General features: G+C 43.0%; 1 protein-coding gene across 1 annotated transcript; it reads left to right on the top strand.

Moving 5' to 3' along the window:
* The first annotated feature begins 16,879 nt into the window (after window positions 1-16,879).
* Window positions 16,880-46,816, top strand: EGLN3 (egl-9 family hypoxia inducible factor 3). Its single transcript, XM_065838822.2, has 5 exons — window positions 16,880-17,587; window positions 38,700-38,819; window positions 40,744-40,880; window positions 41,578-41,651; window positions 42,985-46,816. Exons 1-5 carry the CDS (start codon window positions 17,231-17,233, stop codon window positions 43,020-43,022), a joined length of 726 nt encoding a protein of 241 aa, XP_065694894.1. The 5' UTR covers window positions 16,880-17,230; the 3' UTR covers window positions 43,023-46,816.
* The last annotated feature ends 25,273 nt before the right edge of the window (window positions 46,817-72,089 follow it).

Genomic DNA, 72,089 nt, shown 5'->3' with positions numbered 1-72,089 from the left:
AGCAGCCCCAGTTCCCTCAGATGCTCCTTATCAGACTTGTGCTCCAGATCCTTTACCAGCTTTGTTGCCCTTCTTTGAAAATATAAGGCATCATGAGGCCTTGCAATAGAGATCAGAAAATAATATTATATGCTATAGATTTAGCAAACCTTTTCAGTTTACCCAAAGCAAGGCATCTAAAGTATCAGCTGGGCTGGCAAAGGTGTGGAGTAATTGGTGCTACTGTATTATGGGAACTACTTTCTATAACTCCCAGATTATCTTTACATCACCATATTTGACTATCCTGGTGACTTTACCAAGCTTGGGTAAAACAAAGAAACACGGGCTTATATCTTTTGCTGATTTTACAATATTGATGAACTGTTTTCATTATTGGAACCTGGCACAGGTCATAGAAGGCAGTATTTAAGTAATCTTTTTTCTTTAGTATTGATTTAGCTGGTTTTGCCCTAGTTACATAAATTCACCTAAAAATAATTACTTTTATCTTCTGTTTCCCAGTAGTGGCCAGCTATTTCCAGTGACAGTATTTTTTTTTTTAAGTCTAGCAGATTGCACAACTTTGGTTTTACTTCACAGTCTTTCTAGGCATAGCTGTAGCCACTAACAGCAGATTTCAGCTCTTGTATTGTAAGGGCAGAGAATTCTGGCCAAACTCATCAGTCACTTGAGTGATGTGGAAATATGACCAAAAGGCAATTTCTTATCCATTGGAAATAGATCAGAAGATTAAAAGGGATGGAACAAAGGCAGAGAGCCATTAACGTGGGTTGGAAAGTAAATTCTAGATATAACAATTTATAAAACTAAATCAAAGTGGGACATATTTGATTTTAGGCAACTACAGTGATCTAGATCCTTTGCACCTTTTGATTTACATAAGCCATTTTACATAAGCTGACTCCTTTGAAAATGTGAGAGTTAAATATACACGTAAGCTCTGTTTTTCTGAAGAACTCAGTGAATGTACTTTTCCTTAAATCCAGTGATCTTTTTTTAACACTGATCCTTCTTCTTGTGACAGATAATATTTTAGTGACTGGAGAATTAGAAAAGAAAAACTGAGTTAATGCCTTTTTCTTTCATACCCAAGCTACTGCTCTGCTAAACAAATTGTTATGCAGTTTTCAGGGTCCAGCCGCCAGGGTACATTGCAGGGCAGAGTCAAAAATGGAACTTGCACACCCTAACTGTATTTAAACTATTTTTCCAGAAAAGAAACCAAGCCTGATTTCTGAATTTAACCTCACATCTAAACAATACAGCATACTGAAGCCATTAGCTCTTTAGCACTAAACTTAGCGATGTGGAATTCCCTCGGTGATTTTTGCATTCCAGGGCTGCTACTGCACAAGACTCATTGGGAAATGAGGAAGAATCAAGATGCTTAACAAACATACATGTGTGTATATATATATATATATAAATTACATTATTCCTCAAACTGCCTCGTGAACTGGCATTCTCTTCTGACATCACTAATTAGGTCTTGAAAAATTCTGTGCTGTCACAGATGTTACTGCAGAGGAAACCACACTGGCAAGCAAGGAGGAAATAGTAACAGAACTTTTGCTAATTGAACAGAACATAAGGCCTTTTGGTGTTAGGACAGGGTCTGATGTTTTATGTTATACGTTTCCATCCATTTCAGGGTGTCAGTTCTTTTGCCCTGGAAAGAGGTTTGGCAGAGACTGGGCATTTCACATAGGCTCCATTTCGTTCTGTCCCCAGGGCCAAATGCCACCATATCAAAAGGTGGATCTCTGACTAGCAGAAGAACACCAGATCAGAGGTTCTTTGTAGTGATATGGCTTCAGACTCCTCTGATAAAACTCAGAGCAAAGTCTAGCTCCATAGACCAGAGGGCAAAAAAATCCATAATACAAGTAAAAAATAGTCATGCAATATAATTTTCAAAAATAAATGCAATCAAAGCTGGTGGCTACCACAAGTTTGTTTTACTGTTTCATGACCCACTCAGTCTTGTCTATTCACAGGATCACAGAATCACAGAATGGTTGAAGTTAGAAGGGACTGCTGGAGATCATGTAGTCCAAACCCCTACTCAAGCAGGTGCACCTGGAGCTGGTTGCCCAGGACCACGTCCAGACAGGACGCCACAACCTCTCTGGGCAACCTCTGCCAGTGCTTGGTCACAATCACAGCAAAAAAGTGTTTTCTGCTGTTCAGATGGAACTTCCTGTGTTTCAATTTGTGCCCATTGCCTCTGGTGCTGTCACTGGGCACCACTGGAAAGAGTCTGCCTCTGTCCTCTTCGCAGCCTCCCTTCAGCTACTTGAATGCACTGTCAAGATCCTGCTGAGCCTTATCTTCTTCGGGCTAAACAGCTCCAGCTCTCTCAGCCTTTCCTCATAGGAAAGATTCTCCAGTCTCTTAATCATCTTTGTGGCCCTTTGTTGACCTGTCTCCAAGATGTCCATGTCTCTCTTGTACTGGGGAGCCCAAAACTGGATGCAGTACTCCAGATGTGGCCTCATCAGTGCTGAGTAAAGGGGAAGGATCACTTCCCACTGCCTTTCTTTTCTGTTTTATTCTTTGAACTAGGAACAAGGACATTGTGCTTTCCAATATCTTTACCCTGGTTTGGTGAAAGATATTTACTCTTATTAAAAAACAAAACAACGTTTTCTTGTCAAATTCCTGGGGGGAAAAAAATTGCTTTATAGCTGTAGATTGAATCTGGAGCAGCCCATTGGAATTATTTCTCTGCTCACAGGTGTAGCAGAAAAAACTGAACTTTCACAATGGCACTTTGTAGTTTAGTCCCTAGCTTGGGTCAAGACAGAGGACATTGGAAAGTTCTAACACTCATTTATGTACTTCAAATGGTGGAAAATTAGTTTTCGCATTTGGTAAATTATTTCCCTTATTGGCAATCTGAAATTGAAGCTTTGGCTTCTAGACATTAGATTGTTTTGTATGTTTCTATACCAAATTAAAGACTTTTCTCCCTGTGAAGTAATGCAGTCCCCTCAGACTCCCTGTAAAGGAGGTTTTCTGCCATTCCCATCATTCTCTTTAGGAATATTTCAATTTTTTTTTTTTTTTTAATTTTCTTTCGAAATATCGACACTGGACTGTACTATTTGAGCCATGGTTTGTCTGCTGTTCTATGTGGTGGCATCAGATACACCTGTATTAGCACAAGCCTCATACTAATGCTTCCATCTTTCTGAATCTACATAGAAGTTAGGCAAAAAAGCAAACTGCTGGGGCACAAGGTGGTTGATTTTGCTAAAGTGTTATTGGTGAGGTGGCTGACTCTGAGCACCCCTGTTGTGTCCCAGCTCTTCTCTCTGCATGGCAGTGTGGAAGAGCACCACACATGGATAATCAACCTCCTCCATCTTCCTTGCTGCAGCTGTGCCTCATTAGTACCTTCAGCGCTGTGACAGTGCTGTGACCACGCTGTACGCTGGGCAAGCAGGGGCTTCCCTGGAGCAGACAGGGCAGGGCCTCCCAGACAGGTCCCAGCCAGGGTCCAGAGCAGTCTGGGGAGCACTGGGGACAGAGATATGGCCAGACTGAGATGTCAGCCTGTGGATGGGGGCCAGGATCAGGCCCAGTGAGGGGAGCCAGGGTCAAACAGCCCTGAGATGGTCAAGCTCAGGTGAGAGGCAAAGGGTAAAGGCTTGGCTCAAAGCAGTTCCCAGGGGAAGTGGGGTCAGCCCTTGTTGAGGCTCCCAGCAGTGCAGCCTGGCAGCCTCTTCCCACAGCCACCAAAGAGACCCTGAACCCTACAGCCTGACTGGGAGCAGAGATGCTCTTGGGGCCCTGACAGAATACCAACTCTTATCATAATAATAGGAGCTGAGGTTCAAATACTGACTTTTGCTTTGTTTAATCTATTAATTTCTTTGGCTGTCTCATTCCTGAGCCTATCATTGCCTGTATGGATGAGGACTGAGTAATTAAGCCCTTTCCCCTTGTTAGGTCAGGATTTACCCTGCTGCAATGAGAAGGATGCTGGAAGTGCCTATGGCCAATGGTAGAGAACATGGGTGAGAGGAAGAAAGTGTAACTGCTTGTGAGTGCTGTGTTTGCAGGGCTGATGTACAGTTTTGTGAATCTGGTTGCTATATTGGCCAGCAATGAAACTAAAACCTCAGGGTGTGTCATGTCCTTGGAGCTGTAAATTTTCAGTGAGAAAACGCACAGGGAGACTATAGTCCCCATATGTGCTCATTCCAAGTTCCTAAGTGATCCTGGGTGTTATTTTTTGTTATCCTTACCCACCTGCCAGGGATATAACTGGGAGCTAATAGCTCTCCTGTTGTAGCAGGTCACTGGGAAAGCCTCAGTGTCATCAGCCTGGGCTGGAGAAGAGCAAGCAATTCGGGAAACAATTGACAAAGCTGTTAGTAAGGACATGTCCCTTTCCCAATCACCTAGTTGATATTCATGATGCAATCAAGCTGTCCCTGCCTGTCTTTTCCAGGCTGACGAAATGCAGTGCTCTCTTCTTGCTAAGGAAGGCAACAAGTGACAGGTAGTCACAGAGGGTGTGCAGTAAGTCTTCAGAAACCCGACGGGCAAGTGTAAGTGTCTCATAATATAGCTTAAGCTCAACCAGAAAACTACACTAGGCTACATCTCCTACTTAGTTTTTGGTACATGAAATCTGTGAAGTTCACTTTTAGCATGTGGGTGCACCACCATTTCGGTGGGGATGGGGAATGCAGTCCTAACTTATTTGAGAGCAGATGATAGTGATGTAGTATTTCCTTGAGTGATTGTAAGGGTGCACCCTGCTGCTTATCTCTACTACCTCTATTGTTCATCTCCTGTCTATTGTTATGGTTATCACTTACAATAAAAGGACATTGATTTACAAAACACTTGAACTTTATTAACAAGGTATTGTTGTGAGATGATGAAGTCAATTGAGAGTTCCATAGGAGGAAGAGGTGACTTGATGGAGTGTGATATACGTATGGGCCCGTGGTGATGGTTTGCATGCCTTCAGCTCCATCGGTCTGGGGCTGTATTTCCTGTGATTGCCAGTGGACTCCCTACTATTGTTTCCAGTAGTTCTGTCTGGTGTTTCATTGTCTGGATTGCATCCAGCTGCATGTCTTTCAGTACTTCTTTGCCATTCCCACAAGGATGGCCATACTAGAGTGGAGCAAAAGTCCAGTTACTTACCAGCCTCCTTGTGGCAGCAGTAGATGTTTCAGGAAAGTGCATAATGAAAAGACACTTCTGGACAGATGCTTTCCCAGGTTATGCCACCCTAACTTGCCGCAGTCGACCCTGTAAGATTTCCTGCCTCTGGTGGTGTTTTGTTGGCTTCTGGACATAAGCTTGCAAAATACACACTCACCACTCTTCTTTTTCCCTGTGGTTCAAACATTTACCAGAAAATTTGCAAAGGTGTAGAAAGATATTGCAGAATTTTGGTCCTTGAAGTCATAGGTGAACTAAGAAAACAAATAACAGATAATTGTTCCTAGTCCTTTTATTTCCCCACTTAAAACCACATATTTAAACCTTAATTAAAGTCTTGAAACAAACAGTCCATTTAAGGCCTTGGGTGCTGAGTATTTTTTCCCTACTGTGCAAGATCAGCATCTTATAAAATTTCTCCTGGGAATACTAAAGTAAAGGGATAGGGAATGGTAAGCAGATGAAGTATTTAATGAAGGATGTTAAATTATTCCTGACAGATTCCTTCAGGGAATATCTTTCAAGAGGAATCCCTAGATGGCAGGAGACAAGCTGGGAAAATATGCAACCAATATATTTTACAGCCTTCTGAGAAGTGCTAGTGGAATTATGTGAGGAGTGTTTTCCTTTCTTGCCACATTCGGTTTCTTCCTCTGTGCTGTGCTGGCAAAGTGTTAAGCATCCTGTCAAATACTGCATTTAAATACATGAATGCTAGGAGTTTGCTATGGCTATAGACTATGGGATGGAGTGTAGCTACCTCCAGCAAGTTTTTACAGGCCTCTGCCAAGCTCTGGCTCCCTCTCCTCCTCTGCCTCTCCAGTGCAGGCCCATCACCACCTCTCTGCGCTGGGAGGTCAGAGGGGACCCTCAGTGGCCCTGGCAAACTCCCTACAGCACCCTCACAGTGCAGTGTACCTGTTGCCACTGCTTCTCACCCCCTAAACAAATCCTGCCATTATACATCCTTCTATCACACGGCAAGATAGGCAGAGCATAACCTGAAATCTGCATGGCAAAATCCCCTACTCAAGCCCGTGTCTAATCAAAAAAGCTGGGCTTCTGATACACACATAAGGCAAGTTTAAATAACTGACTGAGTTTGCAGTAGAAAAACAAAACAAACCAACCCCCTGTTGTAGTTCAAACACACATACATTAGCCTGGGAAATGTAATTTCACTTCTGTAAGCTATCTAGATGTCTTTTCCCTTCGTTGCTTATATGTGTGTATCACATTTCATACCACACTTTCATTCATGTAACATAATCAATGAGTGTGTTTCGTGGGCACCTATCATATAATTTCCTCCTCTAATTTTCTATATGATGGTATTACAGTAAATTAGTTTTGTCATACAAATACTGCATAATATACTTAATATGATTTAAATATGTTTCATTAACGGATTCAATCATGTACTTTAAAAAGATCACTGAAGTGAAAATGCTGCCACCCCCAAGCACTGTCTTTTGATCTTGCATTCAGCCTAAGCTTTTGGTAATAATACAGGTGCCTTTTGGGGTTATGTGAGGATAGAGGTGGCCACTCACTGGAAATTACTGAACTGTTTTAAAAGAGAATTTTAATGAGTTTCATTTTTTTTTGAGAAACTGTTTTGGTGGCTTCCTTTCGTTTGGAGCAATAAAAGTTTGGGCATCTGAGTGGGATTTTGGACTCTGTGTTAGGGTTGGACCCAGACCAATGCTGGGGTTTCAGACTATTCATTGTATTTGTTCTTTGCGTCTCCATCCAAGACCATCTATAGTTTCCTTTCTGCACTTTACTGTGCACACAGTTCATATTTATTGACAGAGAGTAGAAGTGGGAGTGTAGCAGCTTGTAATACAAAAAAACCCCCAAAAAAACTGTTAATGTCATTTGGACTTTGAATTATGGGCAGCAGCATTCAAAAAGTTTACCAGACACTTGAATGTGAGAAGACCTGCATTCAGCTGGCTGTAACAGTGCAAGTCATCATTTCCACTGCTTTGATGCAGCCACCGGGAAGGATTTGCCATATTAGAAAGGAGAATGACAAATTATCAGCAGAATGTGTCAGTGCCAGGTAGATATGGGCATGATGCACGCATGTCTCTACTAGAGCAAAATTCTCACAGTGTAATTCCTGCACTGAGACCAATGCTTCTGTCATAATTGCATCGCTTTCTCAGCCACGATCCTGCAAAGCAAACTTATTTTCCCTGCCCTTTAAGGTCTTCCAAAAATCATTGTGGTACATGGATCCTAAAGCACAGAATAATACACAGTTTATTTATTACACACCTAAATATACCTGGATACAGGGACCACGATTTTATCTATGGTCTTTGCTTCTTAGTGCATGAGTTTACTTTCATCTGCACTAAAATGTGTGTTGTTGATATGAAACAGGTTAATGGGATGATACACTTTTCTATGTAAAATCAGCCTGTGCTTATCATTAATGCTGTAACTGTTCCTGGGCACATATTTAATAATACAAAGACATTCAGACAGCTTGTTACTGAAAAAGCAGCTTACTTATAACATGATCTTTAAAATGTCGATTTATCTTTTCTGTCTTTCACGGAAAAGGCGCAGGAGTTTTTAACAGAAAAGTAAAGAAAAAATCAACATGAATCAAACTACTCTGTGATCAATATATTGCAATCTGTTAAGATTCTGGCCTCTAGGAAAGAAAAAATTCTGCCAGAAGAAATAGGCGTGTTCTTAATTGTTGAGACTTTACTGAGGTCACATGGAAAACTTCAATGGATGTTTCATCAGGCAGTTTGTTCTAACATTTAAAAAACAGAGTAGTTCCTAGGATATTTACATGGCCTCCTGGGCCCCAAGAATAGACTCATACATAAAGCAGGCAAGCAAAAAAAAATCAGTGTAATCAACCTCTCAAATTACAATGCAATGTGGCACAGATCTCTTTGGGTGATTCTTCACCCCAAACCAGAAGGTATAATCACGTAATAATTCCTAGTTAGGTGAGGGTGCAGTCGTTTGATAAAATCTTTGTTTGCAAAACACTGACACGTTTTTCTTTCTTAGGAAAGAGAGAAAAGGAACAATTTTAAGGCTGTTTTTGGTGTGTGGTGTGTTTGTTTGTTTGTTTGTTTCCTTATTCAGGTAATAACGTCAGACCATTCAGAGCACAGCAGTACAGATAAGCACCCAGATGAAGTTTCCATTCACCACCACACAACGGACAGACAAGCTCAGTCATGGGTGTTCTCGGGAGTGTTTTTCTCTTCCTTCTACATGCCCAGAAAACCAAAACAGAACAGATACTTTTCTCTGGAAATAACTAAAGAATGAATCATGTAGAGGTTCACTTACCATAGTCATAAAGCGTTGAACATGTGCCTAGGTGTTCCATTCTCTGGACATGGCAATTAGCTGGTATCTGCTCAAATTATCTTGACTTGAAATAAGTCTTTTCTGAAGATATTAGCTGCTCCCATCTGGTTTGGACAGCCACATTCCAGGGAGTGGCGTTGCTCTGTGATCTCCAGGCTTGACTCCCCTTGAGATTGCTCGAACCTCCACTGGGTTTTTGGCAGCAAATAGCTACTTAGTCTCTGAACTGTAGATCCCCAGAAAGGCAATGATGGAATTGCAAAGTGGGATTGATATGTTTATTAAGTAAGAATTATATTTTGAACTGAGCCTAATTACTGGAATTCCTGTGCAGGAGAGGCAGCTCAAAAGATCCCTAATGTAAAAAAGTTTATGTTGTGGGACAAAAATGTCCCTCTTCAAAAGTATGTTATGGTCACCATGTCTAGGGTTTTTATTTGGACATATCAGCATCCTGACATTTTTATAGTCAGACAGTGAAAGGCAGAATATAAATCCTCTATGGACACATGATGGGACATATGAATGAAAGTAAATTAATTGGAACCTTGCTTTGACCACAAGATGAGTTGTAGGAGCAAATCACAGAATCATAGAATCGTGAATGCCTTAAAAGAATATGAATGAAATAATAAATAAAATCAGCATTTTGATAAATTGTGACCTCCTTTGGTTATAATGTTTTGCATTATTCTTGCTTTTATAACAAATTAGGAAAGACAGTCATTCCACAAGTTCTTTCTCCATTAAAAAACCCTTATCAAGCAGTTAAATCACCATATTGTGCCTGCAACACACAGATTCCTTCTCAGTTTTCCCATAGGACACAGTAAACCACAATGAAAAAAAACAATTTCAGCACTTATGAGAAAAGATACTAACAGTATATTTGTTTCCACAATGCTCCAAAATCCACTTAAGTGTCTGCTTTTTCTACACAGTACACAAAGTGTTGGACTTTCTTTTCTGCACTACCTGCTGAAAGGTTTGTCAAGGAAAGATACTACAGGCTGGTTGGGAATAGCAAAGTATGTTTGAAAAAGCAGATTTTAATTACAAGTGGTGTTTTTTTGCTGAGGAGCGTGTGGCCTCTGAAAGGTGACACTGTTTGGTCAGCAAAGAGAATGAGAACCCAATGTAAGAGATGGTAAAGCCACGTCTTCCCTATTCAAACACCAGAACAAGGACTTCGAGGTTTAAAAGGAATTGTGTAGCATTTGCACAACATGAGCTGAGAAATGTGCAAGTGTGATTGATAGCTGCTGTGGATTCTGATGTTAACTTTTGATAAGCACCTAATAACATTGATTTTTGTTGCTGCTGTGTGGCCAGACAGCTTCCTATCAGCTCTTCAGGTAGAAAAATATTAAGAGAAGGGAAAAGTTGCTTATCAGAGAATCAAATGTGCGAACAAGAGCTAGCCACCAGCAAGACTGTCAGGATCTTAATCAAACTTTATTTACCAAAAAAAGCAAGTCGTATTTTTAATTGAGCAAAGCATATGTCCTGCCATGAGGGTGTTAGGAACTGTGTCCAGGACGAACTGACTGCAGTTTTGTTTTAAGCCTGGCACTGCAGCTACTTATATGTGTAAATCATTAATTTTTTAAGTTGATACGAATATATATTTTACATTTTGTGCAGACTAAGTAACATTCAGGCAGTACTCACAACAACATCCGGCAGACATCTTACTAAATAAATGAACTTTATTAGAAACTTTAAATATAATGAGGAAAGAGAGGAAAACAAATCTTTGAATATAAGTTTTATTAGCAAGCCATTCAGAAGATAATTTAGGGAACAGTACTTTCATGGTTCTGCATTAGGAGGAGAAATTGTTTTAATTAGATGTGGTAAGGGATCAATTCTGCATACGATGATTAAGAGGACAGCTCTAGCAGTTATATATACAGTAAGATGTCCAAGTTCATGAACATCTGTTCGTCATCATCAAACTCAAAGTATAGAAAAAACTTACATTTCTACCCATTTTGTATCACAGAAACCCTAATCCAAAATGTTTTATTGTGATCTTTATGCAAAAACGTCAACTCTATTTTTAATAAAATAATAAAAAATAGAAAAGCATATACCATATTTTCATCAACATAACAAAAGTATTTAGCATAAAGATAAACATTTATATAGGCAGAGGTACCACATTATTTATGGCCTGGCTATACACAACATATATAATCAGTACTTGTTAGACAATTTTTGACAAAATAATTATATTGGTGCAACTACTGGTGTGGATATAGTTACAACAATATGAACGAGCCTTACAATTTATAGGATTTATTCTCTGATGAAAAAAAAGTCTATATACTAGTATGAAGCACCTTTGTAGGTATACAAATGCACCAATACTTGTAGGATAGAAAAGAAAGGGTAGAAATGCACTGCTTTAATTATCTTAAGTAATCTAGAGGAAGACATTTTGACTTCTCACTCAGGCAGTTTAACAAATCCTGTTTTCTGTTTGTTTAACTTGGATCACACTGTAATCTAAAGACAAAGTGGAGGACCATAATTCTCGAGGGATAAGGCATGTGAGTTACAATGTGTACTCACTGAGCGCCTCAAAAATTTTCCAGTAGTAGGCAGGGACTTCCAAAGTAAAAAGGCAAGGAGATGAAACAAGATTAAGCAATGTCTCCACTCACTCACATTGAAGACAATGTTTTTGCAGCCATATTGATCAGAAACATAGAAGATGAACCAGAATTAAAATTTTCTTCCCTTGTAAAGTCTTTCACTGTTCTCTGTTCCAGCAGCTTAAACAAACAAAACCAAAACCACCAAAAAAACCTAGAAAAAACACCCTTCAACAACAAAGCAACCCAAACAACTCTAATCTTATTGGCATTTCAGCAAGACAGTAACTGCTCAAAGCCAAGTGTAATTTTCACTTTCACTGCCAGGTAGAGATTTCCCAGAAACGAAATTTGCCTGTGTTGACAATTGCACAGTAGAGGCTTTGATTATAAATTCCAGATAATAAGTTATTGCTCATACATTGACTAATACACTGGAAAAGTGCAAAATCTGATCGCTGAAATTGTCCAACCCCAAAGATCCTTTTTATTTATTTTTTTTTTTTTTGAGAAAGGGGATTTTTGTTTACATCGTATTCCTATTTATTGTTTTTCTTGGAAGCTGTGGGAGAGCTAGAAGTGTGAAAACTCAACAACTGGAAACCAGCAGGGAAGGTATTTTCAGCATGCTGTTTCTGTGTTTCTTCTTCTTCATCCATATTGACGTTAAATGATCACTTAATGTCTTTGAGAAACAAAAGGCATAGGAAAGATTTCAAAGCCTGGTCTTTTCAGTAAAAATCTCTTTAATGATGAAAACGTTAATTTCCGATCTGTCAAAACTTATGTTTCTGAGGGCTCTCTGACTTGAAAACCTTGGCAATGTAGCTAACTCAGCTACAGCTCCAGTCCTCTGATTGGTGGATTGTCACTTTCCTGGGCAGATTCTCTATTTTGTTACAATGCACCATTTTGGGCAGACTTAATTCTCTGTGGTTGGGATTGATTGTTGAATCCCAGAAACAGAGATACATTTGGTAGCAAAGGATATGGTTTTGGGGGCCGGCGGAAGTATCTGTTTTAAAAGGCAATCAGTTTTAAGGTAATCAGAATGTTATTTATGGTAATTTTCTGTTTCCTTTCAAATATAAATACTTGCCCTAGATGTAGTTCTTAAATTATCACTTAAAATAAAAAACGTAAGACAAGCCTCTCTGAAACGTGGAAATATATGTATATGGTAGTCTGTACAGACTCCTAAAACTGTGTTAGCAGTTTAAAAACCACTGAAGTTTTGTTTTACAACAATATATACTATTAAAGTTTACTACTTAGATACGATTTTCCTTGTTTGTGCTATTCGCTTACCACACTGAACTTCTCTGTTTACATAGCAAAAGTCTCAATAGTTGCCTTTTTATCTTCATAGGCATACTGACTTCCAAGTTCTCGACAGTTGATATCCATAAAATTAACGACCAAGTGCTACATTGTCAGACCCTGTGTTAATTGCATTTACTGTGCAGCTTTGACAGCTCCACTTGCAGTCTGCTCTCTTGCTGACTCCCTGCAGGACGGTTTTGAACACCCCACGGCTCCTCAAACATCTGAGAGCACACCACAAACATCCATTCCTCCAACAGAGATGCATGACAGCCAGTAAAAGCTGCAAGCTTAAGATTTGGCATACTTCACGGACTGCTGGAACGAGATAGGGGCACTTAATCCCACTGGGAAGCTTGGAATCTCATTTGCCAAAGGACCATTTTTACACCTAGAAAGCTTTAGGAAAACTTTGAGAAAACACTCACTTGTTGCTGATGCTAGCTGAGCTCCTTTAGCATTAACAACATTTATAGCATTGCTTTTTCCCAAGATAGGCTTTGGAAGATATTTACTGGTGCATCAGTTAGCTTGTGGTGTTCACAGCCTACTACAAACAAAGCAATCTTCAGCAGGTGTTAAGCTGAGGCAAAGCCTACCCTGAAGTTTTATCACATGTTAACTGACTCTGAACCCTGGTGCAGGCCAGATGACTGTCACAGTGGAGGAAAGACACCAGCGAAAGCTGAGCTGTCAAATCCTTCACTCCTGCCCAAAGAGGTCAGGCCCAATGGTTCTTGTCCTTCTGGTGGATCTCATGGGACCTGACCTGAGACATTTCCGCTCCCCGACCTGGCAGATGATAGCTCTTTCTCTATTGTTTTGCTCAGCATTGCTCTTCTGTCACCTTTGCAAATGGGATTGGCCGTGGAGGAGTCCAAAGTGTGACAAAGTAAGTGCAAAAGGGAGTGTGGGGGAGAAGGCACTGAATGAGCTGCTAGATCAGCTCAAGCTGTGACATGTACCTTTGCCCTCGTGCCTGCTTTCAGTAAGACTTAATATTAAGGGTGCTGACAAAGGAGCTACAGCAAGTCTTGCTGTTGTAGGTGGAGGAGACACTACACCAAAACGTGGTGGCTGGCCTTGCTGCCGGTACAGCAGGCAGAGGAATGGCACTGGTGTCGATGCTGCAGCTGTAAAAATAAGGCCCCACTGAAGGTGTGTTTATGGCTCTGGGCATTGTACTGTGGAAGCGGCTGAGGCAAAAACACGTTCCCTTCTGTCAGCCCTGGGGAGGGGAGGTTGAAACCTCCAGCAAAGGGGTGGGAAGGGCAGGTTGGGTTAGTGACCTCCTAAGCAGTCATGGCAAGATTTGCTAGTACTGGTGTGTCACCCCTACAAACACTGCCTGCCCCTTGGTGAGAGGGGTTGGTGTAACCGTACCAACATCAGCAGAAAAAATACATCCTTCTGTAGGCAGGGCTTCAGTTAGTGGCTAACCAGAACGAGAGATATCAGCTCTACAAATCACATTGTGAGGTATTAAAACCACTACTGTTCACTGAAATAAAGAATACACTTCCCCTCTTCCCTTTCTCTCTCTGGGGCCTTTTTAATTCAGCTCTGGCCACTGAAGTGGTCTGGCTTTCTGAAAGGAAGAATGTGAAAACGAGACTCAAAACATTTAAAACTCTCTGCCATAAAAAAGCATGAAGCAGTTCAACTGTAAACTCTTCTATCAAGAAAAAAAATGTATTAGTGTGTAACAAGGTATCCAGGGTTTACTGACACAGATTATTCTAATTCTCTAAAACAAATCTCCTTAAAATCATTCTACCAGCATGATAAAGTCCTGGTTTAGTCTGCTGAATACTACTAATATGTACCATGGAGGTGGATGTAGGCAACAGATACACAGGACTGAAAACTTTTAAAAATGAGATTCTAGAATGGAAAATAAGAAAATACAGACTTAATTTTAGAAGGAAAAATAAGTTTCTACAGCATAAAGATAAACAGAGCTTTACATGGCAGAGGGATAGCTCATATATAATTGAATGATGTAGGATTTTTAATTAACATGTGGCGATGCCTTTCATACCTGTGCTACACAGTACTGTAAACAACCTTTGTGCATGTCCAAAGGTGCAGGTGATAATATGAGCTGCCTTATTTCACACTTTCATGCCTTTATTTGTGACCTGTGGAACACTGTGAGATTGTATAAACTACCATAGCTTTGTCTGGGGAGTTGTGGTCACAAGAAGTGCTTGGAAAAGTTCAATGTCTTGTCCTGCTCTGGCTCCGCAACTCCTCTGAGTGGTTCTTGTGCACAAGGACTGTGGAGGACTGCTTTGTCTCTTGTGTTGGCAAGTTCATGGCTCAGCTTGGGAGCTACTGCAGTCACAGCCCAGCATCTCTCCACTCAGCTTTGGTACCCCTAAGGGGAATGGGAGAGCTCTTGCAGAGTGCTTGTGGGCAACTTGTCAAAGTGACAGTATTATATTTGGTAAAGAGGCCAGATGTTCCATCTACAAATACTTGATTCTGGCACTGGACTGTGCACACACAAGAATATCCCAAGAAAAGCAAATCAATTGGGCACATCATGGCTTTTACATGACAGAAGTGTGTGAACAGTACAACAATGCAGCGATGATGTTTCCCAATGTATCCAAATTTCATAACATTGACATTTTGCTCTTGAATTAATCTCACATCCCTTGCTGATTATTGTAGCTGCTCTTAGTTTATCATGCTTGACTGATTTTTCAGTTAAGCACTAAGGGATTAATAAGACTCAGAGTTGTATCATTAATTGTAACCTCACTTTAATGTGAAGTGCGTACCTAAATCAAATAAAGTCCTTTGACAATCCATATCTCAGTGCGTATGAATTTATCTGATATCAAAGTACCACTTGGCTCTCGACAGAGCTGTCAGGGAGGAGACCCGTGCTTAGTGTCATGCACTGGGGGTAGATACTGCTGCATTCAAGGAGAACAAACGTGGGATATGTGACCCACTACTGCATGTGTCAGGGCCTGGAGTCTGCAGCTCAAGCAGCATCAGCAGCACGGACGGCTTGTAAAACTGGCAGGATTCGCGATTTGAAGGTAAAGAAAATAACTAGCGCGGATTTTGTCTTATTTGGGGGTAAAATGTACCGGGTTCCAGCTGAAACGTATGTAACCCCCGTGCCATGACCTGCCGCAGCGCGGGACCCACCGCACGGCCGGGCCGGGCTCCGCGGCTGCTGGAGTGGGGCTCCGCCGGTGCGGGAGGGCGTCCCGTGGGGCCCGTTCCCCGCAGACAGGGAGACCCAGGCATCCGCCTCCTGAGGGGATCCCGGGCGGCGGTGAGGGAGGTGACACGTACTGCAGGGCTGCGCGGGACGCGGAGCCACGGGGCGCGTGGGACGGGACAGGTGGTCGCCGTGCGGGAGGGACGCCCTTGTCAATACAGGCGTCTGGGGGGCGGCAAAATTAGATGGGAAGGTGATGTCGGTAACTTCAGTGACACCAGGTTAGGCACGGCCGCCTTGTCCCGCAAGGTTTCCAGCCCTGCGCGTCTCCGTGACGTGTCTTTGCTTTAGTCTTGGTTTCTGTGCAGACTTCGTTAGTTTGTCTGTCTGTTTAGCAAATCCTGGGCATGTTGCGTGTTGCGCGTGGAGCGAAGTAGTTATTTACTTTTTGCTTTTCATGAGGCATTGAATGCAGACTGTTCAGTCGGGGACCGACTGAAGAGCGACAGCAGGATAGTGTTTCGTGGCCGGCCGGTGCAGGGTCAGCGTTACGGAAAAATGGTGACACCGGGGAAAGGCGCGTTTTCGTTTGGAAGAGAGGAACAAAGTTTGTCACGGTTTGACTCGAGCTGTCTCGGTGTGACACGAAACCGCCGACAGCCCGCGAGGTGACTCCTGTCAGCAGAGCCAAGCAACGTGGCGGGCCCTTTGGGGTAAATAATTCAGGGAAATATTATTTTATTACATAAACGTTTTCTAAAAAGTGCATTCCTCGCCCTGAAAAGCTGTACCTGCCGCCCAATGAAATACCGTCGCCTGGTGCTGAAACTGCCACAGCGGGAGGCGAATATAAGAAGCGGCAGGAGAACTCTGGGGAGGCATTTGCAAACCTCACTTGGGCCAGCCCAAGAGCCCCGGGTCGGCGGGGCAGGGCGAGGCGGGGTGCCGGTACCCCCGGGCCGGCGGGGCAGAGGAGCCGCGCCGCCGACATGCGAGGGGAGAATTCCTCAATGGCGCTGGCCACGCCCACTCCCCGGAGGGGTGGGACAAGCGGGCGCGCAGACCACACCCCCTGCGCGCACGTGTAGAAGCCCCGGCCGCTGGTTCCCCGAGGGCTGGCCACGGCTTGCTGCAGCGGATTGGCCACTTGTGCTGTCGTGGGCGGGGACTGGGCGGGGCGATCAGCGCCGCGCCGTGCCGGGCGGGCTCCACCCACGTGCGGCGGCGCCGCGCGAGCGGGCGGCGGGGCGAGCACACATCCCGCACGTAGCCGGCGTATTAATCAGCGCGGGGCCATCTGCTGCCGCGGCCACAGGGCGGGCGGGGGCTGTCGGGCGCGGTTCGCTCACTGCTCGGGGGGTCCCGCACGCTGCTTGGGCGGCGGCAGCAGCAGCGCGGGGCTCCGGCAGCACCGCCGCCCTGGGCCGCGCAGCGCAGCCCGCCGCGGCGAAAGTTTTGCTTCGCCTCGCCTGGCCCCGCGCCGCGGCGGAGCCCCTGCCCGACTCGGCCTGGAGCCGGCGGGCATCTCGTCCCGACGCGGGCGCCGGCAGGACAGCGCAGCGCCCGTCGCCACTGCACCATGCCGCTGGGGCACATCATGAGGCTCGACCTGGAGAGGATTGCCCTGGAGTACGTCGTGCCCTGCTTGCACGACATCGGCTTCTGCTACCTGGACAACTTCCTGGGGGAGGTGGTTGGGGACTGCGTGCTGGAGCGAGTGAAGCGGATGCACCACGACGGGGAGCTGACCGACGGGCAGCTGGCGGGACCCAGCCGCGGCGTCGCCAAGCGGCACCTCCGCGGCGACCAGATCAAGTGGATCGGGGGCACGGAGGAGGGCTGCGAGGCCATCAACTTCCTCCTCACGCTCATAGACCGGCTGGTGATGTACTGCGGGAGCCGACTCGGCAAGTACTACGTGAAGGAGCGATCCAAGGTAAGGGGCACCGGCTCCCGGCCGGACTGACCCGCCTCGCAGCTGCCGGTGGCACCTGGCGAAAAGTTTCCACTGGCGCCTGCCCGTGTCGCGTCTTCGCAGCCCGCCGGGCTGTGGCCGCATCACCGCTCCGCTGTGCGCTGTCCGGGGGCCAGCCCTTGCCGGCTCCGAGTGCAGAAGTCTTGCAAAACACGCGGCCGCGGCAGCGGGGCTGCCCGCTGTTCTCTCGCCCAGCCGGTGCCGACAGCGCTCCGGGGCGCTGTGCCCCGGGCTGGGTCTTCGCCGGGCTCCTCGGTCGCCGAGCCCCGGTCAGGCCCTTGCCTGTGTCCCACCGGGGATCACTTCGCAGCGGCCCCGGGGGCTGCAGGCGGTGCCTCACTTCCAGGCGGCGGGTCCGGAGCCCGGCTGCACCCTGCGGCTGGCTGCTACTGCCCCAGCTGCGGGGAGCGGGGCCTGCCGACGCCGGGCGTACCCCGCCAAAAAAGTTTAACCTTGGCCGTTACTTTCCTTTGGGGGATGGTTTCAGGTGGAGGGAAAAGCCCTCTACCCCTTACTGCGCGCATACTCGGCTCGGATCCGATTATTTGATCGTTTGCGACTTTGTGATAGCGTTATTCGAAGTGGTTTGGATGGGCCAACTCATGTCAGCGTCTCACAGTGGAAGAGGTTATGGTTACTGCATTGGATATGTGGCACAAAATAAGGGATGCTCAGTTTGAGCACTGCGAACTTTGATTTTTTTTTTTTTAACAGAAGAGTTGGTTTTTTTTCTAGACACTTTTGCTCAGAAATGGAGAAGTTGTTCGTGTTGTAGGACACGTGTAGGTTTCTTTCCCAATAAAGTTTATTTGCACTTGAGATGTCATTACTTCAGTTTGAGATAACTTGGCTTTTCTTTCCTTGTCTGTTTTGCTTGGAACTAGTTTGCTTCGTTGTCCCAAATGCTGAACAAGTCAAAACAACCAGATAACATTTCTCTATTTCTGACTTGAATTCTGTAATATATAGCACATTTTCAAAACATCTACTTTTTTTAGAGATACGGCAGAAACAGAAACGATGAAACTTTAAAAAAATTTTAAAAAGTGAGAAGTTAGGCATTTCTTTTGGTCCTAACTTGCACTTAACTAAGGGGATGTGAGTGGTACTGAGATTTTTTTCTCCACAGAACATGAAGAAAACACTATGGTGATGTGTGCCAGTTCGTTGGAAACACTTTTAAACCTGTGCATGCACCCCCCTGCACACTTCAACACAGTGCTGGAAATAATAAAAGGTTGGAACACTGCTTCTGTGCTTAGCTCCACTGAGCTACTGATCCTCAGTTCAGTTAAAGATTGGGTAGATCTGGTTTAAAATGTGAGTAGACTGGATTTCACTTATTCTTGGTGGGAGCCTGGTGTTAGGAGGTGTATATATAAATAACCGTTCTGCTTTGGTATGCCTTTGAGGTCATCCTAGTTCTTTCTCTGGGTGACTTCTGATTACTACTGAAAGTGTATTGCTGGCCACCTGGAGGGAAAAAAAACCAAACAAACAGGGTCTTACATTAAAGTTGGACTGCAGTGAGGTTGTTCAGCATTTTTGTAAGGTGTTTGTAGAAAGAATCAACTGGATGTCTGAAGGCTGTTGGCATTGGTTGGGGAGAAGAGTCTTTTGGGGAGTGACCTTGGGTTTTAGAGATGATTTTAAAGTGGAGTTGTGGTGTTCTTGCAGCCATTGTTGTACAAATAGTAGTAACAGACAGGATAGAACTTGTTTTATAACTAGATACCAATCTGCTTGCTATAAAGAGAGACTTTTGTCCCTTGTGCTTTTGTGTGGAAGGTGTCAGACTCCAAACAATGCAAGAGTCCAGGACTGAAAGGGACTCAACATTGTTTGTAAAACTAAATGTGGAGCAATTTCCATCAGAAATTAATAGTAGCCAATCCCCTTATTATAATAATAAGTACCATGGATATATGAGGCCCTGGAATAGCAGCTGCCATCTGTAACTGAGATGTGGAATGCCTTCAGCAGGAAGATTATTTCTGTGACTAACCAACTGACTGCTACAGTGCGTGCAGGTTCCCACGTCTCCTATAGATGTTTCCCTTCTGCTATTAAACCTACCTATTTTGCTTGTCTTCTGAAGTCTTATGAATGCATACACAATCCCCGATTTAAATTCAGTGTATTTTTATTTATCTGCTAGATTACACACATAAATGGATGTCCAGAAAACTTCCATGGCTTAGCATATGGAGCAATGTGGGGTGTTTCTGAGCAACTGGATTAGAAATTCTTAGCTGGACATGTATTGTTATAATTTATTGTTTTGGGATATAGGTATTATATGGGGCTAAGAGTCCAGAACAATTTGTTTAAAGTGTAAGCCTTTGGCTACATGGTAACTCCACTTGTCATGGAAATGAATTGTATATAATATCAGCCTCATAATTCTCTAGACGTTTATGCTTTTAAAACAATAGGGTGATTTTAATCTTCAGCCCAAGTGTTGGAAGAGGAAGAGAGGTTTGCTTAGTAAATGAACTTCTGTTAGCTTACTGTCTGCGTAGTGTGATGTACTTCATGGTTGTTTTTGTAGCTACACAAACATAACAAAAGAATGACTTTTGTCCAATAAAGGAAGCTTTCCTTATAGCTACATGAGAGAATGAGTCAAATTAGGATTTTGTCATTTCCAAATTAATTTCAACAGCAGTATAAGAAACTTAAGTTTGCATCAAAGGAAATGGACAGAAGTAAAATTTTTGCAAGGGTATGGGATACTTTTAAAAGCTATTGGTTGACATTTGAGGGCTTATAATGAAATATAACCTTTCATCTTTGCAGACCAGTGATCCAAATCTATCTTTGGAATAACTAATATTTAAAAATAATAGCTGACATGGTTAAATTATCAAAATAACCAGATAACATTCTTTTAAAGGACTCTTCTGTTGACAGACCCAATGCACTACCTGTTGGCTTCTGCATTCTCCTCAACTAGAGTTTCCATTTTCTAGTAAAATAATAAGGTGATTCCCCTTTTGTAGTAGGTAAATGGCTAAGGATCTCACCAATGCATCATTGACCCAGGTTGAGTCCTCTCCTTGGTGTGAGAAGATTTCTGTTCCTGTGCAGAGGGCACTCTGGCCTGAGGATGGAGGTCTGTCTGTTTTTGAGAACGTGTCTTCGCTCTTCTGGAGCTCTGATGCTTGGTGGAGAAAAGCTGGAGGGTGGTTTGTGCTGGGAGGAGAGGCCACAGCTTGGTCTCCACAGTCAGTCTGATCTGGTGGCGCTCTGTGAGCTGGGGGTGAAAGGGTGATGTGCTGCAGCTTCCGACTCCTCCAGTCCCAAAGTCCCTTCCTCAGGTTAACTGGGGTTTGTGGGCACTCGAGGGGATGTGAAGATGATGCTGTCTGTAAAAGGCTTGGACCCACTTGCAAATAAATATTGCTTAGGTGCAGATGTGGCACAGGGACCTGACATGTATTATAAAATTTTCCAGGGGCACAATTATTATACAAAGTTTTGTAGGCAGTTAAATGTCGGTCCTGTAGAAGAATAATACCTGTATTATGAATTAATAAAACAACAACATTAAAAAAACCTCCCTAAAACAAAGGCAGAAAAATACTTAAGAAGTCATTTGAGAAATTTCTTTGTCAAGACATAAACGATTTTTTTTTTTTTTTTTCTTCAAAGGTAGAAGCTGCAGACGTGCCAGATGCAGTGCGGTTTGGGATATCCATGCCTTTGGCAGCCTCAAATGCTGCAGAGCCTGGGGGACCCATGGGCTCTGGAAGCCTCTCCTGTGGGGAGGCAGTGGCTGGAGTCTGGCAAGAGTGAGGTTGTTTGGCTGGCGTGCAGAGATGTGAAACCTGTGGTCATGCTGGGATGCCTGGGTAGCTCATCTGCTGCCGAGGCGCTGTGGCTATTCCCCCTTTCCTGTTTTGCCTTCTCTGGAGAAGGGCAGCTCTCCCTGTGGTCTGGCAGGGTCCCAGAGTGATGCCGTCACCACCTGCTGCTCTGGGCCACCTCAGCTGTGTCAGCATGTGACGTGCTGCCAGCAGCTGTGTTGGTCCTCACGAGCGAGGGGTGGAAGGTACATTCAACAGGCGTGGGTGCGCTCTACGTGGCCTCTGCACCCTGGTCCTGACAGCAGCATGTCCTGCTGTGAGTCACTGGTACCTTAGAGTTTGTCTTGAGCTTGCTGAGTTTGAGCCCTGCTGGTTAGAAAATAAGAAGTCATAATCCTAAGAGCTGACCTGTGTTTTTAGCTCAGAACACAACTGCTTGCATTTAGTGTCAAGTATTTGGCCTTAAGCTAAAAAAAGTGTTTTCAATATGAGATTAATTTATAAATCCTTGTGGAATGTGAACTCTTAAGAACTTGCTTCAAAATCTCTGTTGACCTTCCATGCCTCTCTGACTGTTGCACCAGAAGGAGGTTTTTTGTGGTGGCACTTCATGGCGGGTGTTTGCTGAAAACCAGAGCAGGTCATTCTGCCTACCACATGATGGGGCATTCTTTTGTAGGTTTTGAAACATGGTCTGTCTAGCAGGTTGTTACCAAGATTTCTGTTCCTGAAGATTGAAGAAATGCATGAAATTTCACAAGCTTGGCTTGAGTGGTTTTACCAAGTCCATCCTAGATCAGATAAGGAGGTGAGATATTTTTGCATTTGTGTATAGAGAAAAGTTCTGTCCTACAGAACTGACTTTGTTCGTTTGTTTGCAATTAAAACACAATGGAATGCCACATTTAAGTAGCAGGATAACAGAAAACTGGCTATAGAGCTGAAGAGCAATACTGCCTATAGAAATATACTAGTTTATTATACATTACCAAGGATTTTTGATACTTATGTAGCAGCATGGCTTGCAATTAGTTTACAATGGGAGGTCTGATGAATATCACCATCCAGAAGAAATATGCAAAATGTCTCGTTCTTCTAATCAAATGCACATGTTCTGGCATAATGGGTAAGTTCAAATCTGTTGTTCTGGCTGCCTGCCGGCAGAGTCCAGAGCCACTGGAACTGTAAATACAACAGACAAGTCGTTTTATGATATCAGACTGAGGAATTCAGCATTGGCACAGATCCTAGAGTGGTTGCTTTGGCTCATTGTCAGAGATGATCTTTATATCAGTGTTTGTCAAGCAAGATTAGTTAGCCTGGTTAATTATACACAGGAATATATAATTTTTACTTGACAATCAGAGCATTAAATGAGTATAAACCTTGGCATATTAGCTCTTGTTTTAGTTCTCCATCAAATTATTCTCAATTACTTTTTGAAACTTTCAAAAGATACTTATTCTCTGAAAGAGGCACTCAGAAATCTTTCAGATTGCTTCTTCACTCAGCAGGGACATGGTATTGGAGAAACGGGGTCAATATTTTACAGACAGCGATGTACACATCTGTTAGCTCAGAAGTGTGGGTAGCCTCTATGGAATGGTGTTTGAGCTCATACTTGGGTGTTAAAGTTACAAGCAGCTTCCGTTCAGTAGCTGCTATGTATCATCACCCTTAAGAACTTGACTGTAGTACATGGGTAGACTTTTTCCTTGGTAGGCAGTGGGAAAAACGTGCTATATTCAATGTGTGTTACACCAGAGCCTTTGGCAGCCAGGTGGCTGCTGTTGGTCCTCCTTTCCCTCTCTTCTGGGAGAAGTCTGCAACAAGCCAGTGATCTTTCTTATGCTGTGTTAGGAGCCTCTCCATGTGCTTCACAGTTGTAGTCGCAGAGGAGGGTAGCAGGTGGCTCATCCTGTAAGAGAAAGGGAGTAAGTCTGAGTTCTTGGGCAATATAAAGAGCAGAGTGGTTTGTTTATCCTGAGTTTGTGCATGTGTTCGTGGCATTAGGGCAGGTTACATGAATTTTTTTTTATACTGTCTATAGTCTTGTAGCTAGGTAGAGCTTAATGACTCTTATTGGACTCTGGAGTTACAAGATGATGGCAAAACATTGATGTTTCCCGCAATCTGTCTCATACTGATAGTGAATTTTCCTCAGTACCTGCTTATCCACTGCCATGACTGCATTGGTACCAGTGCGTGCCAGCACCACTATGTCAGCTCTGAAAGCCAGAGACATGCAGTGGTAGCCCAGCTGGTGTGCCTGCCTATCTCCCTGTTACCTGCAAGCCCATAGCAAATATATGCCTCTCAGTTTGTTTTTGTATGAGGGCTCATTAAATGTTAGTGTAAACCTTCCCCAGCTGTGTGGGGAGGGACACTGTAATACAGGTGGTATTTATACCTCTGGTGACGGGCGGTGTTTGTCCTTTGGACTGGTAGGGGTGCGTACAGCATCACGTGGCACAATATCCTTGGGAGAGCCAGTGGGGAAATGGCAAGATTCAGAGTTCAGTGCTTCCTCCCGCTGAGCTTGCATTTTGGGAGGGAGGGGAGCTAGTCCTTGCTATTAATATTTGTTACACGGCCTTTTCCCAAGGTAATTATTAATTACAGCTCACTGCTAATAACAGTATATGTTTAAATGGAGATGCACTGATGCTCATAACACTGATGCAGGACAGCATCTACACAGTAAAAGTGAACTTCTTTCTTTGCATTAAGGATTCTGGCTGTCTGTGTTAATCCTAGTGTCTTTATTTGATTTCAGAGTAAACTCTTCTTTCTTTGACTTCCAAACTTATCTGGATGGTGGCTCAATGTAATACAACCTTACCCTGTATGTTGCCTCCTGAGCAATTTGCTTGATTTAGTACTTGGAAGCTGCTTCTCCCTCCTCTTTCTCCTGTGCTGCACAGATTTCCTCCCCCCACTCTATACTTCCCCCCACTGCTGGGGCTGGTTGGGATATTCAACAGTATCTGTACTCCCTCAGCAATTCTTTTCCATATGTGGAGCGGGTAGGATAGAAGGAGAAGATCAGTGACCCAAACATGAATACATTTTAAATCAGAGGAAATCTTCATGTTTGCTGAACAGACTTGACACACTTGTAAGAGATGAATATTTTTATCAAATGTTTCAAGATTACTCTTAGAAAGTCAAAATACTGCTTTTTTGTTTGTTTGGTGTGTGTGTAGGTATTAACTTTTTAAAGAGTTTTCCCTTGCTTCTGTTTCAAGTGTGTTGCCTTCTCCTGTTGTATAATAGGTCAGGGGCAAGTGGTCCTTTGGCACCAGCAGGCCACATAGTGCTCATCCATCTTTCAGTGGATGGCTTGTGAGAATGAGAAGGTCAGGAAGGGAAGCCTGTGAGTAAGTGTTGCTGGTTTTAGATTTATGGTGAAGGCGGATGTGTGCATACCAACTCAAGGGAATTTGAAGCTTTGGGTTGGATTTATCATGACTGTAATCCTTCTGTCACAAAGCTGAAGACTGAAACAATGTTGTTAGAAAGCCGTCAGCAACACAGGATTCCCTAAGCTTCTGTGGAAAGGTTTTATTGGATTAGTAGAGGAGCTCTCAGGTAGAGGTATTTTGGGAACTGCTTCTGGTACCTGTGCCTTGGGCAGCTGCTGGCCCAAGTTGGGCTCCTGGTTGAGTAACTGATGCATTGGCACAGAATGTGGCTTGACAAAACATTTTGGTTGATGCATAACATTACATAACAATTTGTTTTAGACCTTTTATTGCTTCGAAAAAAAAAATGTCAGGGAGTTGGTTAGAAAAGCAGGAAGGTCCCTCTAGCTGTTTAGGCAGTGAGGTGGAGGAACAAAACAGATGAAGGGGGCTCATGCCAAGTAGACTATCTCCTACTGTGTAAACTATTCACAGGCATGTCATCCCATCAGCACATCACTCCTGACCATTCCTGTGAGTGATTTGGAGAGAGCTGTAAGCCCCATTTCCTCTCCATCACTCACTCAACATATGCATCTACTATCTCTCAGTGACAGAAAGGAGCTTTTCCCTATGGTCATTTTTCTCGTCATTGTGTTTTGATAAGATTAGCAGACAAAGAAACTTAGTGCCCCCATGCAAAGCACTTCATAGAAAGCCGTTGATTAAGCAAGCTATTTGTTGCTCTGATTTTTCACAAGTAAAGTAATGCAAGACATTTTGCTGACCATAAAGGTTCTATGGAGGCTTACTAAATGTTCATGCTACCAGCCACCCAGTTTAAAATGAATGGTATAAATGGCAGGAGTAGAGCATAGCACTGATTGGTAATGGTGTGTTCAAAGCTTTGTCGGCTGGAAATGGCAGAGTAGCCATGGCTTTTGCCAGACACCAGATAATTGCATCCTACTTTGTAGCAAAAAAGGTTAACCAACTGTTTTGAGTGTGGTATGGAACTAGTTCATATTAATCCTTTGGTTATAACAGACTCTTTTTTGTGCTTTCTTTTTGGATCTGAAAATACAAACAAGAAATACATTTGCATTTTTCTTGTAAGTCATAATAATTAATCACTGGTTAAGTTTTCTTGCACTGTGGTATGGTTTGTCTTTTTTTTTTTTTAAATAGAAATTGATAAGGCAAATGTTTTTAAAGTTTTGGACCCAGTTCAGCAGTTTACTTAAGTACTTTGGCTCTTTCAAATCAATGGTACTGAAGCACATCCTTTCTTGCTTGGCTTAGACTATGCTAAATATGCAACTTTTCCTGAGGTTTTCTAAACAGTGTTTTCTTGTGCTGTCCCCAGTCTTTGTCTACATTTTGTTGTAGATTTGAAATATGGGCCATCTTTTGTGTGGTGTCTTGGGAGGGAGCAAGGAGCCTTACTTGATAGAAGCTATAGATAGCGATTATGATTTTTATCTGACCTTTGCGATTGACTGCCTTGCAGCAAACCTGTCTTATACCATTAACAGCAGTTGTTCCAGTAATGCATGGAGAGAGGTAGGTGCTGGTCAGTGCAGGCTGAGGAACACTACCCTGAAGAGGAACAGCCTGGGGTGCCAGGCACTGTTGGACAGCAGGCTCCAAGGTGGTGGGTGCCAGAATGGAGCCTCCTGACTGCCTTGAGGCTCCAGGGATTGATAAGTGTCTTGCACGCAGCTCCTTGCTGGACCATGTGGGCAGTAAAAAAAAAAAAAAAAAAAAAGGCAGACTCAGGGAAATTTAGGAGAGGAGATATTTAAAAAAAAAGAGGGGGTAGGGGGAGATGTCAATTAGTCCTCAGCTTGCCTGTTCCTAGGTTGTTAATCATCCTTGAGTGTTGTACTTGCTGCTGAAGACTGTATGTATAACTGCACTCTCCCTTTCTGATTTCACGTAGGGAATCTGGTAGAAGTGGTTTGAGAAGCGGAAAAAGAAGCTTCACTGTAAATGCTGTAACATGTCCTGCTGTTAAGGCATATAAACCATGGTGTATAACTAGATGTGCACAAACAGAGCAGGGTCCCCCAGGATGTATTGATAACTCTGTTCCTTACAGTGTTCACCAAAGTTTCTGCTTCCCTAAATGAACTTGTCCTCTGTCTTCCGATGTCTGTGGAGCCTGTGCCTGGTGTCTCTGAAGCAAGCCAACAGGAAGGGTCACTGCCTGGTTAACAGTTTTACAGACTTCCTCTTCACGGAGGAGCAATAAGAGGATTCGCAAATGACAGTCCTCCTTGCCAAATTTACTATAATTCAACATCTGATGGTGGTCAAAGGCTGAAGTGTCAAGGTTGTGCATTTTACCATTATATTTCTCCGTGCATAACTTGACATCTGACTGGTGACCTTAGGGCTCAGTGCCAGTATGACACTCAAAGTGAAAATTTCTTGGCAAGGATGAAGACGTAGTTGACTTGCTCTTTGTTTCTTTATACTTACCTAAGATGTCTGCAACTGAAACAAATACTTTTTTTTTTTCTTGGTTTACTTTTGTCTTTTGCTGGCACTTGATTAAAAGCCTTTTTCACTGCTTACCATCCATAGAAGCTATTGCTGCTAATTACAAGCTGCATTAGTACCATATGTTGGCTACCATTAAGAAAAGCACCAGTTGTCCCAGTGGTGACCATAGCTATGGGCAGACATAGTACTTGCTTCCCCACATCTAAATATGCATATATATATCCCTGTAGCTCTGACTTGCCACCATGTATCTGTACTGCCTTCTCCCACTGCAGAGGAGCACTTGGACTCTACACCTCAGGCAAAGGCACCTGCTGCCCCTCACCAAGGGGTTTCTTACCCCCACCCATAACCTGTCATGGCTGGGCAGCCACCATCTGTCATGTCCACCCCAGGGAACAGGAGAGACAAGGACAAGGGCTGCTTCCTCTGCTTGTCCAACCATCCATCAACCTGGGAGAGCAGCCCCCCTCCAACCTCCAGCTTGGTTCACCTCTGGCCACCCTGGCAGTGGCTCTGAGTACATGCTACTCTCGTCAGACTGGCTGCCAGAAGGGAAAGGTTTTTGGAGAGGAAGAGGAAAAAGGAGGGAACAGAACCAGAAAGACCACTCCAGGTTTTCAGCATCCTCAGGAAACATCCTGATGAACCCACACTAGAGAGACCACCTCCCTGCTCAATTTTTGCTGTGCTTCCTGCAGAAACTACCTTAAATGCTGAAGAACATTTTAAGACCCAGTCCTGAACTGGGTCTTGAGGAACCTGCAGCCCTTGGGGGCTGCAGTTTCAGTGAGGTGCAGTGGGAATGTCTGGGTAAGGCTCCAGAGGAGACTGCAGTGACACAGAGCAGCAGATGCAAATGGGGCTGGAGGGGCATTTGGGGTCGAGGACATCCTTTGGGAATGGTGGTGTCCCTGTGCATGGCCACTGCCATGGCTCATAGGTTGAAGCTGGTGGCAGCGGCTGAGATGCAGCCAGGCTGTAGGGTTGGTCTCTTCTGTCAGGTGGTGGCAGCATGAATCCGTGGGAGAGTCTTGACCAGTGGGAAAAAAAAGGAAGTGGGAATTGAGCAGCCAGTGTTCAAATCCAGCATCTGATATTTCCTCACAGCTGGGTTTAGGACCAGGCTTCCTTGTCTATGAGCTGAGAGCTTTTGTGAATAGCTTTAAGATGTGCAAATGTAAGGCTGGAGTTCAGTTCATTGTGTGCATGCATGTCTGTGTTTATGCATGCTTTCTTTGTTCAGAGTTGCCTAGTTTCTGTCTACACACATCTTACTGGTGCAAGTACCAACTGTGTTGATGATGGGGAGGGCAGGCACTTACAACACTTAGAAGGATTTTTTTTTTTGTTTTTTTTTGCTATTATTCTATTGCCTGACCTTAGAACAGGTATATAGTTATACTGTTACAAAATTGCCTTAAATCTGAGTAGCTTGCTTCCCCTCCTGCATGGAAGAATGCTGTGTCACTGTAAGCGCATTTGTCTGCTTTAATTGCACCATGCTAGAGAGATCCTACACGTGTAGTCAGAGCAGCACAACTTCATGTGCATGCAAGGCCTTAGAGGTAAAGACTACATATGCTGTTTAAGCATAGCAGAATTTATTTCCTATGGGAATTTATTATAGGTAATTTTAATGAGTTTTACCCATAAACATTAATTTACACAAAATCCTATGTGAGCATGAATGTGCTGTTTGCTAGGCAAGGTCCTCTGAAAAGGTGATGGGTGAGTAAAAAGACGGGTGGGGGGAAAGTGAGATGGCTTTCTTCCAAAGTTAACATAGGAGATAACTGATCTCATCAATTAGCCTTAATTTGGTGCTACTGCTGTGATAACTAACACTTGAGAACCCTCTCTCTGTTTATATAGTGCAGTAATGCGCTATATAATACACAACCTTAGAAGCCCAGACAGCTCAGACAGTTTTGGGAGGACCCTGGAGGCGTATTTGGGGTACCTGCCAAGTGTGACAGTGGTAGTGAAAACCCTGCTTTCCTCTCTGGCAGCGGAGAGAGACTTACACTGAGCCAAAGGGGACAATGAAAAACATCTCCCCAGTGTGGTGCTGCCTCCGCTGTGGTGGGAGCATGTGAGGACATGAGACGTGTCCTGTGCGGTGATGGTGACCCCAAGGAGGGACCTTGCTGAACAGCTGGGGCCTCCCCATCCCTGTGGTGCAACTGCTCGAGGTGGTGGCTTGGCATCTCCTGCCTGCAGGCACCCAGGGTGCCCCCTGCCAGCGTCCAAAGTGAAACACTGATGTGTATCATGAGGGGTGCTGTGGACCATGTGCGAGCTGATGAAAGTCTTGTGGGCAGCGCTGCTCAGTTGCCTTGGGCCCACAGGCTAAAAATAAGAGTAACAGTAAAAAAAAGATGTTGGCCAGCTTGGGCAACTCAGACACCAGCAAAACAGTTTGTCTGTGTTGAGGTCATCTTTCCTGACCTTTAACAACACACCCATAAGACCACCAAAATACATAGTTCTTTAAATGTTGTGTAATCCTCTGGATGATTAGTAGCAGAATTGAAAAGGTCTTAAGTACTGACAAAGAATGAAAGGCTGGAATATTTAAGGAACTATGAAGTTACCCTCATCTGTGTAGCAGAAAGGTATTCCGCAGAGGATGTCTGTGCTGGTTACCATGCTTTTATTTCCTGCTGAGAACCTGAACATACAGGGATGGTCCTTACAGATTTTCTTAATGAGCCTGCACTTCCTTACAAATTTGCTTTTCTGTGGGGGTGGCACTTGTCACTGTGTCCCCTGGGACTCATTACAGCGAATGCTTTCTCTATTTGCATCAATTGCTTGCAATGCTTTCTTGTTAGTGCTGCTCCTCCAGGCTGGGTCCTTGGGGCAGAGGAGGGGACCGAAAGAGTTTTCTGGGTGATCAAAGATGGCTTCAAGAACAGGCAAAAATAATCCTAAAATGGAATTAAATGGAGTATTTTTTTTTTTTAAGTGTGGCAAATAAGCATGTGTGCAGCAGGAGGGGGAGAGAGACCAGTAAGAACCAGAACAGAGAAGTGCCTTGAGCATGTGTGTGCTGCAAGCGTGGGTTTCCCCCTCTTTCCTCCACAGTCTCTCAGTGAAGTGTACTCTGGAGTAAAGTTTGCGTTTGATCGCAGATCGCCTCACGCTCCGCACGTAGCACTGTCGTTAAGCCATCATCTCGCTGGCCGGGAGCCAGGGCTCCGCGGCGCAGGGGCGGGCGGTCTTTCTAAACTGACACAGCCTTTATTGATATATTGATGCACTGTGCATGTTTACAGCTGCTAATTGGAGACTTAATCTGAATATCCTTGACTGAACTAATTCACTGGCAAAAGCCTTTTAAATTTCAGGTCCTGCCGTGATGGCATGCCTGTTCTTCACAGCACGCTAATCTCATCTGAAACTGTGTTGTCTCTGTGTGCGTGCAAGGCACAACAACTGAGTAACGTTGCAACCTAAAATGTAGTTTTGGGTCAGAGGAGGATGTAAAATAAAACTCTTACCTGATTTTACTGTTGTAGAAGACGAGAGAAGCACCAGGGAACTGGAGAAAAGCATTAATTGACATACATGCAGAAATACGTAGATTAATTAAGTGTACGAGGAAGGGGATTAATTAGGCATACAAGGAAGGGGATTAATTCTTCTTATTATTAGAAGAGCTAAAAACGCTCACTGCAAGGACAGTTGTGATCCTATGGCAATTTTAGATTTGGTTCCTTCAATTTCAGTATTCTGTTTTATCCTGGCCATGCCCAGAGGCTGAACACAGAATTTGGGTGGTGGTTTGAAAGCAACAGCTGTTATTTTACTTGGCTCTAAAAAAAAAAAAAAGACAGTATACGGAGGAAAATGAATGCCTGGGACTCTTTCCCACTAGTTGGGTCTCTCTCTTGAGAAGCCTGAAGAATTTCTCCCTTGGTCAGGTGCTTTTGAAGTTTCCTGAAGTGCCCCTTCACTCTGGGATCCCAGGGAGAGTCCAGCAACAGCTCAAAAAACTTGTCACTGCCTCCAAAGCCTGGTTCGCAAATGCTCTCCCTATTCTCTTGGCAGTTGCGGACGGCTAAGGCTGATGCGAGGCATGGCTGTTCCATGCCGTCCCACTTCACAGCAGTGCTGCCCTGGCAGCCAGCTTGAACTTGAAGGGCATCCAGGTTTTTCTCTAAGTGGGTGTTCTGCTGAGAAAAGAAATATGAAATAGTCTTGAGCTGAAGCTGTCCTTCATATTGATAGGACCCTTCAGGCCATGAAGAACTAAATTTTATTGCCAATCACTAGAAAAGTTTCCTAAGCTCCATCACAGATTCATTTAATAGGGAGCTCATTTTTAAAGCAGCATCAGTCTGTGATCTAGCTTCCTTCCAGACAGATTCCATAAGATTTTTCAAATCTTATTAGGGGCTCCTCAGGCTACCACTAGATAACATGCCAGTCATCAACAGCTATGTGGCATGGAGATAATCCATGAACAGAGCTTTCATGGGTAGTTACTTGCTTCTACCCTTAGTTCTGGGAGAAATAAGCAGGAACAGTTTTCCATCTTATGGTAATTAGAGAAATATCAGGTAGTAATAGCCTTTTGGTTGGCAATGAAGATAAAGCAGTATCTTTGCATCTTTTTCTGGCAGATGAGAGCTGTTCTCTTTCCCACAACCCACTCAGGCTGTTCCTCAAAAACTTTTCTAAAATGTGCCTCTGTGCACCTAGAAACAGTAGTCAAGTTACAAAGGTGCATAGAAAAAACCAAATAGAATAAAAAGGGAGAGATGAGCTTTCCAGTTCTTGGAAGATCTGAACCTGATGATCGAGGTTGCATACATGCAGGGAGAAGCAAGTACCAGGCCACCTAGCTAAAATGCTATCCATGGAAACAGGATTTCTGTACAGTTATAAGTACTTTCCCAGCAGGAAGGTTTGTTGTATGGTATTTTTTTGCTTGTTTGTTTTTTAAATAAAACATGGTGATGGACATTGTGAAAACAGGATCATGCTCTTGAGATGAGAAATGTCAAGAATTAATTTATTTTCAGTTATGCGGCTGAATCTCTGGCCATGGAAATTTCTTCTCCTTTCCTCTCAAATGTTCAAGGTTGCTGATATAGTACAAGAACAAGGAGTAAAAGTAGCTGTGGTCATGTCGACCTGTCCAAGATGTAGCTCTTCAGAGGTGAGTCATCTACTTGTACAGGGTTTCAAATCAGTCTTTCATATCTTGTTTGCCATGGCTCATTTGGCCCTTCAGTAGATGCTTGTCACTTGCACCCAAGGAACATTAGTTGTCTAGGACTACTGCAGGTTCATGAAGGAAGAATTCAGCCAACTCTGCTTACAGCTCAGTTTGTGGAGTTTGATCTGCTTTGTGTTTCATGAGAGAAGGTGACTGACTGTCTTCCTTTTGGCTTCAGTTTAGGCCTCTGTATGAAGAAGAAAGTTGAAGCAAAAAGATACAGGTGTGTTGCACTGCTGAATTCTAGCCCTTTCATCAGTGTTAATTTCTAGAAATAGGCTCGTTCCTCACACAATTTTTCCCCTCTCTTGCTTGTACCTCTAAGCAAGAAGCTTATCAAAGAGATCACTAGGTTTAGCTCCATAAATCCAACAGCTGTTTGACTGAAGACTGATAATCAAGTTATGGATGTGGAAGTGAGTTACTGGTTTCTCATGCAATACTGCCACTGAAGCCCATTTCATGTTTTGCATGACTGAAGCAAGCGCAGTTTCACTCCCCCTTGGAATTGGTGATTCCCCTTCCAACAGGCACAAAGCTCATGTCTCTGATTTTTTTGACATTTTAACATAAATGTTCTTCCCTCTGTTCCCTCACATCTCTACAGAGTATTAAATTAGACCAATTTTCCTAGTTCATGCTTTAGTATAGCAGTTGAGTGTTTTAACTTTCACATATTCAAACAAACTAATATTTAATAATGTTAATGAATATTTTATACTTAACCATTATAAGTTACATGGTAAAAAAAACACTTGGGTGCAATTGGGTGCAACAAGAAAGTACTTAAGAAACACCCCGTTGTGCCTGTGTGTCAGACAAGCCTCAACTGAGAATCTCTTGTCTTTGATCATGAAATGTCAGACTACTCATGTTCTTTTAATGTAGAGCATGCTGTGTGCCTTTCCCTTTCTGGCTGTACAGACTGTGCACATCTACAAACTAAACTCAGGTTGAGTAGAATATGCACTCAGACCTAAGTTGATCAAGTGAAGCCTGGTAGTCCTCATTTCCTAAAGTCTGGTCAAGTGACTTTTGTTTATGCTTACTTCAGAACTGAGAACCACATATTGGACTGAAATTTGGGAAACTTGGAAGAGTGCATCGAAATAAAAATGCGTATGAAAGTTGCGGTAGCTACAGCACCGTTAATTCTTATTAATACCTTGGGTGACAAACATCATAGTGATATTGTAGATAGGAATTGCTTTGTGTCTATATAGTACCTTTCATCTAAAAGACTTTACAAGTAATTCCTGAATTTAACTATTTGATGTACACAGACATGATCTACACTAGGGAACAAACGTAGTAGCTTTTCAACAATATAAAGGACAAATCTGGTGCAGAAAATGGAAAAGCATATTGTGGAGTCTTTAGCTTAATCTGCAACGGCGGTTGGTGTTGGCAGGATAGAGTTACACAGGTCAGAATTTTCTCTGCTGGTTGCAAAGGTCATACTAGTTCTGAGAGGAAAATACGACACCAGTATAGGGTTACAATAACACCTATACAGTCTGCACGAGGAGTACCTTGGGGCCCTGGCCTAGTGCTGGCAGGCACGGAGAGCATCTCCTCCTGACCTGCCGCCATCTTGGCTTCCTATTGAGCAGCACTCATTTCCACTTACCAACATCTTCTAGCTGAGGTATTCTCTGCAGCGTTTTGTTCCAAGTATCGGTCCACTCCAGCACTGCTTATTGTATGAAATGTAGCAGAATGATGCCTCACAGCATGGTCCTGGCTATCAGCTAAGAGAATTTTTCTCTTTGCCAGAAGCACTGGGAGGCAGAGAAAAATCTTCTTTATAGAACTGTTGATTTTTTTTTTTTTTTTTTTTTTTAATTTTAATCTGCAACCAAAATTTGCTAGTGTCTTGCATTTTGACTTGCAGATTTCTCTGGCTGACTTGAGTGTAATACTTAAAAACTGAATGATGAATAACTGATTTTTACAAGCTTCTGTGCAATGCGGAGTTTACTGATGATTCCTGTCTCCTTACTAAAGCTGGTAATTACTGCTTGTTTAACTGGTGGTTGATTTGCACCCTCTTGGGAAACCTAACATCTCTGAAAATGACAGTACAGAAACTGCAGTCTTGACGATTTGCTTTTTTCATTTTCCAGGTTTTATAGGCTTCAATTTATGGCTGTTGACTAGACCACCAGAGCATTGGTCTTCAGACTATGCAGTGTGTGACTGCAAAGGCATGCATCTGTATATCAGTTTTTAACCATTCAGCTGTTATTTAGGACAAACTCATCTACTTTAACTTAAAATAAGGGGGTGGTTTTGTTGGAATTTGCTCTTGAGTTCTTATAGTGGGAAGGTAAACCAGATCAGAGTCATTGTATTGTATTGTGCAAAAAAAAACCCAAAAACCAAAAAACCCAAAAAACCAAAAAACAAAAAACGAAACAAAAAACCCCCATAGTTAAATACATTCCTGCTCATTACTGCCTGCTATAGTTAGTCTAGGTTTGGAGTTGGTTAATGAAGTGAGTTCTTCCAAGAACGAGTGTTCTTCTGGGCAAAATAGCCAAAAATGTATAGGAAACATTTTTTACTGACACTCCACTTGCTAACCTGGTAAACGGTTTGATTATTGTGATCCAGCCTCCAGCTTTTGTCACTGGCCTGTGCAGTAAGCTGGCAAATACCAGTGTTCACCAGTTACCTAAATTAAGTCTGGGTCATGCATCTCATCTCCTGTTTCTTGTTTGCTTTGAATGAATCCAGAAGTAGTGCTAACAGCTGGAATCCCTGCTGAGGGCAGCCTGATCTGCTCTGGAGCTGCTGCAGCCAGTGCTCTGATCAAGCTTGATATTGTTTCAACAGGCTCTAGGAGGACCAGAATGATTTCCTTTCATTGTTTAAGTTTTCATTCAAACATTCAACATGCCAGGAAAAAGGATATTTCACTTCTGCTTTTCTAGTAGCAGCAGTGAAGGGAGAATTTTTTTTTTTTCTCTTTTCTTAAAGGTAGGCAAGAATGTGGTCAGTGCTTTTGGATTCTGTGGGAATTGTTCTACTACTTCATCCCTAGGGATTCTGTGCACTGCAAAAGGTGCATGCTGTAAATAAATAAATAATATGTCAATGTCTCAGAGTCAAAGCACACGTTCTGCTAAGAGAACATATTATGTGGGGGGGGCTGGGGAAAACTCTGGTCTTTGCCCAGATTTTAGTAGTAAGTAAAGCACCCAAATCCCTTTTAGTAACTAGACTGCAGGCCAGATCCTTTTCTTTAGCAGCTTTTTTTGATTGTGGCATTAAAAATAGTAGTAATATTGGATTGAGATATATATATATTTCTTAGGCAGTTCAGTAGACTTGGAGTAATGTCTGCTATCCAGAGAGACCTCTGCTGGCTGCAGAGATGAGCCCCTGGTGCAGCCTCCTTCCCTGCCCATCTGCTGGCACCGCTGACCCCTCTCTTCTGCTCTCCCAGCTTCCAGGGCCACTTTCCTCAACATATGAGGAGGAGGTTTAGCAAAGAAGGGTTACTTTTTTATTTGTTCAACCTAATCCAGTTTGCTGTGCCTGAGATGGGTGAAGGGTGTACCTGGATGAGCTGCTGTGCTAGCAGCTGGGATGTGGGGATGCACAAGGGTGATTTTCCTCCCCAGTGCGCGTACAGCTCCCTTGGACTGTTCCTAAGTTGCAGTTAGAGCTGGCTTGTGGTTTCCACCAGGACTGTGTCCCCAAGCCAGGCTTGTTTCCAGTGCTAGGCTGTAGACTGGCCCTTACTGCTGTTATCAGGTTGATAGTGAACTGTAAGTTCAGCTGTGGAGCAGAATGACAACAGAGCAGACAGGACCTACGCCAAGGCACTGAGTCAACTGTGAGGCATGATGGAAGAGGGGTTATTAATGTACTTTTGTTCAGCATAATCTCCTGCCATTGGTCGGTCACCAGCACCAAAGCAACTGCGGCCTGAGGTGTCGGGGTAGAGGAGTGGGCTCTCGTGTCTCACTGCTGCCTGCAGTACTATTTGTTGGTGCGTGTAGGGAGAAAGTCAATTCATAACTGACTTGAGATGCAGAGCAGTATTTTTGCAGCTGTATGTGTGCGCCCATCCAAACTGGCCAACTCCTGTGAAAAGACTTTCATTTTTGGTAGCAGAGGGCCCAAGGGATCCACTGTTCTGGCTGGTGGTAATTTCTGTACCAATGTTTGGCACAGAAAAATTACCTTTGTGATTAAAGCAGCATGTGCTATATATAGTCTGTCTGGTCATGTGTTCCATGAGGACAGGATGGCTTCAGCATGTGCTAGGAAACAGAAAACAAGACCCTTGGGGTTCCTAGATCAGAATTTCAGTTGCTCTTGATGAAAAGTGTATTGTCAATCTTAAATGCTATCAACTGTGCTTGGCAGATTATTAGGTGCAGGTCACGGAGATGGTGCACAATCACATCCTCATTCTGTGGAATAGGCATCTACAATACTCTCCTATCCAGAGTTTGGACTTTGTGGTTTGGATGGATAGAAAACTAGAGGGTAAAAATCTGGTTCAATGGTTGGGCTTAGAGGGTAATGGTTGATCAGAGGCTGGTAACCACAAAAGGAGCACCACAAGGGTCTTTCATGGAACCTGACCTGTTAACCACCTTTTTCAATAACCTGAGTGCACCCTCATCAAGTGTGAAGATGACACCAAATTGAGGGGGAACAGTTAATGCACTCAAGGGCGGGGCTACCACCTTAAGGGACCTAGATGTGCGGGAAAAATAGGCCAATGGCAACCTTTATGAAATTAAACATGGACAAATGCGAAGTCCTGCCCCTGGGAAGGAAGAGCCTCTTGCAGCAGCACAGGCTGGGGAGCAGCTCTGCTCCACGGGTGAGCCTGGGGACCCTGATGGTCTTGGTGGGCAGTGAGCAGGACATGAGCCTGCAGTGTGTCCCTGCATGACAACATCCAGTGCCACAGTCACAGAGGCACAGCCAGTAGGTTGAGAGGAGTGATTATCGCCCTCAGGAGACCACATCTGGACACTGTGTCCAGTTTTCCAACCAAACTTAGCCCATCATCTCCCATCATTCTTGCTGTTAATACTGGCAAGCAATGAAAGATATTAGAGGAGTGGGAATAGCACTTCTGTTACCACAGCTTTAGGGGAGTAAACTCAGTGGAAGGTGACTGATGTTGCTACCAAATAGACCCAATAGCGAGGAAGTGACTCTGAGCCAGAGATCTGGTACCCTACCAGCAGTCTCACCTGCTCTTCCTGGCATCCTGCTTAGGCTGCTAATTTGTGTCAAGTCAAGTTTAATATGTTTTTGCTGTAAAAACCCTTTTAAGACCTGTTGACTGTCATGTGGTTTGGAGTAATTCGTCTTAGGCTTATCTCATCTTTCAAGGTAAAATCTAAACGAACCATGAATTAAGTGATTGTGTCAGCAAGTGGAGATGATCAAAGAGAGAAGTATGCTTCTGAAAACTGTTTGGTTAGTTCTGTGGCTCAGTCCATGAAGGCAAACATGCACTGCGCTCTGCAAACACAGCACAAAGGCATTGCAGGTTTTTGCAGACTTTACTCTATGGACTTCTACCCACACTTCCTGGGGATCCTCACTTTGTGTTGGATTATAGGGATGTATATGACAGGGACTGGATGATATGAATAGAGGAAGACAGTGGTAGTAAGGCATGACATCCTGAGATTAATTTCTACTTTCATTATGACTGGCAGATCGCTTTCGCAATGACTGCTCAGCTTTAGAAACACTAGCAAACTTTAGCTAAAACAGCCTCAAAGTCACGCACCTTGTAGAGAACAATGAGCTTGTACCATACATACCAGTGTTCTAGTTCTTGTGGTTCGTTTTGTTTGTTTTGTTTTCGTTGTTGTTGTTGTTTTGGTTTGTTTGTTTGTTTTTTAGTGTATCTACTGTGAAATACAAGGGTATTTATTTCCAGTTTGGAATTTCACACTGACTCACGCAGTGAAAGAAGCTGTGCAGAGATACCTTCTGGTGGTGTCTGCTGTAGGTTTTGGATTGCTCATTTGAAAAGTGCTAAGCCAAACTGGTGGTGGGAGCATGCTTAGCAAAGACAAACTGAAGGTGGGCATCTTGCAGAATATGTTTTTTAACAATCTTTATCTTTCATCCAGGCTATGGTCGCTTGCTATCCTGGAAATGGAACTGGGTATGTTCGTCATGTGGACAATCCAAATGGTGATGGGCGCTGCATCACCTGTATTTATTACCTGAATAAGAACTGGGACTCCAAGGTGAGTAAGCCACAGGGTTGAGACAGAACAAATGAAAAACTACTTCAGAAACAGAGCTCTGGAGTTGTCAGTTGCTTCTATGAACTCTGGTAAACTTTCGAACAGCTGGTCCATTCTTCATCTCTACATTTATTTTCTTGGTGTTTATAGCAACCCTTTCGAAGTAAGAATCCGAACTGTTTCCTCATCATTCTCTCATCCCACACACATACTGTTTTGTTGCTATAGAATGAAGCTTCTAAGTGCTGGGCTGCTGGCTCTTAGGCTTTGTTTAGAGGAAAGAACAGTGAAGCACTAGAAAGAAAAACACAATCCACTAAGGAGTAAGTGGATTCTGGGAGGAGAATAAAATCACAGCCCAAATTTGGGACTTAGTATCCTTGATGCTGTTCCTTCAGGCTAACCTGCAGAAGATCTTCAGGCAGTTGCCTTAGTGGTTTTCTTACTTAGGAAGTTATAAAGCTTAGTAAGAGGGATGAGCACATGACTTGGTTTGTCCTCTCCGTCTTTGACTCCAGCAGTCTCTTGACAGGACAATGCTCCTGCTTCTGCCTGCATTACTGTAAGGCAATTAAGTCAGCCTTGAATTTACCATACCTTTAAGTTAGAAACAAAATATGGGTTTGTAAAATTGCAGGATGTCTCTTTATACTTCTGTTGTCATAATGTGGCACATATCATTCAAATGGATTATCTATTGAAAATTGCCCAATATATTTTGTCTCTCTAACCTGTGTTGGCCACTTCAGGTGGATGCTGTTTAAGCACTTGTAAATACTATGAACCCCCACAAGTAAGTTCAGATTTAGAGGCAATGCCACTGAAAAATGCACTGTTAAGAAAAAACACATTCCTTTACCGAGAGTATGACAGTGAAATATCTCAATGTAACAAAATGGAGGAGATGTAGGAGAAGTGCAAGGATCCAGTTTATTTTGTGCACAGAACTCTTATTCTATTAGTGAGAAAGCACCCAAGTGGACACTGAGAAACCTAACAGAAATCCAGGACACCAGTGGAGAGTATTGTGTGGGAGTGACAGTAATTTTATGCAAATGTATGCTGGAGGAGATGCAATATAACCATGCTGGCCTTTGAAAGCGACCATGTTGCTTTAAGCCTGACCTAATAGTTTCTTACTGAGGCTTGCGTGCCACGTGGAGTTACTAAGTCAGGTCAGTGCTGGGTTGACAGCATTTCCCTTGCACTCGGTCGTGCAGCTGCAGCATAAAAGCCTCTGTAGAGTCTTCAAACAGCAGTAGGGAAGAGGCAGAGTTCATCTGCAGCTTTTGAAGTTTCTGAAGTGTGTGCAGATCACCAGACTTTTTGCCTGAAACTTGTGGCATGTGGCAAGAGAGAAATGATGTGGTAGAGAAACTAGGGTATGTCATAAGTAGGGAAAAAACTGGCAGGGAAATAGAATGCATATATGAGAAGTTTATTACAAATCCAATGATAGAACAGCCTTCACTCTTCCCAGAGTGTAAAACTTAACTCCTATATGATCATATGCAGGCTCTGAAATGCCATAAGCAGTATCTGGCAATTGCTGAGAGGAGAATCTAATCTTCGACTGGTGAGGTGGAGCACCCTGACCTGCCTTATGGTATTCACTGGTTCTAGAGATATGACTAGGAGCTCAGAAGTTTCCCAGTGTTTGTTACAGGGCCAGTTTGTCTTTATTTATCTTGGTTCATTTACTTAAGCCAGTGTTTATGCTGAAATGCTACAAACTGTTTGGGAAAATCAAGGTGGCCAAGAGATTTGGTGTATGGTTTTCCAGTGTTGCCATGTAGCTGTCTTGGTTATCATTAGATGTTTATTCCCCATTTGTTGGTTGCTGAGGAGGGAGAAATAAGTCACTGTTCACATGAATGTGTGGGTGCTCCTATGTGTAAAAGGCAACCTTTCCTTTTTCTTTCAGCTGCATGGTGGAATTCTTAGAATATTCCCAGAAGGAAAGTCCTATGTAGCAGATGTTGAGCCGATTTTTGACCGGTTACTTTTTTTTTGGTCAGATCGAAGGAACCCACATGAAGTCCAGCCTTCTTATGCAACCAGGTAAGTAGCATATTTGGTAGTGACATTTGGCTAGGAAAAGGCAAAGTGTCTCTTCTACCAATATTTGTGTCTAAAATCATGACCACCAAGTACACATGTACATAAAAAATAGCTAGATTTTGAGTGGATTTTATGTTTTTGAATCACTGGGATTTCTGTCATCAAATGAGGAACAAGGCTGAATGATAAGATTCCTTGTGTGATGGGGATAAAAAAAGAATCTTTTTTATTTATTTTTTTTTTTAACCATTGACAGGATAAGTCTTCCAAGCCAGGCATAGGTATTTAGCTGGGAGATGCTGGTTTATCCTTTTGCCCTTGTGACACTATAGGGATTCTTGGGGCTGCCCTCTGTCAACAGGGTATGAAAAGCTGATGTGATGTAGGACAAACCCCAAGCTGTCTACAGGTGCCTCAAACCAGAAAAACATGCAAAGGTCTGTAAGCTACTTTTGCCCTCTGTTGCCACGGGCTGTGAACTCTTGTGCCTCCAAGCAGAAATTCTCACCTGTATTTCTATCTTACTTGCATTTAAAAGTGCTGTCTATATTCATCTATAAAGATGTGCCATTTGCATCCTGGTTTTTGTACCTTCTCATGCAGTTTTAGTTTTTTGCTTTCTCCATAAGCATAAAACTCCTGGGCTCTATTTTAATAGCAAATGTTGAAACAAACACAAGATTTCTTTTCTTTATAGATATGCCATGACTGTGTGGTACTTTGATGCTGAAGAAAGAGCAGAAGCCAAAAAAAAGTTCAGGAACTTAACTGGTATGACTCTTTTATAAGTGTTTACTAGAAAGAAATAAATGCATTTTGATATTTGCAAAGTCAGAGACAGTCTGGGAGTTAATCTGTAGCTAGATGGGTGTGACATTCATTTTTAGAAAGCTTTTTCATCTCTAATCACTAGTCAGTTTTTTTATATGAAGTGGAGAGGTTGTGACAGAAGAAGATTCAGGCCCAGCCTTGGTATCACTGATGAGCATGATGTGGAACATGGGAGCAGCGGTTTCTGATTTCTTTCCCAAATGGCTGCTGAGATTTTGTCCTAGCCCAGGTGGCTGCTCTAGTCACTGGGAGTCTCTAAGATCTTCTTTTGTTATTAGTGAAATATATTTTGTCTCCTCCAAACTTCATTTAGCACAAAGTTGTGAGGATTACACAAACAGTTTCCTAATCATGTTCTGGCCAAACAGGACCTGCAGTAATGCAAAAGGGATGTGTATTTAATTTACAAGTAATTTCTGACTGGGGATATTCATAATGAACTTGGAATGTATAGATTGTGAGCTGGAAATAAACTTAAGTTTATAAATATATATAAGTGAATCTTTTGGCATGCAGTTGCTAGAGTAGCTGTGATCATGGTGCACTTCAAGTGCTACCTGCATTCAACTGAGTCTCACGGTTTGCTTAAAGTCAACCCAGAGGCACTTCTGCAGAAGCCTGACAAGAGGTGACCCCAGCTTTCCTAATGGCAGCCGCACTGCCTGCTACTGTAGTAATGGCACATGAGTAATGGACTGAGTCATCCAGATGTGCTCTAACACCCTACCTGGGGCCATGCTCAAAGGTTTGCTGTTTGCAGTTTAAGATCTGATCTTCAGGGACTGCCTCAGGCAGCTCCTCAAAATACAGTGTGGAGAGCATTCATCTTTTTTAAAATGTGTGGTATGCAGCTGGGGACCAGCAGTATTGTAATTAGGCAAATGCTTTTTAGAACACACTGTCATCTATGTAGCTGGTATGCAAAGCAAATACTGACTTTGCCCTTTAAGGGGACCATGAGCGAGGAGCCAAGAGTGAAGGGGAAAAGTATCATGGATCTGGAGTCTGAAAGTTTTTTGGGCTGCTTAAATACTGCATGAATCATCTTTGGTTTTATCAAGGCAAATGTACAAAATCTCGCTATATCTTGTTAACATGCTGTGGATTCATACAGCATTTCAGTCCATGTAGTGAATTAATATCATGAGTCTGAAATGGAAGGTGCTGTCAATTGAAAACAAACCAACTTTAGCTGTTTCTGAGTTTTCAAAAGAATGCTGTCAGAGCCCTCTGGCTTAACTGTGTCTCCTTTTTTTTCATATTTTCAATGCAGATGCAAGGAAGAGAGAAGCACCTCTTAATGAAGACTAATCAACTGTTCCTGAACTATTTGTGAGGAAATAAGATCCCAAAGATGACTTCCATTTCCAGTGAACAAGGGCAAATTCTTGTTATGCACAAGAATGCACTGTTTGTGTCTAGCATGTGCGTTTTATATTGATGGTACTCAAGGCAGCCTCCTGTCATGCCTGCATTTGGCAGAAGGAACGCTTGTTTTCTATTTGCCTTTTGCTGGAAAAAGTAACCAGGGTTAAATAAAAAATAGTATCACTAAGCCTAGTGGTAGTGGCTCAGCCAGCTGGCTTTTGATCATTCTTGTAATCAAGATAATGATCATTGGGACTAGTAAAAACTTGAGTCTTATTTGCACTTTATGGGGAAAAAAAATCCTAGCTCAATGGGAAGGAGCTTTACAAGTTGAAAATCTGTGGCAGACTGCTAATGGGTAAGGACAAATATTGGAAATGTGAAATTAAACTGGATTTTTATAGAGTGTCATCTTATGGTCTGTCCTGCACGGGCCTGTTGACGTACTGTTCATCACTTTGCTGTGCAGAACACTGGCTCAGCTCTTCCATAGCACGACTTTATGAACAGATTCTTGTCTACACAGTCAGCACATTTCCTGAATTTTTTTCCTTTTCAAGAGTCAAGTTCTCACTGTGTGTTGTGCTGCCCTTTCTGTCCCAGGACTGAGGGGGAAGAAGTTATGCATCTGTCTACAACTTTGTAAAACCATTTCCTTTCTCTTCTGAGCAGGATTGGTTGTGTGTTTTCTATTTTCATGGCTTTGTAAAGCAGCAGTTTTCTCCGAAAGGTCTGGTAAACATGGATGGCTAATGGCACACAATGCATCGACACTAACGGCAAACAATACGTAGAGTTAAGTGTTATTTTCATGACTTCTCCATCTACTATGTTTTGTATGACACAAATATGAATCTGAAAGGTAAAGATATGTTTGGCAGTCTGACAAATGTATGACAAATAATGGGTAACTTAGACTTGATTTCTATGCTGCTTATCCTTAGTTAACACACTTGTTTGACTTTACATGCATATGCAATTTGAATGAAACAGTTCAGTTTCAATTGGCCTGTTACACCGGGTAACTACTTCTGCTGTGCCCAAGCTGTGAGATCAGAGTTATTCAATTGGCAAAGCATGCTTGTGCGTTTTTTTTCTGCATTTTTTTTTTTTAAACTTCTTAGACTCAATGAGTAACTGGTGAGCTATCTCCAATCTTCCTAAGCTTCTACAGCCAGCACTTACTATGCAGTTCAGAGCAGCTCTTCGTGAAGCTGGGAGCTGGTGGTGGATGTATTCATCACTCACACTAATTATTCTCAACCTAATACACTCACTTGTATTCATTTTCATCTCATGTTGTCAGTGTGTATGTCAGACCCTACTATATGTTCTGAATAGGTGCCCTGTTCGGTGTCCCATATGTTCCCGTGCCACCTGCCTGCAGATGTGCAGATGGTCTGTCTGCACCACTGGCCCCTGCACCAGTTCACCACACTGTGCTGGGCAGTCATGCTAGGGATGGGTCTGTGGGCCAGCTCTGTTACCCTTCAGCTAGGAAGTGAAAGACAGTGTGCAATGGCAACTATTAAACAGCACTGACAGAAAGGTAATGGCTGCATAGGACAGTAAAGAAATAACTCTTGTAATATAAAAAATGGTAATAGAAATGGAGTATTTTTTTAAACAGTTATGTCACTTAAAAAAAAAAAAAGAAAAAGGAAAAAGCTGGGCATCTTTCAGGCTGTCCTAGAATTCTGAATGTAAACACAGTTGTGTGAAGAAACCCCTCGTTCTCTCTGGCTTCTCCCAGAGATACAGCTATGGTCTTACGGGCTGGACTTTGTTCAACCTGACCACTTTGCACCTTAAGAGAGGAACATGAGGGAACAGTGACACAAATTCTTATAATTCAAAAGACTAGAAAGACAAATAATCTGATAAATGTTCCTTTAATGTTAGGAAAAACATTATTCCACTACAGTTACTTTTAAGTAGCATAACACAGACTTGAAGGAAATTTAATGATAATTTGAAGTTCTCATTCTGCAGTGTTCATGTGGGAGGAGGAAGAGTTAGGGCTCTTCGTTGAGAATGAGAAGCAATGTCCTGAAAGATGGGAGGTGTAGAAAAAGAGAAGCCACAGGATTATTATTCAAAAAGGAGGGGGCAAGAGGGAGCCTAACCTCTTGTATTGCTATGCAAAGTTGATAATGGCACGTAAATTTGAAACTCCTACATGATTTTAAAGGGGGCAAAGATAGCTAAAACAGAGCAGAGCAAGTCTTGCTTTGCTTTTAGAAACTGTAACCTTTAAAAAATGCACTAGAAAGAGATGTTAGTACACATCTCTCTGGAGCCTAGAACAGTGGAAAAACGGTGGGGTGGGAGAGGAAAGGCTTTGTATAAAGGTTGAAAAGAAAGGTACTTCAGTTACCACTATTGCTACTGCCTGGCTTCAACAGTGGTCAGCAACACGTGGTGGATGAAACGTAGAGCAGTATAGATTTCATTTATTGTAAATAAAGTACCTATCTTCATTTTTAGCCAGTATCTTCATGATCTAGATAGAGGAGAGAGCAATTGTTCAGTGGCAGAGAGCACTCTTTTTCTTTATTAACATATATAATTAAGTACAAAATAATTAAGTACAAAAAAGTTGAGGGCACAAGATTTTGAAACTAATTCTTCTGTTCCAGACATTATCCCATTTCCAGATCAGTGTGATGACCTCCTTGAAGACACTGTAGTTTAACTGGGTGGATAAGAGAGGTGTTGGTCATATAGGAATGCACAGGCTTGATAGTTTTGACATGAATTTCTCATGCCTGTCTCTGGAATTGTTGCAAACTGCTCTGCAAGAATGGAATTGTCTGAAGAACTGTTGGGAAAGTAGCCTGCTGTAGTAGGAAGGGCATTTCAAGGAGACTCCCTTACTTGTGTTTTGTTTTCATGGTAAACTGAAAGATCTACAGCTAAACAGCACTTTTCACCCAGTTGAGAAAAAGTGTTTTCTCTAAGGCATTTAATGTTTAGTCCTCCAGAAGTTTTGTTGGGTTTTCTGCAACCTTTAGGTAATGTGCCTTCATCATTCATACCTGTGAAGATGTTACATGCCACGTGTGTGTCATGCAAGATTTTCATTGCTCTTTAAGAAATATGGTTGCCTTTCCAAATGCAATTGCATTGGAAAAATCTGCAGAGCCACCAAGCCACAGTTTCTGACAGGTGGTTTTTGTTGTGCGGAGAGGAAGAAGGCCAGGACACTGTACTGAAAATCAAGAGACTATTTTTATTCTTAAACCTGTAACTTCTGGCCTTTTGGGTAAAGTAGCCTTTAATGAATACTATTTTCTCTAGATTACTTCTGGTTCTATGACGAATGGCCTCTGCAAAGTAATGTCTAAAAAGATCCACTCTTTCTTCCTTCTCTTTTTAAACAGTTTTAGTCCTTTCTTATTGGGTTTTTAAAAATGTTGGAATATGTTATGTATTTGTTGTTGTTGCAAAATACCTGGCTCTAACACCACTTGCATCTAGAGGATAATATATCTATTTGCAGGCAAATAACTAGTTCTACTTTGACTGTGCTGTACTCCCAGCAGATATCTGAGAGTGAGTTATGATTACATCTTCTCTTGTCAGGTTGTATGCTGGTCAACAATGCTGGCACTTTGCATCAGATTGATATAGAAACACCAAGTAGTGTTTTACCATACATCACGCTTTGTGTTCCTGTTACTATTTAAAAAAAAAAAAAAAATGGCAGGATTGAATAAAAACTGCATCATATTAAATGTTGTCCTGTGCAAATCTTTTCAATCTTGTATTTTACCATGGCTGGGGTTGTGGCAGGTGGGTGAAGGGTGGTGGCACTACCCAGAGGTGACATTGTAATCTGTGGCCACTGCTGTTCTCCATGGTCAGGGAGACTATGATGTTTGTTACCATCAGCTTGGCATGTTTCCTTGGACACTCCCTGCTGTTGTCTGATAAGTTTTATTTTTAACAGCAGTCACATCCTCCCCCTGCTATGTTTCTAGCCCAAGTCCCACAGTTTTCTCCTGCAACCACAGGGGAGGCTTCTCCCCGCTCCCACTAACGTTGCAGTTGAATGAAAACCAGGACATTTTTCACTTGTTTGTTAAAGTCCTGTGAACTTTTCTGATTCTTTTTGTAATATTGTGAATAGTGGTAATTCCCATCTTCCCCTGCCTGCCCCGCAATGTAAAAGACACCTTCCATTGTGAAGGGCTTGGATTGTCTTTTTTTTAAATTTTTTAAATTTTTTGTAATTATTAAAGAGGGAAGAGAATTCCACATAATTTGCTACTTATTTAAGCATTTAATTCTCACAGAGGAGTGCTTATTCCATGTGAAGACCTAAGGAAAGCAGATGGTAAGGGTTTGTAGGGACTGGTCAAGAAGAAGCTGGCTATTGGCCATCCAGCTGCCAAGGTCTTTTGTCTTTTCTCTGAACTCTGACTAAATTTTCTCTAAGTAAATATGTTTGTAGTAATTGTTATCCTACAGCTATTTAGGGGTCTCTTTCCTCCTCCACCTACCCAAAGGGATATGGCTAAATATACTTGTACTGACAATTCCCATGACTCTTGAGAATGCGTCTGAAATCAGAGGTTGTACTGAAAATTACAAAGTAGCATGGCAGTGTAAGAGAGGTTAGTAAAAACTGATTTCCCTTTTCCCACATAATTTTGTCTCTGTGGAATACATCCACTTCAGAGTTACTAGAACTCTCATCCTCTTTCACAAAGTATAGAATTTTTTGTGTGGTTTTTTTTGTTTGTTTGTTTGTTTTTTAATCATGTGGAAAGAGGGGATAATTTTATCTGTGCATGTGCTTATTTTAAACCATGCTGGAGATACTAAATAAGCTACACTAGGCCAACCGTAGTCAACAGCAATTCTCACATGGTGGCAAACCCAGTCAGTGCCAGCGTGCAGGTCTTCTATGCTGGATAGCCACACAGGTAAATCTTCCTGCTGCAGCTGAGAGAGGAGGCAGCTTGTGGTCCCTGGTCTCAGCCAACTCCCTGGAGACTGATTTAGCAGGAGAGGAGTCAGGGTGTAGCTGTTTTAGGAAAGTGTTAATCTGGCTGGTTCTTTTAAAAGTCTCCTGTATGGGTGGCTGGTGAGACGCATGGAAAGACTCTGTAGCCCAAGCTACCAGAGCTCTGAAGATCACTTGTGATTACATGCAGCTGTTCTTAGTTCTTTTAATTTTCTCAGTTTTTACCTGTTGAGTGTATTGTGCTAAAACACCTCAGAGTAGCAAAATCAGAATGGAGATATAAATTAGAGCACTTATGGCAGGGCAGAGATCTCCCAACATTAGAGGCAGTGCGTTTAAACAGAAGGATTTTTGTCCCTGAATGTGCTCTTTTTTTTTGCAGCTGTGCCCATCTAATTAATAAAAAAAAAATACTATGTTGTCTTATAAGCCTTGACTCTCTCATATAGCTGTTATGATTTAGTAACTTCCAGAACTGTGGACTTGCAGAATTTCCCTGGTCCCTGATGCCCCATGATCTATGAAGCACTGCTGCTGCATGATCTTTCAAACACCATGATGCTGTGTGCAGCACAGAAGATGTCTCAACTGAGAAATCATTACCCAATTTAGCAAAGAAGCAGGAGAAGGGATGGCACTACTCAGAAGCCCTTTTCTGCCCTATGGAGCTGATGGTGGTGCTGTGGCAAGCTGGTTTTGTTATGCTAGCAATAGGTAAGAGCAGATCTGGGCTAGCACAAGAATCAACTGCATGGCAGTGGTGAAGGCTCCAGTGTATGATGGGCAATTTTCCCCAGCACCCTGGGAACAGCAGCTGCTGGCACTGGGCTGCCCTCTGCCAGTGTGTGCTGTGACCAGGCACATCGTCCTGCTGCTGTGGGAGAACTCGGGGATCAGCTGGGGAGTCTGATGCAGAAAGCTGAGAGTGGAAGCCCAAGCACTTACACATTTAGGAGTTATAATGTGGAGCCATAGCCACCATCTGCAAGCGGTGCCTTTGCTCCTGGCAGAGAGGACTGAATTCACAGCTCCTGTCAGGATGCTGGGCAGAAGGTAGCAGAGCCATCATGCAGGCTTCTCTTTCACTTTACACAGGTAGGGATGGGAGCTGCTTGGGAGCCAGCAGCGCAGCAGTAAAAACCCCGCCTGAGTGTCCCAGCAGCTCAGCTGTGGTCACAGGCACATCCTGGATGTGGCTGCGTGGGGTGGTGATGGCATGCTGGTGCTGGTGGGCTTTATGGAAGACAGGGTGAGACAACTACTTGGAGCATCCACTGGTATAGACAATCCTCACAGGGCGAACCACACAACCACTGGTCACCCCATCTGTAGCTCATGTCCCACCTTCCTAGGACAAATGCCTGGTTTTGCCTCAATTTTATGTTCGCGGCCCCCACAGCTCTGCTGATGCCACCATGGCTGTCGCCCTCCTGGGTTAGTTGTAGTGATAAACTCTGTTTCCACAGCAGAGAAAAGCTGCTTTTGAAGCTAAGGCCAGTTACCCCTGAGCAGAGTGCCCAGCTCCGAGCACTCACACCAGCATGGGAGCGTGCCCAGAGGCTGCCTGTCCCCACGCTCCAGGCTGGGTCAGCCCTTCCCTGGTAGAGGACATTGAGCTATTAAAGTTTATGAAAGATGACACATTACTGTCACCGTTCCCCCTCACTGGCTCTGATACTGGTACCAGAAACCAGCTACATCTCTGCAGTGCTGTAGCAGAGATTCGGCAGCCACTGCCTCTGGAGAGTGGGGAGATAAAAGCATCGGAGGGTCTGTGTCTGTCTGCATGTGCGTGTTTTTCCCTGTGCAGCCAGATGGGAGCCTGGACTGAAAGTCACTCCTCTGCTACCAACTAAGGTTGGTAAAAAAAAAAAAAAAGTTATTTTTCCTAAAAGGACTGCAAAACGAAACCAGGTAGCACATCTTTTGAAAACGGAATGATTTAGACAGTAGTAATTTTACCATCAAGCCTTTGTTACGGCTCAGCTAACTTCCCAGGCTCTTTCACTAGCTACTGTTACTGGAGAAAAGATATGCTGCGTTTTCCAGTGTACAGAAGGGACTCATTCCCTTTGCCAGACTGGCATAGGAAGGTATCTATAGTTAAAATATTTACCGCTCCTGAGAGGTGCATCTTTGAAGTTGTTTTGATTTTTTTTTTCCTTAAGTAAACTGAAGGAAAGGTAAACATAGAAGTACAGCATCCGTTCATGATATAACTAGTACTTACTAGCGCTGATCTTCAGGGAGCAGGATTAGGCTAGTCTGCAGCACTGCAGTAAACCAGAGCAGACCCCAGCTCTCCTGGCCAGTCCTCTGACAGCTGTTTTGCAATGTGGCATTACTGCGTATCAATCAGGAGCATGCAAAGTAAGAAATAAAATCAGTGCTATCGCTGCTGTCACATTGGTGCTGTCTCTGGCTTTGTTTAACTCAGCTGCATCTCATCTCTCATCGAATGCCTCTGTGGGGCAGAGCTCAGCCCTGGGCTCTTTTACAGGGCTGCCTGATGGACCTGATAGCTCTGAAAAATAAGTCTCCAAAGTCCTATTCCTAAAGAGCTTAATGCTCTCATCTGGGACTCAGGGCCTTTGCCACCTACCTGCCACTGCCAGACCCTTACTACTGGCTGCCAGGTTGTTTGGTATGAGCTGCTGTGCAATGTCCCAACAAGGTGAATGGCCCAGGATGAGCTTCAGCAGCCTCACACAGTGTCTTGCGTGGCCACAAGGACATATCCTGGCTGGTCTGAGCCCTCGGGGTCTGGAGGGGCCTTCTGAGCTTACGGCCAAGCTGTTGGCCAGACCTAATGGAAGAAGTGATAAGAAAGGATCATCAGTGTGCAAGCCTGAAAACAAGCATAAAAACTTTTGAATGCCAGGTAAACTGTGTAACACTTCTGTATTTAATCTGAAGGAAAAGGGAAAACAAAAACGAAAAGAAAAATAGAAAAGAGATAGACACTTCACATCTGGCCAGAAACTCAGGCTTGATCAGCCTGCCAATCATGGTACTTGTAACCACATGCAAATCACCCAAATAGGCTTGGAAGGCTTGGAATTTCTTTGTAGCAGTATTGCAAAGTCTCCTGATCAGCTACGGGAAATGCTTGCCTTCATCCTCAGTGACTGCTGGTCCCTCAATAAAGTGAAGAAAAGGCTGTTTGCTATTTTTTTTCCCCAAAGATAGAGAAAGTAATCACATTTTATGTTGGAAATATCTTTGTTTTTCAATATATGTTGTATTCATGTGAAATAAAAGAGAAACTAATCAAGGTTTGCTTTTCTTCTTGAACTTGAGTTGAAAACACTGCCAGAACAGTGAATAAAAAAGAGGATTCAATGGCATTTTTCTGACAGGAAGAGGAACTGGATCTTTAAAGCAAGAAGAGAATTAGAGCTCCCATGTTGCATTTAAGCAGTCTGTCTGGGTGGCTAGTCCATCTAAACAGCAGAAAGTTATTGTACAAAATGATTATATCCAGTATAAAAACCAGATAAAGTGGCAATGCCATTGCTGGTCTGTAGCAGACCCCCTCCCTCACCACCCTATCCCAAAACCAACAGAAACTTCTAGGTTGATGGACCACTATGGTCATGCACATGCCCCTTGGTTGACAGACAGGGACTTTGACCAATGAGATGCTTCGTTTGAGAGAAGTTTCTGGACAACTACCATAAATGACCACAACTCAGATTCAACTAGGGTCTATATAGAGCTTGCCGGAAACAACATTGAGTTGGTGTTTCTAGGAGTAGGAGGTATGTAGTCAAGGACTCTCTTCTTCACACTTGCCATCCAAGGGACATTCCTCGAGGACCAAGACACCTTGCTGACCTGGTAGGCAATCTTCTGGGTACCCTGGAGAGTCCTCACTTCGTAAGAGTGGAAAGATGCAGATTTTGAATCATTACTCTAGAGTTTTGGGATCTGATCCTTTGAGTTTGAATCAGCTGTGTAGTAACTGAACTTCTAACTGGTATCTGAACCCGTGTTTTGCAATGTTGTCCAAGTGCTGAATATTTTTGGATAAACCTTGTTGATAGCTTTCTGCTAAACAGTTCTGGTTGGAATAAAGTCTGTTTGGAACTTATTACCTGCCTAAATTGCCTTTTGGGATGCCTCCATGACATGTTTCAAACCCGGTGCAGCGGCTGCTACTGCCTTTGGTAGGACCCTTGAGCGCAAGGCTGTGGCTGCAGTGCAGGTGCTGGCCAGTTGCAGGTGGGTGGTTTATCTCCTTCCAAGGGAGAACCACTTAGGCAGTAGAGCCCACATGATCTCAGGGACTCAGTCAGACACCAGCTGTTGGTCCCTGCCAAGACATAGGCAGCAGAGGAACTGGGAGAAACATAGATCCAATACCTGAAGTGGTTAGAAAATAAGGGTTCTCATGATGTTACGTTAGGGATCAGTTGGCACAGGAATTTCAGGATCTCATTGTGGATTTACATATTTTAACTGCCACCATCCTCTGGCACATACAGTGGGGGATAGGGGATATAGCCACGTTTACCAGCTGCCCAGCAGGTAGGTCGGAAAAGCACCAGTAGCTGGAAATGGTTTGCAAAACATTCAGCTTCTCTGTTCACATAAGTGAAGTGTTTATTTTCATAGATAAAAGATGTCCCAGAGATGAAAAAGAGGTCATTGGCAGAGAAACCTGGATGAAAGTTGCCCCACACATAATCAAGAAGCTGGTCAGCTTCTTAGCAGGGACTGGGCATCCCCTGCAGCACCCAGAGGTTGCCTCTGTCAGGGGCACGGTGCTGAGCTAGGTGGGCCAGGCAAGGTAGCTGTGCCTGACAAAGGCCACAAGGGCTGGTCAGAATGTAACCTTGGAGTGATGTAGCATGCAGCAACAGCAGCTTGCTTTGTATTTACTAAACGCTGTACTTTGTGCCCACTTTGACACCTGTCCTACCTTTGCAGACGTTCAGTCGATGTCCCATGTTCATCACTGTGATGGATTGCACCGCACTCCAAGAAAGCAAAAAAATGCCTGTTGTTAAGAGGTACCAGTGACTTCTCTCATAAGAAGGAAGAAAAGAAGAAAAAAAGACATTTAAACAGACATTTAGTAGGTGAAGGAAGAGGCTTAACAGACTTAAGCTCAGCTGTCTTCAGAGGGTTTTCAAAAGCTCACTGCAAACACTTCTGTTTCAAAGCTTATGCTGCTTTATCTATGAGAAGCTAAACACTGGCTAATTCTTTAATTAGTTCCCAACAAGATGTTTTTCTCTGTAGCCAAGGTTTTCAACAGGATAATTATGTCTTTGGTTTAAAAACAAGCGTCAATACAGAAAGCTGTTTTATTTTCTCTTTCTTCAAAGGCTTTATTTCCCCTTGCACTTAGCTCCCACTCTGTTGACCCTCACCTGCAATATCTTTCCTTGATTTAGGAAAGGCTGATTATTTTTAGCTCTCTGTGCTGTGAACTCAGTGCATGGACATGACAGAGCTGGATCCAAGCCAAAGCTGTGAGCTGTGGTGCAGTCATATGAATGCAGCACTAGGGATGTAAATCCCTTCCAGGGCCAGAGAGATGGAGGATTCTAAACCACCATCAGTTGAGCAGTGCAGCTCATTAAACTGTAATAGCTAATCGGCACGCATATGGCTATGGGTGCCCAAGTGCCATACTCAATGTCAGAGGCCTAGATTTGGAGCTTCCCAACCTCCTGCCTACCACCACAGTCATCTACATTTATTTCAGCAAAATTCCCAGAGCACCATCAGATGTCCTTTTAGTTGGTCAAGCGCTACCTCAGTCTTGGCAGCACTGAGCAGACATGATTCTTACGGGCCTGGGTCCCATGTGGACCATGGCAAGAGGGAAGGGACCTGGTCCTATGCCATTCTCTGGCACGGAGGCAGAATGCCAAAAGCTGACACCAACCTTATCCAAGGAGATTCAAACTGGCTTCATTCACCCACTCAGAGAAGATCCTGAATACTAAGCTACACAGCCTGTGTCCTTGTGGTGACAGAATATGATCTTTCTGGTTAACCCATTGAGGCTGTTCCATTTCCAAGATAATAAATACATTTTCATACATGCAAGAGGAAGTTTATCTCAACCAGAATATTGTGGCTCAACTGCCTTCAAGAAAGATGTGAAAAAGAAGTCCTATCAGTCTACTGGAAAAAATGAGTATGATCAGAGACCCGGGAAACATGACCTGTGAGGACAGGCTAAAAGAAGTAGGATTGTTTCTTTCAGGGATAAGGAGAATGGGGAGAAAGATGAAGAAGAAATTAAAAGCACAATAGGAGTCTTAAAATGCAGGAAATGTTACTGCAAAGAATAAGGAAGCAATTTGTTCTCTATATCTGTGATGGATAACAAATAATGGGATAAAACTGCGGCAAGGGAGTTGCCAATTATTTATTGGGAAGAGTTTTCTTATGGCTGGGACACTGAATTACTGGAGTACCTGAAGAGGTTGTGAAGGTGCCATTACCAGAAACATGTGCCAATAATTATGTAGGTAAAGGTGATGTTTTTCCTTGGAGCAGTGACCAGGCTAGATGACATGCTCCATGTCATGGTAATGTGTGATTTTGGAGTCTTAAGTGGCCAAGATACTCCATGGAAGGAACTCCAGTGAATGGTTACAGGAATGGCTGACACTCATTGGTATGGCTCTAAGCCAGGGCTCTGCTTCCTGAGGAGTGAAATTCAGCCCAACACTGCTGTGAGCGGTTGTCCTCCCCTGCCCATTTCTTTCTAGCCGAACACCCTGTGGGTGCCCATGCTGCATGCACCATGCAGCAGGTTGGGCATGGTGAGCACATACACTAGGAGGACCCTGCAGCCTGGCACTGCTCTGTGCTGAGCAACGCCTCTCATCTTTCTATGCAGTGGTGATCTGAACCCCCTTTTTTCACAGCTATGAAGTAGCAGTATCTCTTTCTGTACCTGCTCACTGTCAGATGGTTCATGCCAGTTATCCTATTATTTGATACCCAAACCTTTTGATCTAGTGCCTAAGGCTGTGAATTCTCATCCTCTCTTTTTATGTCTCAAATTTGGAATTGCAGTTGTGAGCCTGATGCCCCTTTGGATCTAGCCCCAAGGTGTTGTTGAGAACAGATTTAGAGGAGGAAGTACATTGTGCTTTCCCTCCTTCTCAGAGCAGCTGTGCAACTGATTGGGCTCTCTCTGTTTTCTAAGAAATGTTGAGTTATAAGTCATCTTCAATCATCCATTACAGATTGAAATAATACTGGGAGGAAGAAAAGTGGAATGATGAAAAATAGATAGCAGGGTATTGGAAGTTATCCTTTGGCAGCATACAAGGTTTTGAAGGCAGGAACCTCTGCTCCCTCCCCCCAGTTCATGTCCCGATTAAAGAGAACGTGCGTACATCCATCCGAAAGTCAACATTTGCTACCTCTTCTGAACATTTTCTTCTCTTTGCAAAGCTGTGTCGATTTCCGAGTATATTTTAAGTAAATTCTCAGTTGAGTCATTAATTCTTTCAACACATCTGAAAGAATTTGAGTTAACTAACATGACTGTAAATTCAGGCACTTGCAATATCAGTACTTGAGCCTAGATGTGTTTATTATTAATTAAATACGATGAGTATTTCTTGTAGACTTTTCTTCCACTTTTAAAACTGGCAGTCCATCAAAATTTTAGATAAGGTTGGAACCTATAGTATTCTTGCTGCTATAAATATGTGAATATCATAAGCCAAACATTTCCCCCTGTATTGTTAGTGTATTTCCTTTGCTTAGTCTCTGTGAGTGTGCCCAGGGAGGACATGAAAATTATTAGAGTCTCAGCTTCCTTTCGTTCCCCTTGTCAGCAACTCATGCCCAGAGATGTAGATGAGGAGATTTTGGAGGAGGTGGGCGCTTGCCCAGCCTCTGCAGATGGCACGTCCTCTCTAGTCTGGCTCAGCACCTTGGAGGGGATGGACCCCACTGCCGTCCCCTCTGGATACATCACCTGTGCCAGCACCCTGACCTGTGCAGCACACACGAAGGGCAATCTTAAACAGTGACTTCATTTGCTGCGTCAGCTGCTGATCTCAAGGACTTTGCACGATTTGTGCCCTGTGTCCTGAGAGGTAAAGTACAGGTAAATGCAGATGCCTTTTGCATTTTGCTATGGTACTCTGGGCTGGAGGGCACTGCTGCAGGCTGTTGCAACACATGAACCTCACCCATGTTGTCTGTGGACTGCTTTGCTACCCAGAATCTGCCTGTGGCCATGTACAGAGACCCAGGAGCATCCCCATCATCAATACCACTCCTGGGCTGCTGCGTGAATTTGGGTTGCTTTTGCCAGGGCTATCCTGCCTGCCCCTTAATAGCCTTGGGGCAGCATGTTACTGCAGGAACATGTGGCGAAACAGGACACCACAAACTGCATGTACGGGCCCGCTACCAGTGCGTTTGCACATTCTGCATTTCGGGAAGTTTTTTGGCCAGGGACCCAGAGTGGAGCAAATGGGGACACTGAGTGATCTTTTCTTAAAGAATGAATCTTGCAGATTAAACTGTAAGAGCCATGGCATGGCTGTTGTTTGGGTACCATGCAAGACTTTACCTTGAATGCCTTTTGAATGTGTGCCTGCAGTTTTAAACCACGCTTGCAATGGAGAGCTTTGCACAGTTGTAGCCATCTACCCTGTCTTTCGAGAGCACCTGATGTTCTGCAAGCTGGTCAACACTTTCTTCCATGGTTCTGGCTGCACATTGGAAGTAGCTGTTTTCTGCCAACATTTGAGATGATTGCTGTCAAGGTTGTGCCGTGATTTCTCTGTGGCATGTGAAAGTTTCATATTAGAAAAGTCTCAGGACCTAAAGCAACATGCTCTTCTAAACAATTTAGTATGACTCCTGAACAGAAAGTAATAGTAAATTCATTCAAAACTTTTATTTTTTATTCTCTGCAGTAATTAGTTACACAAATCAAGACCTGCACTTGTCCTTTCAAGTATTAGAAGAATGATTATGAGAAAGGTTCAATAAATCAAACATGGAAGTGTTGCCACCAAGTGGTACAAGCTGTGTTAGGCAATAGCTCATAATTTATAGATCACAGTGATGAATCTGAGATGCCTTGATATATTTATACTTTTTTTTCCTTTGTTTGGCTTTCTCCTTTTGTTAAACAATCATACTAGCACCCATGTCCATGCACTCATGGGGTGTATTACATGTCTGTTTTAGCTTCTTCTGGAGCTGCAGGCAGTGGAGATGCAAATACAAAGGGTCTTCAGGGTGTATGGTACTGTTCAGAGTGTCTCCAACACAGTCCCCTCTCTCGTCAGGATGTGATGTGTACCTACCTCTACAACCTCACACGGGAGCAGAGCGAATGTTCCCACAGGCAAACGCGTCCCTCAGGTCCCAACCACCAGCTGAGGGACACCCCAGCCCGCCCCGTCATTTCCAACACAGCTCCTCACAGATGACTTTGACACCTTTGAAATGGCCTGCAAATTTATAGGGTTCTTAATGGCACTTATGTGTATGTTATGGTGGTTTGGTTTTCAGCCAAAGTACTAAGTACACTGTACTTTAGCCACGTGTTTTTCTTTACTGTGCAGCAGCTGAATAATGCCCTTTGCTTCCCTGTTGTTTAAAAAGTCTAGATTTAAGAAAAAAAAAAGAATTTTTTATGGAGACAAGACTGAGGCACATCTTCATTATTTATATTGTGATGCACACAACTTTATTCTTGAGACGTGCCTCTCCCTTGGGGACAGGGGTCCCCAGAGCTGCTTGGGGGCATGAGGCAGCAGCAGGGAAAGTGAGAAGGACAGAGAAGTGAAAGGGATAGAGACTTGTGCGCACAGACACACATGCACGTTTAAATGCCAGCATGTGCTGGGGGTGCAGAGGGTCTGCAGGTGTCTGCTGCTCATGCAGTGTGGCTGTCAGTACCAGCAAAGCCACCAACTGAAGAGCCCTTTGCCTTTGGTGGGTGGGAAGGTGTGGGTGCTGCAGGGGCTGGGAGAACTGAAAATGGCAGTGGACCCTCATGGAGTGGTGGCTGTGCAGTGTGGGGTTGGCCACACCTGGAATAGGAACCCAGCAGGAAAGATTAGGTCAGTTTCAGAACTGATGTATTTTCTCAGCAGACATGGCTTCGTAGCTTTCTTTCAACAACCTCTCCTTTTGTTTCTTAGAGTGAAAGACTGAAGTACTCCTCTTTTTTTTTTCCTTTTAAACATTTTCCATGTTGTCACCATGTCGTGGTTGAGACAAACAAACGACATAGACCAAGTTCTTCCAGGATGAAAGTAGTAGATGCCATTTATTGCCACAAGTGCATTTTTATACAGTTTTACCAATTCATGTGTCTGTTTACTATTGGTTACAAGTTACAGCAGTAACATCTTATTGGCTAATTTTGCTATCATCAATGTTACTCTTCTACTCCCTTCTCTCTCATGGGTGCATCCTTGACATCTCCGGATACTCCTTTACTCCCATCTTTCTCATGGGTAGGCCTTCATATCTTCAAGGTTAATTTCTGTTCCCATGCCCTCCGTCAGGGAATCTACGGACCCCCCGTAGTCCCCCACATCACCATTATCATCAGACCAAGCAAATGATGACAAAAGGCAGAAGCAGTGACCAGAAGCTCCTTTTATCTGAGGTTTAGTGTCTGTTAACAACAAGTCACAACACAGGAGTTAAATTAATGCAGCTGATATTCTGAAAGGAAACACTAGAAGGGAATTGGCAAATATGTCTGTTAGTGAAACCTGATGTGAGAAAAAGTCTCAAAAAATCTTGCCGCATAACTTCCAAAGCTCTTACAAGTGTGACTGTGCATACATTTCCATTTTATTTTTTCTCATTATAAAGAGAAAATAATTGTAAAGGGGGGCATTAACTTGAATAACACCTAGCGTTGTTACCCAGAGGGAAAAGATTATAATTAGGTTATCAGATCTATTTAAAATATGTCCTATCAGGAGCAGGGGAACTTGCCTGAAATGGCTTGTGTTTTACTCTGTTATATAGAGTAAGTTTAACTTGACCATTTATGAATAGGTAGTTCTTTTCTGATACGATGACTGCTCTTTAGAAACTACATTAGTTTCTTCCACTTCTTGTTTTTACTACTCCTCCTTTAAAAAATAATTAACACTGATAAATCAAGCAGACATTTGATGTAAAAAATTCACTAACAGACCAAGTAATTATTTTAGAAATTACTATAGCAAAATTAGGTTTTCTTTATTTTCTGGTGAGGTTTTGCAGATGGAAGATGCCAACTCTTTCTGACATAGTTGTTTGTATACGGTTATATCTGTTGCATATCTGTCATACCTACATTTGTAAGCATGATATGTACTTCTTTTCCCTCTCTATTAAATTATTTCTCTTACTGAAGAGATGATAGAAACATAAACAGAAAATGTCATAAAACCATGTTAAAATGAAACATAAAGTCACTCGACAAATGTCTGTGACTTCAACTAAAACTCTGTCCATTGACAAAGAACAGTTTTAGTCAAGGTATTTGACAACTACTTAGAACCATCTTATTTTTATTGACACTTTACAAGGGCCAGAAACCAAACCAAACAAAAAGAACTCGGGTATGTTTGGTTGAGTAGGGTGTGTACATTTTGGTAAGCAAAATGGTAGACCAAATATTATTGGGCTATAGTGGGGTGAGAATAAATTTGAAGGCAATTGATCCAAATCTTAATTTCCTTTAGCAATAGGCAACCCACTTGCAGCAAAGACATGGTTATTTTTGATGGGGTAGGTGACAGATGTGACAGGCAGTGTGCCACATGCCAGGATTGTCATCTTCAGAGATTCGTCCCGGTCCTACTGGACACTGGAAGCAGATGCACACAATCCATTGGGAACATGGGGTGGAGGACTGGGTTTGCCACCTTTGACTTACATGGTGACTGAATTAGGTAGTCTCCCAGGCAAGCCTCCAGAACCCAGCCCACGTCTTGCTTGGCTTGGCTCACCCCCAGCGAGGCCACGTGGGCACATAACGCGAGTGGCCACCTCCATCAGACAGAACAGCCCTGCGCTCACACACAGCCCCGAGCCTTGTTCTGCCACTGCCCATGGTTTGCTTTTTTACGGAACTGCGAGTAAGGATTAAACCTTCGTAATGACCTCTGAGGATAAGCAAAGAAAAACAGTTTCTGGCCCTGCACATTTAACTTCATTTATTTGTTTGTTTTGCAGCCATTTTTGAAGGAAGGGAAAGAATTCTTGTGGGGGCATTAAAGCTGAAATATCTAAACTCCCTTCTTTCTTTTGGTGTGTTAGAAAAGGCTTAAGCATTTGCATAATTGAGCTATATGGCTAATCTGCTCTCAGCCCTGAACTTTAAATTAGTTAAAAATACATTAAAAATATATTAAAAATATATTAAAGGATTATAAAATAATTGTCATATTACAATTACAGGGAATGAAGATCAGCACAAAGAGACATTTTGGCACACTACTCATGCACACTCAGAGCACATCTGTTTTCACCCCTGCGGCACTTTCCCCTGCTGCATCCCTGCGACTGCACACAGCGGGGTGGGACGCAGTTGCACAGAGCTGCCGCTAGTTTTCAAAGGTATCTCAAGCACTTGTATTTGGAGGAAGAAATGACCAGCATTCATACATTCCTGAGCTTTCTAGTGTTTTGCTTCCCCTGAATTAATTGCTTTAGGAAATGTCTCAGCTTGGAGTCCCCTACCCAGAAATCTCTTTTTCCTTATTTTCTCCATGAGCTCTCTATGTCATGATCTAAGAAATGTCTTCGGGGTTTGCTGCTAATTAGCTGTGGCAGTGACCTGGTTAATGCTGTCACAGGGCTGCTTCTCCCGCAACAGCTACTGGCGCAAGCTGACCTTGCAGTTTTAAAAATGCAACATTTCTTTGATTTGTACAGAAAAATGCCAGGAAAACAGAAGAGCACCCGCAAAGAACAAATAACTGCAATGTACTATAGCCTTTCAGTGCAGAGCCCCCAAACCTTCGTTGGCCACACATAATGCTCCAGTAGAAATCAAGGCCTTTCTGCTCACTCTTTGTCATTGCTGCCATAACTGTTTTTTGTCCTCCCTGTACACCTCCCTAGCACATGGGCCTGCTCATCCACATCCAAGCCATGCATGGATGGTGGGTTCCAGGGCTCTCTTTGAAGAAAATTTCAGCCACTGGTCTGTCACAGGAAGGAGTGATGAACTCCAGGTGTATCCATTGAAGCGGGTTCAGGCTTTGAAACACACTGTGATGTGGGGACTTGCTGTTGGAGTGCTCTTGATTTCAGTGGGATTGCTCCTGGGAATAATTGCTCTACAAGGAACAGAAGCATTTTGACTTCCTCCAGGACTTTGTGGGTTCAGTCTTCTCCTGAATAAAATGGAAAGTCTGGGTGCAGACCCACTTTGGTGCAACTGAGGAATAGGTGATAAGGGTGCCACAGCATGACCAGGCAGTGCTTTTTCCTTCTTGCACCCCTGAAGGAGTCTCACAGTTGCACAAAATCTTGCTGGCTTCAACCAGATTTTCTGGGCAAGGAGGCGGTGGAAGGATGGTGATGTGTTACTTCTCCCCACTCTCCACCCAGCCTGCAGGGCAGTGGGGCCTGGGTATCTGGTGTCTCATATGGGTCACATATGTAACCTTTTGTTTCAGCTGTGAGAGCCTTTGATGGGTTGTAACCAGGACACGGCACCTCCCTGTATGCAGGGACACCATGTACATCCCAGCCCAACAAGGGATGCAATGGGAGACCAGGTCTATGCAGCATGTGGGGAGACAAGGGGTACTGTATGAAAATAAAGTAGATGTAGATAAAATTATTAAGCATAGGTTAAAAGCAGACAAATTAGCATGTACATAAATTAAGTGGTTCCTCTGTTTAAATTACAGATGTGTTGTAAAGGTACTGGACTGGAAAGTGGAACAGGGCCTGTTTCTGTTGCCTACCTATATGACTTTCTGTGGTTTTCCTCAGAAATAATTTTGACACTAGAAAGGCTATACATAGAGCATCCAGACCAGAAAAGTACAGGAAGGAAGAGGAAACTGCTATTAAATTATATATCTGGAAAGGATCTGAGTAGAGGGAGGAAAAATGTACCTCCAACAACAGGAAGGTTTAAAAAAGCTTGTACTGAATATTATAAATTCACACAAGAAAAAGGGATTTTACTTCTCTCAGTGTGGGAAGACGCAAAGGTTTTGGTACTTCATGATTAAGTGGGGGAAAGGTTGAGACTGTTTTTGCTGTATTGTGATTAACAAATCATGCTGTTAAAATTGTGTTAAATGGGACTCCTTTTTTGCAGGAGGTCACAAATTGCAGAGCAATTGTTTCTCATTTATTTTGTCCAAAGGCTTATCTACTGAGAACCTGGCACTTAACCAAACAAAAAGTATTATTGAAGTTACAACAAAATACAGCAGTCTCATCCCAAATGCCAGCCTCTGTGAGTCGTGGGCTAATCAGGGACACCAGGTCCAATTTTGTGTGGGTGAACTCGGTGGGTGTCTTTAGATACCAGCACGATTTGGCTTATGGTGAGGTGTTGTGGCAATTCAGATCCCCCACGTACGATGCCAGAGGCAGCAAACATGCCCCAAGCGAGTGAGGTCTTTGGGCTGTCACTTGCTGGGGACTGTGAAGTGCCCTGCACAGAGTTCCCTACTGGCCCACCCTGCCCAAATAGTCCTCCCCAGGCAACTGCTGTTGGAAACAGGCCCTGGTGCTACCCGATGGCTTTGCACATCGACTGCGAGAGAAAGCTGCTTCCCAGTGGTTTTGCTGATGAATTGTGGAAAAAGGGACCTGAATTTGCGTGGAAGGTGTGACAGCATGAAGATGAAGTTATGTTTTCCAGCCTCCAGCTTGGCGCTTCAAAACTCTCTTGCTTCCCTTTCTAGTAAACATGAAGAAAAAAAGACATGCAATGTGAATTCACATGCACACAGAGCAAAGGATCATGCAATTTTTACAGTCAAATTTGAAGATGAATTACTTTTTGAGATACCGTCTGTTTAAGGATTATGTTGTTAATAACCTAAATTTGACACACATTTTTTTCGCTCTTCAGTCACTACCTGCAAAGCCTCTCTAAAAATTATCACTTGTGAAGCTGTGTCATTAATAGCTTCCTGCGAGGTTTCTTTTGCATGCGGCAGAAAGGTAAATAAAAATGAATTAATACAGTGTTTTGGGTTTGTAGGCAAAATATGCAAATATCTTACTGACAAAGCCTTAGTAGCATTAAAGGCTTTCAGATCCTATCCTCAGAGGCTCTGCTTGTGGAATCAGAAGCCTTTAGGCAACCTTTAACTTAGTTTACGTGTAATACACACACACACAGTTACACATGCTCTCTCTTTCTCTCTCCCTCTAACGTCCTCACGGACCAATTCCCTCTGGTACAGTTTTCAGCTTCACAGTTCATGAATTTTATTTTCAATCAATAAATAAACCTATTATTAAGTTTTGTATTCTCATCATATATCGTCATTTCTCATAAACCATTTCGCTGTATGGGTCAGCTTAACTGAGCATGTGCCTCTTACCTTTATTTCTCAGCAGAGGGCTGTCAGGTACACAGATGGAATGTGCATGAAGATCTAATCAGATTTCACTTCTAACTAATATTTGTGAATAAGCCTGTTTAAAAATTCTATTATCGTTGGTTTTGTTGTTGTTACTGTTATTTTTATCAAACTGTATTGAGATAGTAATCAGCATTTGGTACTCTTCGAGCCCTAGTCTATAACATCTCACAGTATGGAGCAGAGGATTGCCTTGTGGGCCCCCAAACCCCCCTATATCATCAAAGAAGATGTTATTTCTGACTTACCACAGCATTTATCAGCCATTTTAGACAACTAAAGGAAAGGTTCTGGCATGCCCCTCACAAGGCTGCGAAGTTCCCACTGTAGCAAATTATAATGGGAATAATTTTAAGAGCCAGTGACCCACCATGATGAAGCCCTCCTAATTGCTCATGCAGATTTCTTTAGGCAGTATTCGTTTGGGCGTGGTATGAAAAGGCAGACTATCTTTGTGGTGATCAAGTCCTTGGACAGTTACTGATTTGTGCCTTGAATTTTCTGTCAGCCCAGACAGAGTATTAAATGCTGGTGTCATATGCAGTTATCAAATGATAGTATTACGAGGTCAACAGACAAATAATATTCCAAAATGAAGCCTCCAAATTGCTCACTTTGCTAACCTCTGACAGTGTGTAATCTTGTACACAAATGAAAAAATGAGTCTATCAATGACCAAAAAGGGTAGAAGCAAGCAGAGGGTCAGAGAAATTGGATGTGAATGTTCCCAGTTAAGCAGAGTTTCATAAGCACTGGAAATTCCAGGAGTACTCTGAGTTTATCTTGATAACAACTCAACTATTCAGTCATCTCCAGTACTATCTTTATTATGGTATTGTAGATGTGATACTACTACTACCACTACTACAACAATACAGCACCACTACTACTGATGCTAAGGCAATCGCTTCTGCTAATAGTAGTGGTGTCATTACTAAGTAGCACTATTAAGTACTATCTCTACACATTTCTAGTTTGTTAGAAGTGGCTGTTTTCTTAGATCCATTTACTTATCACTCTCTCAGTTTTTTGTTCTTTTGGACCTGGCCAAAATAGCAGGTGAGAAGATTTTAAGCTGAAGCAAGAATCTCTCAAAAGGAGGTGTTTGGGATTTCCCACATTTAAGGGAGACATGTGGACTTCAGAGAGATATCATTCCACCTGCAGCAGTGGCTCAGTTGCACAGAGTCTCTATGAGGACAGAAGGTGTATGTTCATCTAAGTAAGGGTCTAGGATATTGTAGTGAGTTAATTTAGTTTGGAAAAAAGACCTCTTGTCTATATCAGAAGATGAATTTAAGTAGCGGGAATAAACGCATAGCTAGGTGACAAAGTCTATGTCTCATTGCAGCACCGTGAAGCTGAAGGGCCACATGTTTGAGATAGTGCACAATGCAGCACCATGCCATTAGAGCAGTGGGAGAGTTTTTGAGCTTTTTATTATTTTTCTCGAGACTGGTATTCAGCCACTGGTGACGTTAATACTTGTGAGGTTTGGGAAAATTGTTTTAATGGTGTGATTTCTGGTCATATGAATTTTAATGTCTTAAAGCAACTTGATGTTAGTTTGGGTGACCCCAAGTGTCTGTAGGAATCTTGTGCTGTGCCCACTCCCAGCCCTCGGTATATCTCTGACACCACCAGGAAGGAATGACGTGTAGGAGGGACGATGTGCAGAGTGTGATGGGTGACAGTCACGCAGGCCTGTGCTGGGGTCCCGTGTCCTGTCCTGCCTTGCTGTGACTCTGCTGTATGGTGCTCAAGCTGACTGGCTGGTGTGACTCCCTGTTCACAGTGGGGAGCCAGTTCAGTTTTGATGTACGCAGTTGTTTGATTTGTGAACCAAAGAAGCAGAGAAGGCAGATGCTCTGCAGACAGTGCTGAAGTTAAAGGATTCCAAATGTCAGTTCCCAGCCTCTTCTCCCATGGATGCTTTCTCTGAAGTGGACTACTGATTCCTGTTGGTATGGCTCACCTGCTACAGGAGAACATGGAGCCAACATAATAATGAAAGCTACTTACGATCCTTCACAAAACTTCACTGTTTGCTCACAAAATTATGCTGGAAAGCATAGTCAGAAATTATGATCATTACAAATAATTTTGCTGCTGGTTTTGTTTCACATTTTTAGTTCTCATTATTCCTAATTTGTCTAATCCCTCACTCTACAAATTGCACTTAAAGAGCAGGTTTCTTACTGGTGTCAGTAAGGTCACTATTTCAACATGGTTAGAAGGGATGGTTACCGTAATCTGATCTGTCATACATGGTCATTTTTGTTCACAAAAATGTAACTTGTTGACTGATGGAACTTTGTAGGGTGTATACCTGTCCAACAGCCAGTTCCTTAAAGATGTTTGGTAACTTGGATTGTATGTAAATCTTTATATGATGCACTTGATATTAAACCCCATTTGTTTGGCTGTGTGACTGTATATAGATGTGATGTATCTTTATGTCAATGACAAGACTACATGTTTTAGCTGCAGATACTAGCAATGTGGTAAGTCTAGCAACTTGATTTTTTTTTCTTTTCTGATTTTTTTAAATTTGCCGAAGAAATACATGGTGGTTTTAATTCCTCTTTGGAACTCTTTCATCATAAAGTATGCGAGCAATCTTTTCTTCCAAATAGGGAAGACATGCTCTAACTATTTCTTTATGCCCGTGTAGCCCTTATCTTTAAGTTATGCTTCTCTGTATTGACCTACTGTTTTTGTAAGTGATTTTTCTGAGCATGTCTGTGCTGGCTGTTACAGGGTCAAGGCCTTGAAAGTAAGCCAAACTGATTGGGGGGCCTTTATCCTTTGTTTCAGTGGATGTTTGCCAGAACATTGAAGTCCTGCAGCAGCACTGACTGTGCTGAACTCTGCCAGAACAACATCTCTCCCACCATACATGGACTACTGCATTTCTAGTTTGAAGACACAAGGGAACCAGACGTGTATATAAAGAATATAAGCAATAAGCTTCCACAGAGTGTAGATTAGAAGGCCCCTTGTATGCATTGTGGGTGTGCTATGAGGAAGGAGGCCAAAGGTTAGTTTCCCAAGGAATGTCTTTTACCTCCTCTGGATCTCAATGTGCTTGATGCATATGTTGTCAAATAAACTCAAGTCAGACTGTTGGGATCAGTATTTTTTCTGTTTGTTTGTTTGTTTGTTTTTGGTTTTGTTTTTTTTCCACTCAAAGGAAAGAGACCTCAATTATGCTTAGAGCATTGGGGGAGATATTTCCAGTCACAGAGGTAGAAAAGCTAAGAAAAGATACCTAATTTATACCTAAACTGCTGTCAGGATTCAATGCTGAGAGCCTCTTTCCTCACCCTGCTTCTGCAGGCTGCCATCTTCATACCCCAGCAAGGGGTTGTGCACGATTCACTCAGCTTCACCACACAGTCCCTGAGCCCACCTCTCGCTGTCTTTAATCTCCATGGAAAAAGTTGCTTCTCTGGCATCAGTCAGTCGTGACATACTCAGAGCAGGCACGTGCTTCAGGGGAAGAAAGATCCCAAATATCTTAATGGGATACTGGGAAAATCGTTGCAGTCGATGAAGCACCTGTTCTCTCCAGCACCTTGACCAAGGTGGAAGACTCTCTTGGTATCCTTAGGCTCTACAGAGGGACCCACGTTCTACAGGGCGATCTGGACTGGCTGGACTGATGGGCTGAGGTCAATTGTAGGAGGTTCAACAAGGCCAAGTGCCAGGTCCTGTACTCGGGTCACAACAACCCCAGGCAGTGCTGCAGCCTCGGGGAAGAGTGCCTGGAAAGTTGCCTGGTGGAAAAGGATCTGGAGGAGTTGACTGACAGACAGCTGAACATGAGCCAGCAGTGTGCCCAGGTGGCCAGAAAGGCCAACAGCATCCTGGCACGCATCAAGAATAGTGTTGCCAGCAGTACTAGGGAAGTGATTGTCCCATTATGGTCTGCACTGGTGAGGCCTCACCTTGAATACTGTATTCAGTTTTGGGCCTCGCACTACAAGAAGGACACTGAGGTGCTAGAGTGCAGAGACAGGCAACGAAACTGGTGAAGGGTCTAGAGAACAAGTCTTATGAGGAGCAGCTGAGGGAGCTGGGGCTGTTTAGCTTGGAGAGAAGGAGGCTAAGGGGAGACCATATCGCTGCTTGAAAGGAGGTTGTAGCATGGAGTGTGTTGGTCCCAGGTAGTAAGTGATAGGTTGAGAAGAAATGGCCTCAAGTTGCACCAGCGAAGGTTCATGTTGGGTATTAGGAAAAAAATTCTTCATGGAAAGGGTTGTGAAGCAGTGGGACAGGCTGCCCAGGGAAGTGGCTGAGTCACCATCCCTGGAGGTGTTTAAAAGGCAGATAGACAAAGTTCTTAGGGACATGATTTAGTGCTAGAGGTAAGTTATGGTTGGACTTGATGATCCTGAGGGTCTCTTCCAACCTAAATGATTCTATGATTCCATGATATGGCTGTGCTTGTACAAGAAGCAAATGCCCATGCTGCCTTTTGACATGCACCTGAGGCAATGCAGATACAGCTTTTATTGGAAGCTGTGGGACAACTTTCTGCTGAAAAATGAGGTTTTTGCAATGTCCTTGTGATTTTAACTTAATCATAGATGAATAAAAGCAGAACCCAGTTCTCTCTTTATCCTCAGTGATCACATTCACTTCTGCAATAGAATCACACCAGGCAAATGCAGGTAAAAGCTTTTCTTATCTCTGGAGGAGTTCAGGTTGCAACCCTGGGGAGGGGTCTGGCCACCATCAGACCTAGTACTGTTAACTTGAATGTATCATCTCTCATCTCCACACGAAGCAACCTTAGGTTGCATTAATATAGCAGGCCCCCTTTGAGTCTGTCCTGATTTAATATCAATCTAATATAGCCTGGTTAGAGATAGTCAGCATGGATTTACAAAAGGGAGGCCATGCTTAACGGTCTTGATAATTTCTCTGAGGAAGTGACAATGAGAGTGGACAGGGGTGAAGAAGGAGACATAATTTACTTGGACTTGAAAAGTCTCTCAATACAGTGCCACATAACAGATTAATTTATAAGGTTAGCAAGTATGGGACTGATGGTAAAATACTTGATTGGATATAAAATTGGCTTGGTAACAGGGCCCAGGGAGTGGCAGTAATGGTTATAGATCACACTGGGGAAGTGCTATGAATCTAGGGGTGTGTGTTTGAAGACACCATGAAGCTAAAAAGGATGGGCAAAGCCGAAACCAAAGGTGGTGGGAAAATGAGGAAAAATTATGGCACACAGAAAAGATGAAGGCTACAGCCTCATGGGAAGCAAATGATCATGTCAGCATGAGATTGGAAATTTCAGATAATGCTCAGTGAAGAAAATTATCAAGGAACTGAAGGGGGTCAAGACAGGCCCATCAGCTGCAAGTCTTGCAGCAGAGGTGAAAGTACACAGAACAGCAAGGACCTTTCCTTTTAATTGGGAAAGAGGACAAAAATCAGAGCTTGTTCAAAGTGCCACTGAGCAGTAAGCAGGAGGCACGTTCTCAGAAACTGATCTTACCCTGCAAAATCTAAGATCTGTGGGTCCTTGCTGTGGGCATGAATCACAGCACTTAGGGTGGGTTTTCAGCTCAAAGTAAACCTTTGGAGAATCCTAGCTCTTTCCATTTGCTATAGTCTAAGGAGACTGGATTTCCTGAGCTGAAATCAGCTTTTGTCACTACCCTTCAAGATGCTATTTTACATGCTGTAGTAGATGAGAGAAAGAAATGAAATGAAAGAAAGAAATGAAATTTTAACTGAGGTGCAGGACAGACCGCAAAGGATGCTAAGAGGCCTCAGAGATTCACTACTGAACAGAACCTGGAAACTGGTTTCTGTGAATACTCACCTCCTTACAGTATACTGAACTTTCTCATCTCTTGGATGATATTACAAGAGGGTCTGGGAAAGCTGTACTGGTGATATTGGTGCTGCCGTGAGGTAGCAGCTGACGGTAGTTCAACAAAATACAAGCTTTGATGTCCAGCAGTTTCCAACTCAGAGTCCTTTGCTTTGCTATTAAAGACCCAGACAGCCAAGCCCACTCCCACAGAGCACGTGTGAGAAGTCTTCCCAGTTCTACCTGTGCCTCTGTCTCACTTCCTGCCTGTTTTAAAGGAAGGAATCTCTGGAAGGATCAGATCATGCAATTCAGGAAGACTGGAAAAGACTTTTTAATTAAACAAAAAATAATTGCTCTCTTCACATGTGAGTGGTAGAGGATTAGAAAGGAAATGATGCACTGTACCAATTAGGCAGACTCATTTGTCGGCAGTTCGTGCTATAGGCTCTGCTTTGTTATTTACTTATGAGTATTGGCTCAAAACTTTGGTCCTGTTCCTGAAGCCATTAAAGTCATTAGTCAAGCTCTCATTGATTTGAGCAGGACCAAGACTTGACCCTTTGTGGCTGTTCAGAGGACATAGATAAACTTTTAAATCAATCAAGGGTGTAGACTCATTCTGCTGGGGTCATAGAGTTAATACATCCTGTTCCTGTCATTTCCGCTATAAATCTGTGAATGCTTTTAAAACAAGAGGAAAACCTGATTCCCTTCCTTTTACAAGAAAATATTATGTTCCCTTTTATTACAAACAAGACAGGGTCCTTTGTCTCAGGAAAAGTTGTAATGGGAAAGGCAATCTCAATACTTTCCATATCTCTCGAGTCAGTGAAAGGTAATTAGAGACAAAGTACTGGGCTAAGTCCTTTATCTGGAAAGCAATGCAAACCTTCTCCCAAGGACTTTCCATAAACCTTACTGGGTCCTGATGATCTTTTTGCCTGGGCATTATGTCAGTACTCATTGTACTGTTGGTGTCTATTAAAAGATCCCTCATTTTCTGCGTTGCATCTAGTCTACACAATTCCTACAAGATGGGAAAGATTTTTAACTTCTACAAATGTGATAAAACTCATACGTATTGACTTCATTTGCATTGCTTTGGACCTGAGCTATTAAGCTTTCTTGTTTTACTTCTAGTATGGGGTACTTCTAGCAATGTGGTTATTTATGTGAAAGAATTCTGAACTACTCTGGGCTATTGTTTTGCTCAAAGACCCACCTCACAGTGATTATGGAAATAAAACCTGCTTTTCCACTCTCTCCTGCTGAATTTAGGATTCTGAACAAAACTGTGGTGGAGAATATGCATTCTGATTCAGGTCAATTAAAAGCAGAACTCTGCATCTTTGGCTCATCTGGAGTCCTGTTGCTTTCAGAGAGATCCTGTTTGATTTGGTGGAAAAGTGTGGATGTGATTGGATATGTTTTATGAAAACAGCTTCCAGTACTCACTCATTCTGATGAAAAGATGAATAAATAGGTGGAAAAGGGGAAGAAAGGACCTTTATTATGCATATGTACACAGGTACTACCCTGACCAGTCTGAAAGCCCAACTGGTTTTCAGAGGTGGCAAGTCAGTGTGTCTGTGTGCATGAATGTGCATGTTTTATAAATGGTTTGATCTTACCTGAGCATCTGTGGCTCTGGCGACATTCCATTTGTTTACATTTCTGTAGGCTCCTCAGTAAACTCGCTGGATAGATGACAGTTCATTAAATTAGTTGACAATGCACATCCAGCATTCCCACCCATTCCTCCCCCAGCCTTAAAACTAAAATAAAGAAATTACAATGGCAAGAGGAAAAATATTATGCAAATAGCTCTGAAAGCACTGACACTTTTAAACTAATGCAGGTCCTAGAATCACAACAACAAATGTGCTGTCAGGGGTGTCGTGGTTACCCCAGTGATGTGACCACCTTGCAATAGCACCAGTGCAAGCTGTCAGAGTCATGACGCTTCAAAAGAACCCATTCCCCCTTGCAGCTCTTCAGGTGGCTTTTAGATACCTACACGTCACCTTGCAAAACAAGTGGTTCAGGAACAAACTTTCCAGAGATGGGAATTACTGATATCAGTTGATTTAGGAAATATTCTTTGATGAAGTGACTTGACAAAGTTTTCCCAACTTTCTGCACAGCAAACAGTTTTTCCTCCAAATATTATAAAAATAGCAATTAGACCAACTCCAAAGAACCCTTTGCAAATGATTCAACCGTTTCAAGCACTTGTTTTTGTTTCTTAGAAATTGCTACAAATAATAATTTGCAAAACCAATGCAACAGCATCACTATAAAAAAAAACAAACCAAACCAAACCATAAAACATAATTCTGTCATTTTCTTTAATGCACAGACTTTCTTGTTCAACTGGTAGTCTTAGAGCAGTCTATTCATTTTCACCATCAACTCTGTGCTCTGATGCAATGTATAGACAGTATGATTGAAGTTTAAAAAGCTTTTATAACCACTCAGAAATGCCCCCCTCAAGCCCCTTCTTGGAATTAGTGGCTTTAGTTAACATTGGTTAACAGTTATTTGGAACAGGCATGTTATTCTACCATTAAGCTTTATTCTGGTCATTCTTCCAACCTCCATTTAAATTCCGTTTTCCT

The sequence above is a fragment of the Patagioenas fasciata genome, chromosome 5 (genome assembly GCF_037038585.1).
Source record: "Patagioenas fasciata isolate bPatFas1 chromosome 5, bPatFas1.hap1, whole genome shotgun sequence".
NCBI classification, from domain to species: domain Eukaryota; kingdom Metazoa; phylum Chordata; class Aves; order Columbiformes; family Columbidae; genus Patagioenas; species Patagioenas fasciata.
Note: the sequence above shows the minus strand (reverse complement) of the source record. Positions and strands in the feature narration are given on the sequence as shown.

Coding starts and splice junctions, on each gene's coding strand:
- EGLN3 (XM_065838822.2), top strand. CDS start 17,231: ATGCCGCTGGGGCACATCATGAGGCTCGACCTGGAGAGGATTGCCCTG. Junction 17,588..38,699: donor ACGTGAAGGAGCGATCCAAG/GTAAGGGGCACC, acceptor TCTTTCATCCAG/GCTATGGTCGCTTGCTATCC. Junction 38,820..40,743: donor ATAAGAACTGGGACTCCAAG/GTGAGTAAGCCA, acceptor TTTTTCTTTCAG/CTGCATGGTGGAATTCTTAG.